Source organism: Glossina fuscipes, unplaced genomic scaffold (genome assembly GCF_014805625.2).
Source record: "Glossina fuscipes isolate IAEA_lab_2018 unplaced genomic scaffold, Yale_Gfus_2 2, whole genome shotgun sequence".
NCBI lineage: Eukaryota > Metazoa > Arthropoda > Insecta > Diptera > Glossinidae > Glossina > Glossina fuscipes.
Window position 1 is genome coordinate 30,518,050 of NW_023998416.1, and position 71,578 is coordinate 30,589,627.

General features: G+C 34.0%; 7 protein-coding genes across 11 annotated transcripts in view; 4 read left to right on the forward strand and 3 right to left on the reverse strand.

Moving 5' to 3' along the window:
- The window catches only part of LOC119633531 (early boundary activity protein 2), a 1,052-nt gene extending 442 nt beyond the window's left edge, over positions 1-610 (forward strand). Inside the window, exons 1-2 of the mRNA XM_038027132.1 lie at positions 1-329; positions 395-610. The exon at positions 1-329 is cut by the window's left edge and continues 442 nt beyond it. Coding sequence (XP_037883060.1) covers positions 1-329; positions 395-594 — 529 coding nt within the window. The 3' untranslated portion in view covers positions 595-610. The remainder of the gene's footprint in view (positions 330-394) is intronic.
- A 107-nt stretch (positions 611-717) lies between these two features.
- Positions 718-1,970, reverse strand: LOC119633532 (probable NADH dehydrogenase [ubiquinone] 1 alpha subcomplex subunit 12). The gene is made up of 5 exons (XM_038027133.1): positions 1,877-1,970; positions 1,703-1,802; positions 1,462-1,639; positions 1,313-1,397; positions 718-916 (listed from the first exon to the last, which is right to left on the reverse strand). The coding sequence occupies exons 2-5, from the start codon at positions 1,795-1,797 to the stop codon at positions 855-857; spliced, it is 420 nt and encodes a 139-aa protein (XP_037883061.1). The 5' UTR covers positions 1,798-1,802; positions 1,877-1,970; the 3' UTR covers positions 718-854.
- A 177-nt stretch (positions 1,971-2,147) lies between these two features.
- On the forward strand, positions 2,148-3,309 carry LOC119633688 (actin-related protein 2/3 complex subunit 5-C). The gene is made up of 2 exons (XM_038027369.1): positions 2,148-2,554; positions 2,613-3,309. Exons 1-2 carry the CDS (start codon positions 2,345-2,347, stop codon positions 2,853-2,855), a joined length of 453 nt encoding a protein of 150 aa, XP_037883297.1. The 5' UTR covers positions 2,148-2,344; the 3' UTR covers positions 2,856-3,309.
- Positions 3,310-3,373: 64 nt separating this feature from the next.
- LOC119633687 (dynamin-1-like protein) lies at positions 3,374-8,098 on the reverse strand. The gene is made up of 7 exons (XM_038027367.1): positions 7,546-8,098; positions 6,677-6,821; positions 5,490-6,606; positions 5,106-5,433; positions 4,818-5,043; positions 4,545-4,756; positions 3,374-4,489 (listed from the first exon to the last, which is right to left on the reverse strand). The coding sequence occupies exons 1-7, from the start codon at positions 7,645-7,647 to the stop codon at positions 4,433-4,435; spliced, it is 2,187 nt and encodes a 728-aa protein (XP_037883295.1). The 5' UTR covers positions 7,648-8,098; the 3' UTR covers positions 3,374-4,432.
- Positions 8,099-17,680: 9,582 nt separating this feature from the next.
- On the forward strand, positions 17,681-46,794 carry LOC119632787 (ATP-binding cassette sub-family G member 1). 4 transcript variants are annotated; one of them, XM_038025878.1, is made up of 13 exons: positions 17,681-17,897; positions 36,641-36,794; positions 39,154-39,343; positions 42,727-42,844; positions 43,681-43,864; positions 43,924-44,069; positions 44,151-44,389; positions 44,465-44,724; positions 44,795-44,963; positions 45,026-45,126; positions 45,202-45,357; positions 46,212-46,417; positions 46,498-46,794. In XM_038025878.1, the coding sequence occupies exons 3-13, from the start codon at positions 39,220-39,222 to the stop codon at positions 46,637-46,639; spliced, it is 1,845 nt and encodes a 614-aa protein (XP_037881806.1). In that variant the 5' UTR covers positions 17,681-17,897; positions 36,641-36,794; positions 39,154-39,219; the 3' UTR covers positions 46,640-46,794. The 4 variants fall into 4 exon arrangements, with proteins under 4 accessions (XP_037881806.1, XP_037881805.1, XP_037881807.1 ...); XM_038025877.1 differs by lacking the exon at positions 36,641-36,794; XM_038025879.1 differs by lacking the exons at positions 17,681-17,897; positions 36,641-36,794 and adding an exon at positions 23,445-23,747.
- A 2,327-nt stretch (positions 46,795-49,121) lies between these two features.
- LOC119633631 (60S acidic ribosomal protein P0-like) lies at positions 49,122-50,159 on the reverse strand. The gene has a single exon (XM_038027261.1). The coding sequence runs from the start codon at positions 50,128-50,130 to the stop codon at positions 49,186-49,188; it is 945 nt and encodes a 314-aa protein (XP_037883189.1). The 5' UTR covers positions 50,131-50,159; the 3' UTR covers positions 49,122-49,185.
- Positions 50,160-53,855: 3,696 nt separating this feature from the next.
- LOC119633966 (hepatocyte growth factor-regulated tyrosine kinase substrate) lies at positions 53,856-57,080 on the forward strand. 2 transcript variants are annotated; one of them, XM_038027822.1, is made up of 7 exons: positions 53,856-54,063; positions 54,234-54,318; positions 54,372-54,636; positions 54,926-55,162; positions 55,225-55,350; positions 55,420-55,530; positions 55,597-57,080. In XM_038027822.1, exons 1-7 carry the CDS (start codon positions 54,033-54,035, stop codon positions 57,022-57,024), a joined length of 2,283 nt encoding a protein of 760 aa, XP_037883750.1. In that variant the 5' UTR covers positions 53,856-54,032; the 3' UTR covers positions 57,025-57,080. The 2 variants fall into 2 exon arrangements, with proteins under 2 accessions (XP_037883750.1, XP_037883751.1); XM_038027823.1 differs by lacking the exons at positions 53,856-54,063; positions 54,234-54,318; positions 54,372-54,636 and adding an exon at positions 54,754-54,851.
- Positions 57,081-71,578: the final 14,498 nt, after the last annotated feature.

Below are 71,578 nucleotides of genomic sequence, written 5' to 3' on the forward strand. Positions count from 1 at the left end.
TTCTTCGGGTGTATCGTCGCTTGCCGTAACACCGCCTTTGGACACAATAAACGAATCTTCTGATAGAAGTGATGCAAATAACGTTTGTGCAAATCAGGATATGAATGCTATAAAGAATGACAGTGACAGTGAAAATAGCTGTAGTGATGAATATCCTATGCGAACGGTAGATGATGATGGCGTTGAAATGGTTATAATCGGCAATTATGATACGCGCATTCCGGCAAAACTTTTCGATACAATTCTATGGAGTTCAGCTGCTTCCGCTACTCGTCAATTGTTGGGATTCATCTTTTCCGACGATGAATTAGCTACGCACACCTTGACTGGTAATATCATTGAATTTCTTATCGATTTTAAAATGCTAACTTATTTATATATTTGAATATTTAAGGTAAACCTTCACCAGCATTTCATGGTCGCCAACGGCCACCTAAATCGCAGCTAGACCCCGATAAAGTGGCCGACGTTATTTCTATTGTACAAGCGAAATGCTCTTGTAATGAACGCGTGGTTCGGGCAGCTATTACTACTAAATGTTCAGATACAGCTAGGAAGTACAAGCGTCAGTCTAAAAAGAATCAAACGATTTAATGTCAAATTTCTATTTATTTTATATATGTTTGTAAACATTTTGTAGCTCAGCTAATAATTAATTTTTAACTTCTCAATATTGTCAGTTCTCGTCAAGTGCATGATCGTGTACGTAAAGCAGATTTTCCTTAAAGAAATTTATTCTTTTTTAATTTAAGATTTAAAACGTCGATCAAAATACATTGTTGTTACATTCCGTTCAATTAATTTTTTAACAACAATTTTAGTTTAATACAAAACGTATCATGCTATTCGCTATCTTATTTTTTTGGACTCCAAGCTTCTATTTTCGGCTTTGTCGTAGTGTAGGGCATATACTGTTCTGCAAATAAAAAAAAATAACAAATTCGATGTAATTAACAAACAAACAACAAAAGAAGGAGAAGCGAATAATATCATTTTAAAAAAATGAGGGGCACGATAGCAATTGTGTGCAAAATAAATTTAATAATAAACGAAAAGAAAATCGTATTAATGAATTTTGTAACGAGGGCGTAACTTCATTAGACTTTGAAAATTATTTCAAAAGGATTTGTAATTAACATCGAAAATCGCTAGAAAGGTTAAAATAGTATACTAAGTTAAAAACCGATAAAGTTCTATGGAATTTCGAGTCGTTCGAAACTTTTTTATCGACTTGTTTACGCGCCAATAGCTCCAATAAAAAGCAAAACGAAATAATTAAAAATAAAATATTAGTTAGTTTGGTGTTATTTACCTTTTGTTCCAGATAGATTTTCACTATGGTCAGCCATCCATTTATATTTGGGACGTTTGCCATCGCGGATTGGCGGTATGTCCGTCTATTGAAGGCAAGTATAATTCAGATTTAGCAAACATTTTTATAAAAATATATAATTTTCAAACCTTATAGTGCATCCATCCAAACCATTCAGCTGGTATTTGTGAGCCATCATAATCCATATGTACATGTTCGGAAAATTCTACCCAGCGATTTCGTCCATAAAAGTAATAAGGATTCTCATAATATTTATTGCCGTACTTATCAGTGCCTATTAAACAACCTAGTTTCAAGTCGTCGTTCCTTAAAAGATATACAAAATGCAATTAAAAACTTATATAATTTGCTAGAGCGATTGCGACTTACCGATACAATTTTAAGTAGGTTTTTTTTATCCCACCATTTTGACGTATAATGTCGTATAGTTTAACTAGGCGATTGAACCCAAAATATTTCGACATCTTCCCTAAAAGACCCATTGATTCAAAAATACATCTTTTAAAAAATTTGAAATTAAAAATAGTAAAAAAAGCACCAAACCTTAGCAGTTAAAGAAAATATTGTTAAATCAGAACAGCTGTTGTTGACAGTTGGTAATAAGGGAAACTATTTAAAAGGCAAAACAGAAACCACAAAAACTCGCCGAGTTGCCACAACTTTTCGACATTACATTTTATAAGAGATCCGGCAATGATTTTATAATTATACCATATTTTTTCACAAAGGGCTGTTAATATTAATAATGAGGACAATTAACAAAGTTTTAGAAGTAAATTTTACGTTACCTGGGACATTTGATAACACGCAAGCATGTATTAAGCCAATTTTATTAAAGTTCAAACCAAAAATTTCGTGCGTACAATGAACCGTTTTGAGTCGACTCAGTAAATCATCTGTTGGTGATTTTCTGATTCACCTTAGAAGAAGAAGAAACAAATGTTTACAGATTTTGTGAATTGCTATAGTGATTCATTTATATTAAAGAAATAAAAATATTTTATGTGAGAGATGGCAAAAAATACTTCTAGTTCGGCATTCCGGAAAATCGATGTTGATCAATACAATGAGGATAACTTTAAAGAAGACGAAGCAGACACCGCTGTTTCGGGTCCTGATGAAAATGAAATTACTGCTTTGCTGACTCAAGGCAAATCCGTAGAAGCTTTAATTACGGTTTTGCAAAATGCCCCATTGCGATGCAAGCAACAGCATGTTAAGGTTAGTTTTACAAGTAAATGGCGTGCAAGTTGTAATTAATGATAATGTATTTTTGCAGGACCACGCCCTCACTTTAACAATAAATGTACTGCTCTCTATAAAATCGTCGCAAATTGACCAAGCTGTTGAAGCTTTAGAACAAAACGATCTTTTAGATGTTTTAATGAAGTACATATATCGTGGATTTGAAATACCTTCGGAAGGTTCTAGCGGTCACTTGCTGCAATGGCATGAGAAAGTATTTGCCAAAGGGGGGGTAGGTTGTATTGTTCGTGTACTGTCCGATAGAAATCGTGCTTAGATATCCTCTTGAGTAATTATAAATTTACGTATTTATAAAGTTTCGATAGAAAGTTATTCTTTAAGAGTCTTGCAAATGTTATCTAAGCCAACAACCGGTTTGAAATCTTTAGAAAAATTACTTTATACATGTTTATATACAAAAATTAAAACAAACATCTTCCTCCTTCTAATAAAACATCCCGGAAATTATATTTGTTTTTACGCAAATGTTAGATACTATTGGATATTATTTTGCTGCATTGCGGCGTTGGAAACGCATTTTTGAATGAATTTTTAAATAACCTTAATATGTACATGCGTAATGTCTTAGAATGGTGCTTAGGGTACGTCGACGGAGGAACTTTTGATTTTATCTATATTGTGAATTGTGGAAATGTTAATTAATTAATTAGTTTTATTTGTGAATTTAAATTTCTGAAGCGTATTTAAAATATGTACGACGGATCAACTTAGAACGTTTGTACATGTAACACTCCTCTAGTCGAGAAGAACCAAATATCTGTCACAATTTTCGACCAAACTATTTGCGATTAAAGTATAGTAATTGTAATATCAATGGCATGAAAACTAATGTCTAACGGGTGATAAAAATGTCTTGTCCCATTGGAAGATAGTTTTTGTAATGAAATTTAGATGTTTTTTAAATATTTGATTGTGTCTTTATTTTTTCAATTATTCTAAACACTAGTTGGCATTTGTTTAGCATGACCTATGATCGTATAATTTTTCAATAAACAAAACCGTATGTGAGCGTGCTAAACAGTTAACAGTTAACTCTATGCAAGCATGAAAAAAACAGACGTGGTTTAAAAGGAACTTTAGGATAAATAAAAAAATCTGTTATGAAAAACGAAGTTAAATTTAATTATAATAAAATATGTTTTACATGTTTACGACTGTCAATGACTGCAACGCTGCGGTAATTAATTGGAATCAAACAGGAGGTTATTTAATGCTTCGAAAAACTCTTTCGGTAAAGATCTTTGGAGAAATAATGTTCGAAATTCTGATAATGGCAGAGATTTTTCAATATGATATCAAAGCCCTTCTTTCAAATTTTTTAAATCTAAGATGTTTTTTTCTTTTTAAATTCAAAACGTACTTTCTTAATCTGCATTTTGGAATTGGGAAAGTTTGAAAAGAAATTTTGTTAACATAAAATGACATTTCTAAGGATTATTTTTTTAAACGCCCAATAAACAGATTGATATATTTTTAAGAAATTAGCTTGGAAAAAATCTTTGATTTATGGAATTTAATTTATCCTCTCCAAGTGTTTCATGATCGGTAAAAGTGCAAAGAAAGTCCAAACGCGCCAGTTAATTGAAAATTCTGAACATTTTAAGATAATTGAACATGGCTCCGAACAGTAGCGAATGTAAAAAAAGATGTGACAAAAAATCAGTTGCTAGGAAAAATTTGTTTAGAAATGCATTTGTTTGCTATAACAGCACATATAGTTGTGAAAATTGAAGCGCCAGGGAGCTCTTAAGATAAATGTAGCACTATTTGAAATTCGTGACAGCAATAGAATGGAGTATAAACATTAAGTAAGAGCAGAGCTTTCTGCTAAGTTTACCACATATGAGTTTCACGGATTTCGCTGATGATATGATTAGAACGAGTTAAAGCCTAAAAAAATTCAAAAAAGTTATTATTGAAGCAACTGCACATTTCATTTAATTACCTTTAACATATCGGCCGCCTCCTTTCTGCGTATCGCAATATGATCTGACTCATTAAGAAGTGTTTCAACTTTTTCCGATTTATATAAATGAGTAACTAATTCACTTTGCAAATTATCTTTAACATAATTAACTAGAAAATGCATAATAGCCTTTGGTACTGAATCTTGTATAGATTTACGTACAATGTAGAAATACGATTTGATGAGACGCTCTAAAATAAAGAAAACTTTGTTTAAGAAGTTCATTTTTATGCAAATTAAAATAAAATTTACCAATTACATCACAATCTTTTTGCTCTTTATCAGTTAAGCGTCTGGAACTTTGAGTAGCCGGTACATCGGGTAAGAGATTCACTGGCTTTACCGGACTTGACGATGTATTGTGAATTGGAGTGTTTTGATTTGAACTCTCCATACTTTCCCTTGGGATATTTTGATGTGGTGGCAAAATATTCGATAACCAATTATTTGGATGTAAAGGTGTCTCATTGACATGGTTCTAAAAAAGGGAAAAAGTAATTACGAAACAGTTGCACATAATATCTGGCAAGTTTCCTGAACCTGCTCTATTGAATCATTTTGTTGCTCTTGCTGAAGTTGCTGTTGTTGCTTATGTATGTTTTGGGCTGAAAGTACTTGCGGTGATGAGTTGGTTCCCCTTGGTGTGTTAGTGCGTCTGGGATTTTGGGCTGTATATGTATCTACCATGTTATCAGCTTTTAGTAGACTAGGTACTAAGGCAGCATCTTTATGAAAATCGGGATGCTTAGTATTTATGTAAGCCAATTCAATGGCCACTAGATTTTCCACCATTACATTAGTGGCTGGCAAACGCCGTCTTAATAACTGTGTAACAACGTCAACAATTTTTTCATGTAATTTTGGAAATCTATGAAAAAAATTTATTTTGTTACGACGGCGTTAGATAAACTATAAAATACTAACCTTAACATTTCCTGTTGAACTTCATTGCCACAATGTTGAACAATTCGTTGCATTTCTTCATGAATTAATTCAACACAACGTAGCGAGGGTTCTTCTAATCTACGTATCTGCCGCTTAACTAACAATTCAAACGATACTTCGGGTACGAAAAGTGCTGGCCTCGGACCGGTTGCGTTACGTATTGCTGTTAGAATATCCATTTTAGTTAGTCCTGCTAAGGGATGTATAGAATCTAATGTGCGTCCAAAAGTTTCATGAAATATATAACAAATGCGCGCTCCACCGCATAGTTCAGTGGTTTCGATATTACGTGCCGTACCTTCTATGGTGGAGCAATAAGCACTGGCAAATTTAGTGATAATCTGTAATAAAGTTTGACTTTTGTCTATAACATCTTCACCGTACGAATTTAATAACGATTGAAACTGTGAAGACATCACATTAACGCGAGTCTTTAGATCAGGTAAGCAATCGCGTATATGGTGCATTAACAAACGATTTAAGGTTTTTGCTAAATACGGAGTGCCGTTGCGTGTGGCTAATGTGGGATATTTGCGTTGCAAGAATGCCTCTTCGTCTTTCAATTGTACTTCTATATTTTTGTTATCTTTAATATCTTGTTGAGACCGATTCATTACACCGATAATGCCCAACTTAACAGGGATAACTCGCCCACATAATATATCAATTGCATCTGTACCGGCATCCATTAAATCGAGTTTGGTTACCACAGCTAATGTTCGACGACCATCTGGATCAACATCTTTGGCTAATTTCAGAGCTTCGCTAGTAGCCATATCTGTATTGGCTGCCGTTACCGCTAAAATAATTGAATTTGGATTTTCAATGTATTTTAAAACTAATTCTTTTATTTGGGTTTCAATATCATCAGGTTGATCACCCACTGGCACTTTAGTTATACCCGGCAAGTCTACTAATGTCAGATTAACGACGCTTGTTGAAAATATTTTCAAATTGATTGCTTCGCTACAGATACCTTTGTTGTTGCCAGCCTTTCGTTCGGTTTCCTCTTCGATCTCCTGGCGGATGTCGTTGAAATCGGTGAAAATCTTTTTGGTATGCAAAAATCGACCCCATTCTTGGGCATTCATAGTTCCTAATGTTATTAATTAAATGAATTCACTATTTATTCTTCAATGGCTATTAAGTCAACTTTGTTCTCTCACCATTTTCAGCAGAACGATGCTCACGATCTTCCAACGGACAGTGAATTAATTGTAAGATTAAGGGACATCTAGTAACGATGCCGGTGCCGCGTGGTAAAAACGAACGTCCTACTAAACTTTCGAGAACTGAACTTTTGCCTGAACTCTGTTGAAAAAGATATAAAGAAAATGGAAACCTTTTTCGATAACAATTTTAACTAATAATGCATCTAATGAAAAATGAAATAAAAGTAAGCATAAATGTACCAAAGGAGCCTTGAAGATCAAGAAAGAAGTTAAGGCACTTAAAATTAATTTTTCATATCAAGACTCTTGGAGAAAGAAATGCTTTAAATAAAAAAAATATATATTCACTCGAATTAACCGCCAACATAACCGAATCGCGAATAATTAGGAACATCTGTAAAACATGATCTCAATAAGCGCAAAAAGTAGCCGGCTTGATGTATGCAAAAATTCCTACCAAATGTTTGTTGATTTTATTTGTTTCTCTTTTTGTTAAAAAGAAAAAAAGGGGTAAAGAACTGAACATATTCCTTTTTCTAGCACACGCAAGGCACATATATGTTCGTTGCACTGTTCATATATGTGCCCATTTATTGCTGCTTCGCATTTACAGCGCGTATACAATTGGGTTTGTCACAAAAATCGTTTTCTAGCTGTATAGGGAAATATTGATTTTTTTCTTTTATGTATTTTGTTTGCGCCAGCTCGGATAAAAATCAAAACAATTGAAAAGTTATTACATAAACCTGAAATCCCGTTATTAGTATATTTAGATTATTAGGGAGAAAAGTGCCTGTTGTTATATAAGAAATGCATTCTAATTCCTTCGGTAGCATTATATATTCCTTTGCTGTGACACTTACCTGACTACCCAAAACCACGATTTGTGGCAATTGTATAGAGTCCGAACCAACAGTATTAAAAACGTCTTGTAATTTATTAATCACCGGTATTAGAGCCTCCATTTTCTTTTAATTCTGACTAATATTTTCCTTTGAACACAATCAAACTTTCATTAATAATTTATGACAATAGACTGTATTTTCTTTTATTTATTCTTGTTTTCACGCCGTCTATATATATATTTTAGGCTGCAATTACTAAGATATCCTGTACACGATTAGTTAGCATTCAGCGTTATTTTAAAGGTGCTTTATTTAATTTCTTAAAATTCACTTTAATGTACATTTGTTTACGCTGTTTAACTAAACTGAGTATATTGTAAAGTCTGTAATTTGTATTATTATTCAATTTGCAGAAGACAGTCTTTTTCTTTTCAATTTTGCTAAAATTCTCGTATAAACGCGAATACTGTAATCTCTTTATAAAACAGTGTCGTCAATTTTTAAAAATTTTATTTATGTAAATGCTTCGGAAAGCGATTTAATTGTTCAAAGGGGAGAATTTTTCCTTAAAATTATTTTATATGAAATTTTACAAAGCTGCAAGAAAAAAGAAATTTAATATAGAAAAAAAAGTTCCAATAAATAAAAAAAAATTAATATTGTTATGGAGCTAAAGTGATTAAATCCTTAAAAAATGGAAAAAATAACAAAGAATAGGGTTATATCGAGATATTCCTTAATTATTAGCTTAGAAGGGAAGTATATTTAGTATAATATTTTAGATTGCTGCTTTTGTTTTATCTCTCTTCAATTATTTTTTAATAATAATAATTCCACAGAATAACAAGAAAATTACTAAAAAAAAACTGACTTGCGAAAAATGCTTCTTCTATTTGTACTGAAGTATTTGTCAATCATTGAAAAGTAATACTCAAGAATCAATTCTTCTCATTCCCCATTTAGCTGCCCATGAAAATTTTGTACCGGTCTTCCTCTTGCTGGTCATATATTTTACAGCTGGTCATATATTTTACATGTCATCATCTTTAGCTGATATACTAGCCTAAAATAAACAAATATTATAGCAAAGAAATGAAACCATTTTTCAATAAAATTTGATTTCAAAAAATTTATTTTCATTGCTAAAGTGAATAAATAATATTAACATATTGAATAAAGACGGCGTGATGCAAAAAGCGAAATTCCAAGAAGCAAATATATTTTTTTTTCGATAGTAAAACTTTTAATGATATTAAAAACAATAAACCTTTTATGTATATACAATTATATATAAATTATGATAAATAAAAGAAGTAGCAAAAGTAGCAACAATTCTTTGGAATGTAAACAAAAATTAGAATTTGAAATAACAACCACAAACGATGCCATATTTACAGCAACAAAATACATACATTCTAACTTTTTTTTTGTGGATAGGTGGGAATGGAATGGATAGGTTGGACAAGGTGTGGTCGGGATAAAATTAAGGATCACGTTGTTTGCGAATATTATTGCCTGTAACGTTCTATAAACTAAAAGTTTTCATGTAAGTGCCATATTATGAGTCCTTTTTCCATAATATTCAAACACATTCAATCCCACAAATCCATTATAGCTATAAAAGCTACGAACTCTCCATGGGCATATAGTGGCATAGTAACTCTTGTCGAAATTTCCCATGGTTTTGAAGAAAGGTTTATTAAAAGATAACTTACTATATTATTTGCTTTTAATTTACCGAATAGATACAATAACAATTTTATATAGAATTGAATTGGAATAAGTTGAAAGTGGAAGTAATGTCCACACTTATTTGTTTTCTATCCCTGTTATAATAATAAATACTAAAAATTTAATTTTTTAAGATTATAACATCTGGAGCAGGTTTTCTTCTTTTCAGACGAGTTCGCTGCAGATAATATCTATTATCTAAATAATACATTAATAATAATTAAAATCCTGAGTCTTAAAATTATTACACCATTGTTTAATTTAATATAGAGCCATAATAATATTTTGAAAATAGTACATATTATAATAAAAAAAGTGCATCAATAGTACATATATTATAATAAAAATAGTACATCAATATAATAACAATCATTACAATGTTCACATACAAAAATTAATGATAATAATAAAAAATATAAATATATATATGTATATGCTCATATAGTATATTACTATTGATGAATAATGTACTTATCAGGTTGTTCCTGTATATTAACATTGCTCAACAGCGCATGTATTACATAACCTAATATATTAATTCCTTGCTCCACACAGTATTCGCACGACCCTTTTTCGGTGAAGATGCGGCATCTGGACATAATTGTCGTTAGTGTCTCTTTTTCAATATCTTTTTCCGGCATACGGGTCTAGATACATGTGTAGAAAATTTAGTACGTTTCTCCGAAAGCGTTGCACACCGATTCTGTTGCGGAATCCGCGTTTAAGTGTTCGCTGGTAAGGGTTAAGAATTCATCCTTTTCCTTTACAGGGACTTTTCTTCCTGTCGTTTCACCAGCTCACGGATTCGCTTTATTTCACATCCCGTGAGCGGTCGCGGGTACCTTTTCTCTATTGATAGTCCACATTATTAAGGAGGAAGTAATCGTCATGTGTCTTTTATCCGCTTATCAACATTGAGACTTGCCACGACATCGTCTCTTCTACGTATTCTACGATCTCTACTGACAATTTGGTGTGACCGGTGCCGACGTTTTGGATTCGGAGGAAAAGCTTTTTCAGCTGCATTACAGAACATTGGCGAACTTCGTCAGTTGTTTGCAGAGGTCGCACATGCTTATTTCTCAGGAGAGTGCAGCGCTGTGCTGGAAGTGTTTTTTGAAAATTAAAGGAATCGCTACTCCAATACAACAAAAGTTTGAGGAAATGCATGAAAAGTAGAGTGAAATAATTCTACAATGCTTGTGCGAAGCTGATAAAAATTACCCTAATCCTATGACTGTTGTTAATAATCTTTCTCGTTTGCGCTCTTTTATAAGATTGTGGTATCAAGTGACAAGATTTTGTACCATCAACTGAAAGCACTGGTTCCATTTCATCTAATATCATCTGTTAAATTGTACATAAAAGGAGAAAGAAGGCATTTGAGATTCCTTTTAAAGATGAAAATTTTCTTTTAATTTTTGTTCGTTTCCTTCTCGAAATTTTACGCATTTTTTTTTTAAGTTTAAAAAGAGCTCACTTTCTCGGATCTCGGCAAGCACCAATCGGTCCTTCAACAAGAGACTTACTGGTATGTTCGATCACACGGGGGCATTAAATAATAATATAGGTGCTTGATAGTCCTCGCAAGGTCCTGCGGAAGGGTTTAGACCCTACAAGAACTTTCATTCTGATACACAGTGTTTGGAATAAACCACCTCTGCTGCACGATTATCCTGCCCAATTCCACTATATTGATTTCCAATGGTTCTAGGGAACTCGTCTTATTACGGCTCTACGCCAAGTGCAGACGTTTAATCTGATTGGGGAGCGGAACTATGAGATCCCTTGGGTGATCATAGACATACCGAAATCCTCACCTGTCCGTTTCTGTTCTTTGGTTCTCCTTGATGGACTCAACAAACTCACCCAAGTTTTGATGGTCAACGATATTTAAGAGGGCTGGGGCACAGTTAGGTGTGTGCTGTGTGATGCCAACTTGGAAGCATTATTTCGTCGAGTGAGTCTACAGAGTGTATAGTTTGCATGACAATGGAACAATAAGTAATGAAGTCAGTAGGTGTCCGTGGGAGTCAGATTGCTTAGAAGTAGAATTGCTCCTAATACGAAGATGCACTATCAGGCTTCTTACCCGACTGTAACTTACGAAGTTACGGAGAGCAATTGATACAAGAGAGAGGCTCTACGATTGTAATTCTCTCCTTAATAGCTCTTACCCATAATTAGTTTCATATTTGTCAGAGCTTATCGGTTATTTAGTTTAATTAATTTAATTCACTTATTAATTTGATTTATTACTTTGATTATAATAATAGATTACAGCATCAGATTATAATAATAGACAATAAAAAATTTGGTAACACACAACAAAACAGAATAAGTAAAGGGGAAAATACAATGCTTGTGCTATGCGTTTTTGTATAATGATAAATTGCCCTGTTTAACTCTTGTTAAACTGCATACTATTTGGCCCACAGGTTAGCGCCAAATTGGGCTCCATTTTTGGTTTAATGATATTGTTACCTAACCGTATGAACCGGCAAACGGCTATTAAATTGAATGAAGGGGACGGCATGCTATCTAAGGGAAAACCTATATTTTCGCCTACGTTCGTCAAAAACAGAGGTCATTTCACCTATAAAAGACTACAAGTGGGAATTGATACCCTTAACGAAGCTAAGAAGGGACGGACAAAACTTGTCTAACCAGTCGAGAGGGCGATATGTTATGCCTCGACCGCCTTCGTGGTCCGCTTAAATGTAGCCGAAAGTGAATCGTAGTAGGATGTGGTATAGACCGGCTCTGGGGAATAACATTTTAACTTCGTGGGTACACCATGCAAAACGTACAAAGCCAAATTAGTTGAATACATTGATTGCGTGCGTCGCTAAAGCAAAATCACATGGCTAGCGTTTTTTAAAATAACCCTTAATTAAGTGCAAAATTACTAAAGCGGAAAAATTCTTTGAAGGATGACTTTTTTGAAGCAAAATAATTTTACACTAAATAAATCGAAAAAATTGTATTTTTCTGTATAGAAATTGATAGGAGTAGCTTAGCTCTTTTAAGCTTTTTTTTTAATTTTCCCTAAAGTAGTATTGTGTTTCTGTATTGCACCCCACGATTTTATTTTGGTTTCATAAATACAACGCTGGTTTGACTGTCGAAAACAACGTACGCGGAAATTTTGAAAATATGTCAACAGTTTGTGTTCGGGCGCAACCTAACGCAAGCTGTATGCTCATCTGCATTTAAATACACACGCATGAAGCAGGCGTTGTGTATTTCGCTTTATGTGTTGCATATATTTTGCGTTTTCAATCTCACGTATTTATTACTACATAGTTGATTTAAACCAATCTAATCAACGTATAATGATGACATTATGAAATTGTTATTATGCTAAATATTACAAAATGTACAATGTTTTACTAATGGAACAATATATTTAATTATTAGAGGGTTAAATGTGAGCGATAATACTATAAACCTCTAGATTAGGGTTCCATTAAATGAGACAACGACACTAATTTTACAAAGTATTTGATTTAGTGTGAAGTAAAATAAATAACTTGAGTTGTTTCGTTCATGCATTGGTGAGAAAAGTTTTTTTTTGCTAACCTTTAGTAAACAGAGTTCGCGATATTATCTGGAAGAGATTTCCATTAGTTTACAGCGTTAGTAAGAAACTACAAAAATAGATTGAAATTGTTACTTATGGCTGTTATAGCTTTAGTTGTTGGCCGTTTTTTCAGGCGGATCGGTCGAACTTTTAACCTTTGGAGTTGAACTGAAACTAAACGAGATAATTGATTGAAGGCATGCATACTACAAATGAATGCACAAAATTGTTATGTCTTGCTACAATGCTGCTGCTCGTTCTTTTGATAATAATGTTTCTTTTATTACCTAAGGCATCCTTTAGACTTAGGTCTATAAATTTCAATAGATTGAACATCAATTTGATGACTAATTAACTAATTAATTTTATAGAAACGCTATCAGTGATTTGAAACGAAAATCTTACGGAACAGACATATAAACAGCAACAGGAAGTATTTTGACTCGATCGAAAAAAAATGAAAAGAAAAATGCAAACAAAATTGTATTTTATTCTTTCTTTACATCACTCATCTCATTTTTTCTTTCGAATGCGCGGCAATCACAAAGCAAAGGCGTTTTCATAGAAAAACTTAGGAAAAAGTGCGATTGCTTTTCAGTTTGAATTCAAAAACGTCCTGGCTTACGTACATCACCTCTACGCTTTGCATTTGTCTCACTGTATCTACGTTTACGTCTCGTTGTCGATCTCAGTTGCAGCAACAATGTTCTTATTCCCTATTATATATTATAAGGAAGGAAAACAATGCTTCATCGTTCATGCTTGAAAAATAATTCATCTTTTTTGACGAGCTTAGGAGTTATTTTTATTGCTTACCTTTAGTTCGAGAAAAAAGTTTCTTTCAAACTGCGATTCCTAGTAGTAGGCCTGACACTAAGACAGTGTTTACTTACTCTCAATAAGATCTAAATAAAAAATTGTAAAATGTTGTTTATGGACTAAAACATAAACTGATTTTTTCTGAGTGCACCCTACACTTCTTGTAGTGCAAGTGCATAATAAGTTATGCGAATGTATGCAACGGCCACAAGGAGATGGGATGGACCCGTTTTCACTACACCGATCAATTTAGAATAGCTTTTTGAATCGATTTATTCTGTCTGTCTGAGGAAATTCAAGAACAAATTTGTTTCTCTAAATAAGGTTTTGGAGTCCCGTAATCACGATTTCAACAGACGGGCGAAAAGCAGGTACGCGGAGAAGAATATTAAATGTTTTTGAATGTTATCGCAGATTGGTTCGTTTAGGAAGCCAGATAGATGGAGTGGCGGCTTAAAGCTGATTGAATGAATGATAGCGTTGTTCATGCCAAACAAAAAGAAAATGATAAACGTCGAGCTTCCTGCAAAATTAGTCAGGCATCTGGGAGAGAAATTAGACCAAAGCACCGTAAGAGGCTGAAGTCAAATTTTCTTTATTGTCATCACTTGAGGCGACAATATTTAATAATTTTGCCATAAATTATGAATAGCTTGGCAAAGGTTCCACTTAGAGTAACATTCGCTTTTATTGCAATTAATTTCGATCAAAATAGACAACATTATCATAATTTAATTTGCATTTCATTCATTTTAACATTAATTCGAAACAATTATTCTTGACACTGTGACAGCCAGGCTGTCAATCTATCATCGCGTGTGAGTAGAAAAGTCAGAAGCGACAATTTTAAACAATATTTTGCCTGCAATACTTCATGCAAATAGGTTTTCCAATGTGTGATCTTCGCGAAAATGCTAAATACTATATGCATAGTTAGACATTGTACAAGTTGTTTTAATACCCATCATGAAAGGATGAGGGGCATCACGCAAAGTATTTGTACAACTAATATGTTATAAGAGGAACAAAACCTTTCCTGAGAAATGGAGCTCTTTTCAGAAGCTTTTGCTCCACTTCTGGCACTGGTTGGCCCGGCACCAATATCTCGACTGCATCGGCTGGAACTTTTTAGCCTCTCCTCTATTTTATTGAGCAAGGGATCTTATAGTGGAAATTCTTTTTAATTTGGATAAATATTCAACCGGAAATGATTGATTTAGCACTAAGTTGGAGTGAACATGCACACAGCTATGCAACAGTTGGGAAACCGTTTGCGTAATTTCGTTTAAAAAAACGAGCTCGAAAGGTGACTTTGCTTCATGACAACGTCCGGTCGTCTGCAATACAGGTCATATAACTATCTTGCTTGTCTTTAATCATTGTTGATTTAATCGTTTCGATATATATATATAGAATAGTAATTAGTCTGTTCTACTTTCACAATCAAGGGAACGTGATTTGTTAACTAAGTTCTTATATCAACGAAGCGCAGAGTTCTGAGTTAATCCTTCCTATCTATGAAACCTTTAATGGATAAAATCGATACAATTTCTGATCAATTACAATTATTTTTAAGTAACATAGACTTATGTGTCTACTGAACGCTGTTACTTATTACGCAGGATAAAAGTCATAATAATTTTGTTTTATTCCGTTTATTATCTCATTCTAGAAGATTCTCGCTACAGATATTCAGGTTCGCGCGTTTAGTTTATTATCGTTAGCAATACAATGTTGTAAATGTTTGTAGAAGATACAATGTTGCGAGTAGTAATAGTAGATTTAATTATATTGATTTTAATTTAACCGAAAGTAATTGGTTAGTGACAAAGAGGTATTAGATCACGTTGACAGGAAACGAGTTTTAAATGCTTAACCAATTGAAATCAATCTTGAAGTTATCAGTTGAGCTCTAGCAGTCTGGCCTTGTAATATGCAATGCAGTGAAATATTTAATGAAGAGGTTTTATCAATTATAAGAATGCTTTTCAGTTCCTTGCCAATAAATATTTACATCTAACAAGTGAAAATAATGTAGCGGTACGAGGTCCATCATTCAATAAACGACATCATCTTGTTTAATACACATATTCATATAATGACCTTTCAAAATAAGTCTTTATTCATAAGGCTATTTTCATTAGTATTCGTCCTTGGGCCAAAGCCTGTCGACGTACAATGTTTGATTAAAATATTTCGAAGTTTTGCGATCTGTTAGTTGAACACAAGAACATAAAGTAAACAAACGGACAGGTGGACAGGCGGACACACAGTTCCGACAGTGAAGCCGGAAAAAGTCGTTTTCTGAATCGACCGGTATAACAAAACGTGGACTTCCCACATTTCCTTCTAGGTGTTGCGTACATCCACATATACACTTGTCCCACACAAACAGCTGGTGTCCGCTGTTACTAAAATACATATAGATTGAATGGAAGGTGTCCGTTTTTTCATCTCTTATTGTTTGAAATTACATAAGTTCTTCAACATGCCAGAGTGTTTATAAAATAGGAATAAACTGTGTGAAACAAAATGACCACAATTTGTGTTTCTGCGTCATTCGACCACAGTTGATCAGAAACACAGCATTTCGAAAACCAATTTCGGATCTGTGAGGAGATCCAAGTTCTGTCGGCAGTTCGTCGATTGTTCAACAAAGTGGCGTGTATGGGAAGAGCTTTCGCCCCTTGTGGTGTTGCATTTCAAACAGACGTCTTACTCATAGAGGGGTAGAGCTAGATAGATAACTTCTCCATATACGTATCTCCGTCTGGTGGTCGGGGACTTAATTTCGCTCGCGGTAACGTGTGTGCTGTTACCCGTGAACTATTAGCCACGACGCGCTGAGCTTACGTTTTCGAGGATTAAGGCCTCACTATAGTCTGTCCACGTTAAACACCAGAGACATTTGTTTAACTAGTTGTTCCAATTGGTGCCATTGTCTTTTAAAATCTATTGATTATCGTTAAACGTTCTTTCTTCTTTTTGTGCACATCATCAACTTAGACCCCCGCTATACATTTCAAAATTTTACGGTTTAATTCAGCCGTTTCTTTGGAAGGTCCTGAACAAAAACACATGTAAGGTGAACGTAGTTGTGCGAAAGAACTTATTGTTTAATTTGTTGCTTGTATATTATAAATAAAAAATTGTAAATTATATAGAAAATATAAAAAGTTAAACATTTGTATGTATGGAAATATGTGTATATAAAGGTATATACATATTTATATATATATGTATATGTAAATTTATATACATATGTATATAAATGTATATATATGTGTATATATATCACACATATATATATATGTATAAATGAATATCCGTTATAGGCAAAATAAATTATATTTTAATTTTAAAAGCTATATTTAAAGTTTTCACCATTAATTCATCACGTTATTGAATGATTGTAGAAGTTGCGGCAACAGTCATATTATCATTCTTTACAAAGCATTTCTATATATGTGCATATGTGTAACAATTCATAGTTCGCTCTCTTCGTGTAAACCGAAATGAGTGATTGACTGACATTAAGGAGCTATGGGAATATGACCGCTTAAACACAAGATGATATATATGATATTGCCTTCTCGTCATATGGTGTTCTACAAGAGGAGCTCAAGTCAACTTAATGCTAATGGTTAAGTGAACAAAAAAATCAACCTTTCAATCAACTTTACATGCCGCAAAAGGTCTTATGCGTTTACGACCCTCTCAAGAATCTGATATAACATATAATATAAAATGAATAGTTCTCTCCCGTTCGAATTGCAAAAGTGTGGAGAGAAAATTGTGCTTTGAAAGCAACATAAGTTAGAGCCGTTTAATGACTTTTGAAACAGTCTCCTGAAATATATCGACTCGAACAGTTCTGAAAATAATAAATAAATAAGAATAAAATAAATTTCAAAAAAAAAAAGAAGAAAAAATTAAACAAAAATTATAATAAAACAATTGTATACCATTTTTGCATGTGTTTTCAATTTGTAATAATAAAAAGGAGACAAATTATTAAGCAAAAAAAAAAGAAAAAAAAAGAAAAGAATAATCAACCAAACCTAAAGAATTAATTAATTAATTTTACACAATTTGTTACTATTGGTATTCTTTTAAACTAAACTCAGTGTGAAATTTTTTAGAAAAAAAAAAAAGAAAACAAAAATACAAAATTCTTTAAGTTATATCTACGATAGTGTGCACCTAAGCAAAAGCAGGCAAATAAATATCCATTAGTGTAAGTCTTGAGGCTTCTATTTGTGTGACTAAGAACTAGAGCAGAGTTCTTATCAGTAAATATTTAGTAAAATGTTTTTCTTACGCTTTCAATTGTCATAATGATATATGAATATATTGATCAATTTTCTTTTTTGAAAATATTAAGAATTTTATCAATTTGTTTGTGTTTGTATGTGCATCGCATATTTCATTAAATAATTTTTATAAATTTATTACTTGTCTTGGCGGAAATATATTTTACAATTTGTCTATGCAAATATGTTTACATTTTTCTTTCTATTTACTCTTACATACACTATTACGCGATAATTTTACATTAGAATCATATCAATAAGAAGAAGCCCAAGAAGCGAGCTTGCAAATGTATAAAGTTTTAGAAATAGTTTATAAATTTATTTCTTTGACTACGTAATTTCGTTTTTTTTTTTTTTAATGAAGAACATCACAGCAGGATATCAAAGAATACGTGACCTCTCCGATATTCTCTGATAAGGATCTTAGAAGTCTCTCTTGCGTCGTGTAACACGGAATAGTTTTTGTTTTTTTAATTGTGCTTTAATATGTCATTGATTTCTATTCAAAACTGAAAATACATAATAAACTTTCATAAACTTTGCTACCTTAAATAAATAATTCTACAAAGACTTTTTTACTTGTGAATGTTTCCGCTAACCTTTTCGTATTGGTCGCAGAATCACCCAAAATTCCAAACTGCATTTAAGTTTAAGACCAAAGCTTCGTCAAGGATAAAAAGCATTCCAATAACAATTAAAATAATTGGATTCGGCTGCAAGCAAGTCTTTTATACCCAGCACCGTTATCCTGTAAAAGATTGAAAAAAGGATATATATAAGTTTGCATGCTGTATAATAATTGGAGGGCGAGGTTCACTATTTATATTTTTGTAGAATAAATTTATGTCGTTCATCTGATGTTAATTATCGGCCACGACCGGGAGACACGGAAAGCAAAAGTATTCTCAGTTTTGGTTGTAAACATCTGTAGTAAGTGTAGGCGCCTTCTTTGATCTATTTGGACCATTTTCAAATTTCTTTGCAAGATTCTAAACGATGTGCCCTTCTTTGCGAATGGGAGAAAGTTTACGAAAGTTGGGTATATGCACCAATGGACGAAATAACAGACAGGCAGATGGATAGAGGAACAGAGGGACATGCGTAGGTGCATTCAAAATTTGAAACTGGCCACAAAGTTATATGCTCAATTGTGTTTTTGACGCTTGTTTGCGCGCGTTAAAGAGGCAATGAAAAAAAAATCCGGCTTTGATACTTTTTACATTAATTAATTAATATTAATTAATTAATTTCTTCCACTATTTTTTCAAGTACGACAGCATTGCCCCTAGAATATGTGCTCAAACTTTTGCATATTTATCTGCTGTAGTTTATGAGTAATGCGCAAAAAACCAACTTTTTATTGCTTTTGAAAAACAGAGGTGTTCTTAGTTTACGTGGTTCTGTGGGCGTCTTCGTCGATCGATTTGCCCCATTTTCAATACCAACCTGCGTGCAAGAACATCCAATATTTATGCGAAGTGCCAGTGGAGTCAGTGTATCAAATTTCATCAACATATGTCAAAAATTGCAATTCGCACGCTTGACCCAAACAGCAAAGAGACGAACAGCAAATGTCAAGACATACGTAAGTCGTTTTAAAAAATGATTCTGGACCGTGGGCTGCTATAAAAAGTGATACGCTCTTAAGTTCTTCAGCATGTTATAGGCATCCACACATACTTAATGTACCCTTAATACGGTGGGTTTACATGCAATCATTTTTCAAATAAGAAGAGTAACGAAAGCGTAGGAAGAAAAACAAACATTAAATATTGGTATATTCATATGCCTGGCCTGCTAACCACAAAACCACTAGTTGTGATCAAAAAAATAAGGTGAATTTATTTCGTGTCTACAAGCATCAATATGAAGCCTAGAAATTAGAATCAATTACACGAAAGTAAACAAACTATCATCGCTTCCAAAAAAAAAAAATATCATTTTACAACAAACATCAGAAATTGTCGTTTGTCTTGAGCTTTTTTTTTCATGAGGTTTTGACTTGCATTTGCAATAATTTTCCGTTATTATTACACATTGCAGGGTTCCCTCCCTCTCCCATTGACTTTTTTTTTGTAAACACAATAATTGCCATTGCACTGGCATTGCATTTGTGCGTTATTGATCGTTAATACTGATATGCATGCAAATGTGTACATATATATATCGTTATATATGATTTGTTTTATAAGAGTGCAAAGGTAAAGAAAAACGTATCGTGTGAATTTTTATTATTTTTTAATTATATGTAAAATAATTTAATAAAATCAATACTAGTTTATGTGAAGGACATACCTGATGCAATCTGTTGAGTGCCGGTTAACATGGCTGGTATGCCTTTCAGGCCGGAAAAATCTTTTGTATTGTTTTCAAAATTTTTCAGCAGAACACAAAACACGAATTAATCAATGAATTTTTTTTGCGCGGACAAGTTAAGACGATAAATACTTTTGAAGATTGCGACAATAAATTAGCATTCAATGTAGTAATTGAGCAGAGGGTCAATAAAATTAGTGTAGTAAGATAAGGTGAAGAAGCGAATTTAAAATATGAAATGTATAAAGAATTATATGAAATAAAAGCGTTACCCGTGAATGTATATTATTGTTTCATTTCAATTGTGTCAACTGAATATCATGTCACTATACCTAATTTCACGTGATTTTAATTTGTTATACCCTATACTAGTTGTGATGCAAGTTAGTCGGAATGTGTGTGACACACAGAAGGACTTCAGATACAGATGACTTCCTGAATTACAATCATTTTCTGAATCCGAAAGCTTATTTGTCCGTCTGGCTGTCTTGTTTTCTTTCGTTCAATCTACAGGCGTCAATTCTTGAGATATTTTGATCGACTTTGGCATATTGACGTGCTTTGGCCCAAAGGTGAACATTATTGAATATGATTCCAATCGGAGCACTTTTTCGACTCGTTCGCCTCATTTCTGTGGCGTCACATAAATAACTGCAGGGTGGTGTAGAGTATTTAACGATGAGCCGTGATCTGCTATAGTGGTTTTGCTTGTTTTTATTAGAATTTGAAGGATTTTTTTTTTTGTTGATAAAAAAAGTACGAAAAACTATTTTATTATTGTTGTTGGTATTAGGTATGTTCATTAATTTTGAGGAGTTTTTTTTATTACGTAAAAATGGGCTTTTGTTGCAAAAAATGTGCTATTAGATGGATATTGTCCATCAGTTTCACTGTCTTGCTGCCTTTCTGGTTAGAATTTCGCCGTGAAAGAATCGCCTCTCTCTTGGGATTATCTATCAATTGAATCATTTTATGGCAAGAAGGTCAATTCTGATCGGATACGTAGATCATTGATAGGACACCGATTAAAAGACCTGGTAATCAAAGGCAACAATGTCTACCCAATATAATAGGTGGAGTAACGTAATTCAGTTCAGCGTTGCTAAAGTTTACTTGGAAGGTTTGGAATAAAGGACTGCGTACTGTCGCGGTGAAATATCATCTCATCGGCTTATTGCAGTCGGGCTTTGCTTAAAAAAACGGCGCAATCGCGTGAACTGTTTTGCGAAGATTCTAAAACATATCAAATACTAATAATAAAATACTCTTCTCGTATCAAATACTGTAGAAGACTCTGGATCTATATATCATTGTTACGGAAATTCCAAATCCCGTTCATTCCAACTAATTGATTTTCCCAAATAATAAATTCCCCAGAGAGGAAAGAGCCAAGTGCACATTCGCGCGGGTTAAAAACAATATGAGGATGTCAAAGGGAAATTAGTTATTGAAAGATTGTTCGTAAAAGGGGGGTATAAGGAGAATGATTACGGAGGATAAAGTTGAGGTGAAACAAGGGAGCTGAGTCGTAATATCCGAACAGATGAGATCAGAAGAAGCATTGTAAATGTAAGTTCCTGTAAACAATTTCTCATTGAATTGTAAATAAACCGTGACCGGCTTAACCTAAAAGTGGCAATTTAGTTGTATGAACCTAACCTCAAAAGGAGTCGGATAAATGCGTAAATTCGCAAGAGGGCATTTCCACCTCACAGTATAGTTTAGTTTATTTAATAACTTCTGCGAATTCGGGAATTCTAATGAATGAAATGGGGGAAATAGCTAAGGGAAAAATAAACCCTAGCGAGTTCACTATGATCATAATTTATAACAATGTTTAATAACACTATGAACGTTCGGTGCTTGCATGTATTTTGATCATATTTTCACTTGAAAAAGGCATTTATTGAGAAAAATTGGTGTAATATGTATGGGTCAAAATGTTTTTCATCATTTTCTACTGAATGATACCGCGTTGGATGAATGATATTGGTTTGGCAGCGATCGACCTAATTTCGCACTTCTTTAACTTTGTGGAACTGCTTGCCAGCCAATCCACACTGCATCGATCTAAAAAACTAGTGATGGGAGGGCACTATTTCTGGGTGTGGCAGAACTTCCCATTCGAGCTGCAACACTGTATCGGCGACAACTCTTGCAACAAGTGGCCAAAAAATGGCATTTTCAGTCAACTCGTATCACCACTTTTAAAGCCAAACCCGACAATTGAGTATAATGAAGCGGCATTGCCATACGCTTTTGAACAGGTTTGGCGGCAGACTTCTTCTAATCAACAACAAAAGTAATAAAGGTTGAAAATGCATTATTGGGCGCTCCGTGCGATTAGCGCCAGCATACGCGGAATATCTCAATTGCACTAAAATTGAAAACGTTAAGTTTAGGTAGAGAAAGGTCAAGTTCATCGAATTTCTTTATAACTTTCGGCTGCAGAAGACGCCTATCAAAATTTTTGCAAGCACGTCGTATATTTAATGGTGGCAATAATAACTAATATGCAATTATATTAAACGATTTTTTATTAAAGGGTATAGAATCCGCCCAGCTCTTTTTAAATATGGATATAAAAAACGTAATTAAGATTTTGCTATAAGCTTGATTGTTTACGTTAATCAGAAGTGGATGTATTTAATATTAATTGTTTATGTATTTTTTTTTATTGGAAATATTCTCCCATAGCTAATAATGGCAACTCTGGATAATTATTGCATCTCGTATGGGCTGCATAAGCTGTGCAATGTTTTCTTTGCATTTTTCAAATTTTCAAGTGAACAGTTACTTTAGTACTCGCAGGTCTGCAACTGACAGCAATTTCTATTAAATTGAAAGAGTAACTGCGGAGCAAGTTAGTTTACGGTTTGACATAACTTACGGGAAAAATTTTCATCTCGATATCCGGTCTCTCAAACGATTGAAACGTCGCTCTTATAAAGACTTGAAGGCAATTTGATAATAATTAGTAATATTACAGTAATAACAGCAATCTCGGAAAATTGATTACGCTTTCAAAAAAAAAAAAAAAACACACCTTTTACAAACAACATCGTGAATATTCATATTTTTTGAGTTCATTTTAAATTTAAATGCTTTTATTGTATAAACAAAAATGTAATTTCAAACATGTTTCTCCTTTTTTTTTTTTTTTCCTTTTCTACAATATTTCGCAATTGTTTTGTTTTTGTTTACATGTGCATTTAATCATGCTTCTCTTCGCTTCTTAGTCATTTCATTATTTAGATTGCATATATTGCGCTTAAATAAGCAAAAAAAAATAAAATAAAAATAAATAAAATAAAAAACAAACATATACATGAACATGCGCTCTCTTTACCAGTTTTTCAGTTTTGGTGGTCAGCAGTTTGTTGGCTTTAGTGCTTTTTGTAGCCTTAGCGGCGCAACAAGTTCAAGGAAATTATTACAACGCGAGTTTACTAAAAAACGTACGTCTATTAGAAAAACGAAAAAAAAAGCACAAAAACAATACCAAAAAGACATACAAACATATCTGCACTATTATATAATGAATTGTACGTGAGTACGTAGAATAGTCATGCGATGGGTAGTGCGGGCTGTGTAACAAGTCAAGTTATTAAAAGGAATATAAAATTTTTTTATTATTATTTTTAGTTTTTTTCTTCTGTATTTCTTACTTGGCTAGTGCTAATAAATTCTGCGTGCCTTCACACATGTTATAAAATTAATAATAAAAAGAAACAAGTAGGAAAGTTATGTTCGACCGGGGGCGAATCTCGCTTGCCCACCAACCTTAAAATCTTTGGCACCCCACGCTTTTATTTATTTTCATAAAAAAGTGAAAAATTTATGTTAAGAAAAATTAATCTACCATGTCCTGACGTCCACCACAATTAGTTTAGAACTAACACACTTAGTTTGTCGCATTCTACTGTCCAAGCCCTTTTATTTGATCCACATATCGCTGGTATTATTAAGAAAACACCACACGCATAGACAGATGGACAGACATGAATAAATCAATTCACGCTCAGAATTTTGCGCTGATCGAGTATAATTACACTCTTTCCGAAGCTTCGATATTAAGAAAACACTACACGCATAGACAGATGGACAGACATGAATAAATCAATTCACGCTCAGAATTTTGCGCTGATCGAGTATAATTACACTCTTTCCGAAGCTTCGTTTTGGGTGTCACATGCATTATGGAAAAGAGCGAAAGGCAGAGAAAGGGGGGGGATATACTTATTTAAAAAAAAGTTTCCTTTATATTCTCTTAATTGCTTATCAAAAAAAAAATCATCATTCAAAGCGGATACGTTTATGCGTTTTAAGCCAATTTAAACATAATTCAATTGTGAGACCGATTAACAGCATTGTTGAGATATTCAAAAAGTTTCTTTGTTGTTGTTCAGCATATTTCTTTTCTTCTTTTTATTTTTATCGAAATATTTATATATTTTTTCTAAAAACTCAAATAACTACATAAGAAAACATTTTTGAGTAAACGTTGAATAAAGGAGAACGATAGATAATTAAGTTACTTTCTCAACTTGAAGTGTTAGTGTGGGTAATGACTCAAATGAGGATTGCAAACTTTACTATCTAAGATTTTTGTGAACAAACTTTATGATGGAGAAGGACACAAACTTTTCCGATTTAAATGCAGAACAATGCTTCAAACAGGTGCACAATAAAATGAATTACAATATATTAAAATACAATAAAGGAATAAAAGAAAATAAGATATAATAAAATAAAAGAAAACAATTAAAAATACTGTAGTTGGCCACGGCTAACGATGCGATGCCCTACGTGACATTGCGGTTGTTCATATTAAGCTTTATAGGGTAGGTGGTCGAAAAGGTGGTTAGACCCGAACTATTTTCGATAGAGTTCGAGCTTGGGTCAAAACCCGACATTGCATCAAATGTTATCAACATATCTCCTGTAGGTTGACCGCGAAAAAACAGGGCAAATCCGCGGACAGAGAGACAGACAAGCAAAAAAGAGATACAATAAAACGTGAATCTATCTCAAGCCATTCTGGGTGTTGCATACATCCGCACCAACTTAACTTATCATTGCACCTCGAGTGGTGTAGGGTATAAAAAGGAAAACGAAAAGTACTGGCTTTTTTGAAAGGTTTCCTGATCAAGCGCAATCGATTCAAGCATTGTACAAAAATATGTAATCAGACATTTTTCTTCAATTAAACAGTGCTTGCCTGTAGTATTAAGCCCAGACTAGACGTCAGTAGCTTTTGTCTTGTGCTAACGTTATTATTAAGTTAATCTTTTGCTCTTATTTGAAGTATTAATTGAAGTTTTATTTTCAATTACATACAAGTTTGATTAATGTGCCTTATCTTTGGAAAGTGGAACAGTTAAATATGGCGGAAATATTTTATACCATTCTTTCTTTCATAGTCTTTTCGTTTTTCTTTTTAATATGACCAATCACTCTAGGGATGTCCTCATGCATGTAGTATGGTGATGGTCAGGAAGAAGCGAGGGAGAGGAGGAAAGAGATAAGGAGAGGAGTTCAACTAAATCTCTTCATATTTACAAAACGTAACTGTTGAGCGTCTGTTTATATGCTTTCTTTGCAAAAACAATTTAAAAAAATAAAAACAACTTCCTGTTATATTCCGACTAACAGTATTGCATAGTGCTTCGCCTAACATCTATCTTTATATTATATATAAAATCACTTTTGTTGTCTTACTTATTTACTTTTACTTACTTTTCATGAGAACTTTTATGTGATGAATCAGCGTAAATAATAGACCTTGGTAGTCCAAAAATGTTCACCAAAAGTTACCGAAAATTAGAAATATAAACAGTGGAAAATTTTTTTCTTATCGAGCATCCGTGAGATAAAATGTCACAAGCGCTTACATAGGTATCGGCTAGATTGACATTTAGGTAGGTATCTATAGACAGAGCAATTTAAAGTGATGCACCACACACGGCTGGTAGGGTATAGTAAAAGCCTTAAAAAAATATTCCTATAGATGTACTATGCAGAGCAATGAAGTCAATGGTTGCGCTAAGCGCAAGAGTGATAATTGAAAATGATAATCGATTTGATGGTACAAGCATGTAGTAATTAAGAGTAAATGTATTTATCAAAATTCGTCTGAACTGATTTTGATTAATATTAATTTGCAAATTCATGATATAAATATTTATTTCTTACGTTCAAATATAGATGTAATAATAATGAGAGGGCAATTACTGTTCAACGTCAGATGCTTTATTCTCAAGGACAAAAACACGTATGATAACTATATAGGAATACGTTAATGCTAGAAAAATCCATTTGAAAGTAGTCGTAGTGGAAAAGACAATATAAACAAGTGAAACGTTATAGTCGCGCTAGGCCTGCCATTCAATACCCTTCGCTCAACACTCTTATATTCGTGATAAACACCAAACATTACAAATTATTTTCATATAAAGCATTTTTCACCTGTTCTTGTCATAAAAAAAACTACAAATTTTGCGCTTACCGCTTAGCAGCTTACCTTTTATGAGAAACGCCTCTACACGATGAGGTTTTAAAAAATAGATGTAAGTGACCCCACCCTTCGCACGAGTAAATTTTACTATGCTACTACGAATTAATTTTCGTTATAAAATATCAAAAGTTGGACTTTGTGACATATACAAGTCTATTTCTCATAAGAACCTTTTTTAATTGCCCGCGTTTATTTATTCCACTTATACAAGAAACTCAACTAAAACAAAATGGCAGTCGAGTTCAATTGACTCTTAAGTAAATCTTAAAATTAATTAATAATAAAACTTAGTATAAGTACAATAAAACAAATAAGGAGGAAAAAAAAAGCATGTACACAACTAGTATAGAGCCACACCCACAACCGATACAGGACCAAATTGCGAGTTAACCCCTAAGCCATCGCAAACATGCATAAGCTTGGCAACTGATAATTGTTAACAACAAATTAATTTTCGACTCATAATGACATATTTAAGGTTAAGTCAGTTTAAGTACGACATAGGTAAATCGCGCGTATTAAGCAATATTGCTTTAATTGACTTTAAAGAGTCCGTTAATGAGAATAAATGATAGACGTCATTTAGGAGGGTTAGATTCAAAAAATAGATCTATATAGTGTAACCCCGGTGAATTTACTTTCAGTGTCAAATTGTGGACCAATTTTGTCCATAAAACATTGCAAATTACGCTCTTTTTCTTTATGAAAACACAGCTTCCTTAGGAACGGTTATATGGAAGAAGATTCAAAAAGCCGCCCCATCCAATCCAATTTTTGAAAGTTCGAAACTGCATTTCTTTTTTATATGGGGGCTGGGTGAGAAAGTCATCCGATTCAATAGTCCTTGAGCCAAAAGACGTAAGTATATCAAAAATTGGGATTTGTAGATTGAAGACAACAAGCCATGGATAGATATAAGACGAACAAAAAATCAGACGGGCAGACAAGCTAGATCAGTATAATAAAACACGAGTGCATAAGCTTAATGTAATCTTTATGGAAGGAAAAAGCTGTTGCTGATACGAATGCAAGGACATTGAAGACATAAATCATATTGTAGCTGATGCGATTGCAGTCCCTTATCAATCTTTTGTGCCCTGTCAAGGCCACGAAAGATGAGACTTAAGGAAAGTGAACTATAGCTGAAAGAAATTGAGCGTATAAGGTGATCGTAATGTTTTCCCTTGCCTACTGAAGATACAATTTGAAACGTTAAAGTCGGACGATGACGCCCGTTAAGCATCATACATTGTTTCGCGTAATACAATTCTTCACCTATCCTCCATAAAAAATATTAACAATTGTCGTCATATAAATAGTTACGTCTTGTGAGAATTCTCATATGAAAATGATTCCGAATATTAGACCGTAAATTTATATGTCGCTATTCTGGACCCATTTTCATCATAGAATAGTAGAAATTACTGTCTTGTTGTCGTATAAAGTCTTTTTTAGTTCATATGAGCGGGGGTTTAAAAAATTATGTTATCTCATCCAAATTTTTCCTATTTATTTATGCCAAAGCGCATCGCTTTATTCTAGTATTTGATCGAGAAATATTAAGAATTGCACATTACTTGCATATAATGGCTTTTTCGTAATACCACACATGGGATGTAATCGTTAACATGGCTCGATCCAGTCCACTTTTAATAGCTTTCATCCGTGGGACAAAGGAACTTTGATCAGCACATCTGCAGTTTAATACAAAAATGCGTATATAGACATCAGGCGGAATAAGTATCAAAAATACTCAAAAACCGACTCAGTATTTATTCTCTGAATTGGTTTTCATTGCATGGGCAGATAGTCATTGCAGGCGTGTCCTTCGAAAAGTTTGAGTCGTCTTCAAATTCTTTCGCAAATTTGTAGGCGATATCTTCATGTTTGCGAACGGAAGAATGTTTACCACAAATACTATACAGTTGGGCAAACGGACATGTGCTTAAGTGCGTTCCGAATTTATCCAAAAATTTTATGAAGCTTTTAAAGCTTGCTTCTGCGCGCTATATCGCATTGTGAATATTTTCACTTCTGTACAAGTGCTGCTGCACCGCCCATAATACATACGTTGAATTTTTTTTAGATCCTTCTGCTATGGTTTATGAGTACTGAACAAAAAACCAATTTTCTCTTCCTTTTGAAAACCAGAGGCGTTCTCAGTTTATCTGGTACTGTGGCCCATTGCTAATGTCAATCTGCTAATGTGTCTGCCAAATTGACAGCGACAATTTTACGGCCAGGAGAATATTTACAACAGACATCACACAGACGGACGGACAGACATGCTTAAATTACCTTAGAATTTGATGCTGATCAAGAATATGGCCCCTCGGTCCTCTGAAGCTTTCTTGCAAATGTCCTTCGCGTATAAAAATGACAAATTGAATGCTGGTTACGGTGCATGTTCAATGGCAACAGAAATCCTACTATTCGCACTGCCTTGCGTAATTTTGTCATAGTGTAACTGATTAAAAGAATTGAAACTCAATGTCAAAAATAATAGCAAAAAATGCTATCTCGAAGAATGTCAATATTGATGTTTGAAAGCAGAAAGAAAAGACACACATTTGATTTCCAAAGCAGGTCAAGTTTAAATTTAATCAGAATTTAATTGAAACAAGTTGCTCTTAAATATTCATGAATTAAGTTCTTCTAGATATTTAAATACTTGGTGTGATTGTATAATTTTGACGATTCAGTTATCTTGAAATAATTTTGACCTAATTTAATTTCAAATCGCACGTATGTATTATTATTTAATCAGAATTCAGAATTCGTAAATATTTTTATAAAAAAAACATCTTTTAATCTGCAAAGAAGACTTTTCTGCATAACAAGACACTTGTTATTGAAATGATTAAGGCATCGTGTGTCATAGAGTAAAATATTAATCATTCCAATCGATATAAAATATACTTGTCGGAGAAACAATTCACATGAATCATTCGACTTGTAGGTATTGGTTATTATATGAATTAATTAGATTCGGTGTTGGAGCAAATTTCGATATAAAATAATATTTGTGCTTTTTTATAATGGTTAGATTCCTATTTGAATAAAAAAATGTTTATATTGTTCTAGTGGATTTTACATATTACTTCCAATTCAAATGTGTTAAGACAAGACTAAAGTCTGATTGTAGTGTAAAGAAAGTTTCGAGACTATGGCTAAAAAAGAAAAGAAGAACATGAGTAGTTATTTTTTTCTAGTGGTTAACGGATAACGATAAGAAGAGCTTGCAGACGAAATTTATTCTTCTAAAGAATGCTTTGAAAATATTTACTGATGCTTGTAGTGGGAGTGGTTAGCTGGTGGTCGTATATGTACAAGGCATAATTTCAACTTGAAGATACGCAAATACTGTTGCTTTTCTCTCGCTTTCTCTTTCTGTAATTCTTCCTGATTTGCACAATACCTGCATGTGTTTTTTTTTTAAATAATACCAGTTACTCACGGTATATACGCTTTACGGATAATGGGGTGATCAGAAAGAAATGAAGAACAAGAGCCTAGTGGCTGTGCACTCACTCGCCAGATGCTACGCCTTTGCCAACATTACTTGATAGTGGCTACGAGGCAACCTTGCGCTTGTAGTTGACATGCCTTGGATGATTGGTCAAAAAAGAGAAGAATCTATACCACTATATATGTCTTTCAGTAGGAATTATTTCTTCGCCTTTGAAACTTTTCTGTGCTATTTATTAAGTATATTAGAAAAATAAAATATTTGACTTATATATTTGTAAGATGCAGTACAAAAAAACTTGGGAAATATAACTTAGGACTATGGATAAATAATCTTACAATTTCATCCTCGGTTATCGATTATCAATGCCTAATACTAGTAAGAGAATAGAAACTTCCCCTCAGTGTGGAGAATAAAAATCTTTTTTAAAATTTATTGATTGTAGTAATTATTTATATTTTATTTATTTATTCTTTTTTAATGAGAAGGTTAGGGTGTCTTCTATACGTGTAAGCGTGTTAATGGTCAGAATATTGTATAAGTAGTATTATAGGTGCGGTTGATGGGGATAGGGAGTCGCTATATATGAACCTTAAAAGTACGAAATTATATGGAGTGTGGGCGGGATGACGAAGGGGGACAGGAAGGAAAGACTTCTTCTAAACGTAAATTGTTCCCAAGCGAGCAGTCGATTTAAAAGACTAATAGCCTGAATACTAAACTGCGTGGCGTAAGTAGACGAGCCACTGCAGAATATATAGTTGATGTGATGACGTAATAATATCTAAATCGCTTATTTTTTAAAACATCAATAAAAAGCTTAATTTAATTAGAAATTATTATCTAATTAAAAATATTATTGCTCAATGAGAAAAAATTGCTTTTTTGTCATCAAATAAATTCGTTTGGAAATAGTCAACGCGATTCATAATTCTTGTTACACGAATGTCGAGACTTACGTTGAGTGCACATGAAAAGCGGATCTGGACAAAGTGTACTCTGAAAGCTGATATTAATGCAAATCAATAAATACATATATATTACCGTGGCGTTAAAATATTGTGAATTTTTTATTTAAACTGTGTGTGGGTACTACGAAATCATAATGTCATTTCTTTTTTTTTTTTTTGGTTGCTAATCCTGTCTTTGACATTAGTGTAAAGTTCGATGCCAGCATATTCAATTGCAGTAGAGTCGCCTTTTTGGGGAACGTAGACACTATTTCTGGTCAATTTTCGGCTACTAGGACGAGTTATGAAACGTGTTTTTATAGAAAATGGTACCTGGACTCATTCGTAGGACCCGTAAACAACTGACCAATCGAGTGAATATCACGCAAAAGATGCTAACTCAAAGAAACTACACAAAGTCGCTCAGAAACCGTGGTCATGATCACAGTTTTTTTTCGATTATTGTGGTGCTGGGCATTATTTGAATTTCTTCCGCTAGTCCCATCTTTTTAAAATGAATATTATTTATGTGGTGATCATCGCTTCATCTATTTTAGTTGGACGAATAAATGGACACTTTTAATTTTATAAATAAATTGAACTTTCTTCTTCTTCTTTGCCAGCCACTATTGCTGTCACGCTTTTAAATTTCATTTAAATGAAGCATTGACTTTGAAAAAGATTCAATGAAATTTTTGCGACGTAGAGAAGTGCACTAACGTATGGCTAAGAGCGCAGCTAAGTTGAGGCGGACTCTTACATTGAATAAAAAGCTGAACGAAGTAAATGCATTTGCATCATACATTAAGCAAAATATTTCTTGCTTTTTTAGAATTTTTTTGCAATTTTTCTTCAACAATGCGATGCAAGATAGTTGTGCGAATACATATAAACGCATGCAATCAGATCATATTTTGACATTAAGGTACTAATGTACAATGTTCAGCGATTGAGAAAATATACGTCTTACAAAGTTTCTGACGACCATGTTGCTTGCTATTACGAAGCTAAATTATTTTTGCTCCTTGAGTTAACTCAATAAATTCCTTCAGTTTATATTGTAGCGTATGTGTGTTAATAGTTTCCATATATATTTATGACACTCATTACCGAGTCCATTTTGTCAAAATATTTCCAAGCTTCAGGTACCCCATAAAGTATAAGTGTCCTTAATTGGCATCAGATTCTGAATCGTTGGTGCGCCTGTGTAATGTGTAAACATTCTTCTGTTACTGCAAACATGATAATGTTGGCTTCCTTTCTGGCAATAGCATTCGAAAATGCTCCAAACCGGTCACAGGCCACATAAAAAGGCAACAAAAATTTAGAACGCTTTTACTTCTCGGGGTCTCAGATCACACAGGACACGCAGTATGTGTTTCCATTTTTATTCTAAAACAAGAAAAAAGATAGGCCACGCCCATCCAATGTTTAAGAGTATGAAAATTGATGTTTTCCCTTTTTTTTAGTCTGTTTTAGGACAACGATGAAGGGCTAGAATAGATTCAGTCGCAGCAGAATACAGAGTTTGTATATGTGGTTCGCTTCGCTAGTTACTATATATCTTGCCGTAACAGTTGCTTAGCTTCATCAAAGAGATTTTAAGTGCACATGTGCATTTACTTACCACATAGATGTTATAATGCATAAAATTATATACAAATTAACAGACTCTGTCTTTGCTTGTTGGATATAAAAGTTTCTGTTGTAGTCGGAAAATTTTGATTAATTAAAACCCTTAGTAATAATTAATTTTAGTGAAGCTTCGGAACGTTGTATTAAAGATAATTAAAGGTATTTATTAAATTCGACAAGACAACTGAATATAAGAGAAATATTATTCCTAATAACTTTAATTATTTTCGCTAATTTCTGCCTTCATACGTTTATTATTAAAGTATGCGCGCACGTTTCCGTGCTGTCATGCATTGACTGTTGTCTGATCTTAAAAGTGTCCGTAGTTTCAGAGACCTTTCAATTTCATTCATTCTTTACACATATACGTGAGAAAAAAAAAAAAATTATAGCAGCAATCGATTTAACTGACATATAAGTAACGTGTTTAGTATTCTTTGTGCATCGTCTTTCTGAAAGCGCCGTCATAGAAGCGTATTAATTTAATCATTTCGTTTATAACGTTAGATGTTTCATGATAATTAATTGATATTTTGTTTGTAACGTCTTTCTGCATATGACAGGGATGGACGATTGTGTCGGCCTATAACCTCAATTGTCTTTCATACTGAAAAGGTGATCGTAATAGCCTTGGATTATTTGTTAATCGCCGGATGGAATCCCTTCACCTATACTTAAAATTTAATTCCATCTTATGGTCATCAGATTAATTCCGTAAATTGGATATGTTGGCAAATGCATTGTGTGCACACTCACTCCGAGTTAGTACAAATCGGGTAAAACACGTAACTGCCGCACACTTTTGTTTGCTTAAGAATCTCTGCTTTAGGTTATCATGGGTTCTGTCTATTATTTTTAGTATTTTATGGTGATCGTATTATACTCGCTTCTGCGCAATTATTCTACACTAAGAATGTTACTTTCCGGATGTGTTATATAACATGGTTGTGATAGGGAATGTTTTTTGTAGTTCAACAATACTTTATAGTAATCTGTAGTGCAGTAATTGTAGAATAGTAAATTTAATCGTTCACGCAGAGTATAACAAAAAAGAAAAGCATGCACGGATTATCGAAAGAAACGATTATAGACGAATGATACTTTCCATTTTGGTTGCCGGTATAAATTTTAAAAGTTCTGAATGAATACTTAACACATCCAATTTCGATAATGTATAAAATTTGATGCAAGTTGCATACGAACTTTTCGTTTTGTACGATGAACTCACATATCACATATCACATATGGTTACAATACGTGGCTTTCACGACTACGTGTATTCAACCCGTTCTCTATTAGGGTCCCTTGGCGTAAACATTTATCACAGTCCAAGATATGATAGCAATTGAAATAGATCTTCCGCCCGTCTCCTTGGAGCATTCCTAGAGGGTACAATGAACGTTCTTTCAAACTGATGCAAATATGTGATGTAGGATATGTTACATATATATGACGGACGATAGCGAACGAGTTACAATGTCCAGCAACTTTGATATAATCCGAATGTTAGAGTTCTCTTGCTTAATCTTCAATTTAAAATTCCATTAAATCAATTAATTAACTAATTAATTTAAAAATCCATTAGATTAGCTACAAATTTAAGAATTTATTAAGAAACCGCATACAGAATTCGTTCGAAGCTTGCGCGCCCTTAATGAGCTCATATGATGTGGATAAGGAGAACGTTGACACGCAATGTTTATTCATGTGTTGTTCTTCATAAAGCGGACATGTAATCGGCTATATACAGCAGGCGTCCGAAATTCGCTTTATGGCAACGTAAATGTTCCTTATATGTTGTCTTTTTCATGGCTACCTAGCTGAGTTGAAGGTCATTTTGACCTTCATCATAAAATCGATGTATGTGCGTATCATTTTTAATCGTCAATTATCTGGTTTTGCCTGTTGACGGTCACTGTATTTTACGGTTTATTCCGGCCGAACTTTCAAGGGAATAACTTTATCTTCTCGAAATGCATGTAAACTTGTTGTTTCATACACATATATATAAAATTGTCTGATTTTTTTTTATTTGTCAGACGTTGCTGTTTATATATAACATTACGGGACTTTTCCAATAAAATAAATAGTGACGTTTACGGTAGTATTTATATACATGTACACATGTTTTTTTAATGGACATACGACATAATGAAAAATTTTGACAAAAACACACTCAAAACAAAAGACATTAGACAAAAAAATTAATAAAATGATAAACAACGACGAAAACTGTGGAATTTAGAAACCATAGAGCTTAACTCAGTGATCAGTGAGAACGAAATTGACGTCGACCACGATCTTAAGTCTTAAATCTTGGCGACATTTTCTTAGATGATCAAGTTAGGAAACATTTCTACGAAGCCTTTGTCCACAGTATGTCTTATGTGTAATAAGTTAAAATCATACATTATCTAGGAGAAGGGTTGCTTTTAATTACGTTATACACCGTTTATGACGCCGAGTACTTATATGCTGTTGTATACGGGAAGTCTGAGTGATTTTAGCCGGACCTATCGTTATAATACATATTCCAAGGGATTTAGAATAGTTTTAATCAATTTCAGACTATAACGCTTGTCTGTCCATCCGTCCGCTGCCTGCCTGCAATATTTAAGACTCTTTGGCAAGATTTCGGCTCAAAGGCGGAGTCTATTGAGAGTGAATGAAATTGGACCATTTTTCCAATCACTCCCTACGCGAAAAGGTTTACGATATAGAACCATCGGCCTTGGTCCAGTATAACGTTTCATATGTTTCTTGGAATTAATATCTACTGCAAATTGTAAGTTGCAGCTTTACGTTTATAGTGGGCGGGGTTGTGAAAGGGTCGTGTTAGTGGCCATTTACGAATATAGAGCATACTCAAATGGTTCCAGTTTCCTTTCGCAGTTTGTGCGAGTTTGTATGTTGTAACAGAGCATAGTAAACGAAAGGCGGACGTACAGACGGACAGATCTAACTTGGCTTAGAGTTACCGCTACTTAAGTAGCGGTTGTACAATTTAAGTGATCTCTTTAATGAAGGTCTTACCAAGGTGAAGACAAATGTTTTGTCTGGTGCTGGATTCGTATTTATTGCTCTACTCTTTAAAAAGAAAACATAAAAAAACCTTAGCTAACGGCGTATGTGCCAGTGCGGGATTATTTTTGTCAATGTACTTATTTCATTATGTATTATTTTGAACGTACCTTTCCTTTAAGTTTTCCTAAGCATTTCGATATGCAGAAAGAGAGAGAAAGAGAGCGAGAGAGAGAGAGCGAGAGAGAGAGACAGAGAGAGATGAACAAGTTTATCTATCAAAACAATCAACTGGAGTACATCTTATAGTTCTACTTGGATTCCTTTAAAAGTGGTTTATCTTCTTATTCTATTTTTGAATGAATGATCATAACTAACTGGTTTCTTTTTATAGAGTTTTTGAGATAAACATTAAAACTTAAACGTTGTCGCTTTGTTAGCAATGCTTGAAGAACGTGTTGGGCGTAGACAAGTTCAAGTCTTTTGTGTTTATTGCACTTCAAGCCGTCTTTGTTGCATCTTCTTTACTCGGGATAGCACCTTTTTTTATAAGATATAAAATTTTTGTAAATATTTATATTATGTTGAGTTAGGTTCAATTCATTGCTTTGCGCGCTGCTTCAATACCTTTGAACGCAACGATTACCGAGTAAAACGTGTTTCCAATTAATTTGTTTATTTACAATTATGTATAGTTGTATGTGAATAAATATATTTATATACACATTTACATCTGATTATTATACTATTATTTTCTAGCTAAGAGACTACTGCGGTGTATGCATCAACCGCTAGTCTCAGACTTTATTTGCATAAGTCTGTGATGTTGGCTTTTTACTACGTCAATATTCTTGATTTGTTTTCCTTTTTTTGCATTTTGTAACATTATGACATTGATTGACAGATTATAACCGTAAGTATGTAAATACATATGTGTATCATTTTAAAGGTAAGGATTTTCTTTAATTATGTGTCATACAAGTATTGCGTCTATTTCTAAATGCGTTGTGAAACTTCGATGTCATTGTTCTCTCATTCGCATATAGATTTGTGCACATTAGCTGCAGTTTGTGTCGCATAATGTGTGCGAAACTTAATTACGTTTTGCACATAAAAAGGATAAACGGCCAACTTTGTCGAAAACTTTGTCGGAATCATTTTCTTTCGACAAATTTGTAGACTCCATCTAAAGTTAGGAACATATATCTAAATAAATTTTATTTTCCATCGCTTAAGAGGACATAAATATTAATGAGATCACTACTTTTTACATCCACCATCGATTGTTGTTAACAACACCCACGAGAAGTCTTCAGGGAACATATAAGACTTGCAGCAAATCACTGAATATGTTCACACGATACACTGTATATGTCGCCGTTAGTGACGAATTCGTATGATTTTTGTATAGTCTAACGTTCGAACAAAATATCTCAAAATTTCATGACATCTTGGCCACTAGTTTAGAGGTTAGCGCTGTTTAAGGGACGCCACTTTTGGAATTCTTAAAAGGGCTTCCGACATCCGAATCTAATGTGTTAGTAAGACATTGTTTTTTAATCGAAAAAAAACATCGTTCAAGCAAAACAAAGGCTTGATTAGTGTTATATGGGCTTTGTTCCGCCGGGACTAGTGATAAAGAAATGATTTGCTCATGATGCGGAACGCTTTGGTTGGCCGAGTTTGCCAGTTGTTCCAGAAAACATTAAAAAGGTGTGCGGAAGCTTTTTGAAACTGAAAAGTGGAGGTGCATGAGATCGCTGGTCTCTTAAGATATTAAAAGGCAGTCTATTTACTATTTTGCATGAGCATTTGTCCATAAGGACGCTGAAGTGGGAGTGTGTGCCCCTTTTGCGCGCTGCTGTTTGGAGCTATTTAGACGAGGTAGAAAGGAGTCAGTTATGGCGTTTGGGACCCGAATGGTATATTATTCATCGACTATCTGGAGAAGGTACCAAGGATCAATTGTCAGTATTACGTAGCATTGTTAGCGCGATTGAATGATAAAATTTCAAAAAAAGCTCCTAACCCTACGAACTTATTGAAGTATTGATATTTTTCTCAGTATCAAATTCAGAATCAATTTAGGGACCTTAGGATATCGGCTATGAATGTTGCAAAGCATTGGAAGCTTTTGCACGCAGGCTGGTATTATAATAATAATGAATCAAATCAGTCTGAGGGTACGCCCACAGTAGAATGTAAACTGGAAATGACTCTGTTTCGAAAGCAAAAAAAGAAAAAATATAAGATTTTCATCATTACTTGAGAATTTTGTATACGCTTGAGTCGATCTTACAATAGCTACCCCTGACTGGGCCAATATTATAGAGTTACGAACTTTCGTTTTCTTTCATTTTTTTTTTGAATAGGGATAGTGGTTACAAGAAATTCGGCCATTGTCGAATATAAATTCTGCACTTGTTTTTTTTTTTATCTTAGTATTGGTTTTCGAATTAAAAAAAAAATATTCATTGAGTTGATTGACTGGCTTTTTGGTTATATACTTCCACATATTCGATGTGGAAGTAATAATGCAAACAGTTTCAGTTGATAATTCTTTCTAGTCTTTCTTGTGTAAAGTTTAATATTCGCATTAGGATAAATTATTAAGAAGAATATGACGACATTATTTTACATTCTAAAGATAAGAATGTAGGGGGTATCAAAATATAAATAATAAAAGAAATGCGAAAAATTCCTTTAACTTTAGATAAAGTTTATATGCGATACTTATCCTCCAATGCTTGGTATAATAAGTTAATTTTGTCATTTTGTTTGTAAAACTTACACTAGGTCAGAAACAGTTCTTAAATTCATTTACCTTGTCCGTCCGTATATAATTGTGAATTCGTTGTTATTTCTCCATCTGTTAGAGATCTAAGAAGTTCAACTTCTCATATATGTTTTTCATTCAATTTCAGTTCATTTCCGTATGGTTCTGATAATCAATGGTTTGCATCTTTCTATTTACTAACCATAGATAAAGCCGAGCATGCAAATAACGTTGCAAATTATTGTAAATCATGCGCATGATAGGAGAAACAAACATACGTTTATGTGAATGAATCCCCACTTTATTTACTTTTGCAATCAAACATTGCAAGAATATAAATAATTTGATCGCGCCACACATCATATGTGCTAGAAGATGAGAGATCAAGTTTGTGTGTTGTGTTCATTTTTATTTATTATAATTTATTTGGCATTTTTTTTTTTGCATTTTCATTTGTAAACTTTATATAAATTTCAATTTTTCTTTCTTTCAATAGGATTTTGATGAGAATTTTTAAATAAAGCCTACAAAACTCTAATCAATTTGAGAAAAGAAATTGAAGATGGCGGATAAAATGGGCTTGGAATTGCAGGAAAATAGTAAAATGCTTAAAAGCAATGTGGGACAAAACTTTGATATTGAATTTCAAGATCTTTTTTATCGAGTCAAAGTTCAGCGTCAAAAAGGTAAGACCACTTACACGTGCTGTTGTGGTTTTGACATATGATCAGGTTAAAATATTATAGTCGGGTAAGCACGATGTTTAAGAATCATACACCATTCATGTTTATAAAATACTGACAATTAGAGTATAATTCAAAGTTAGACGTGGTTTTCTGTAGAAGAAACTCTAAACAGTAATCTCAATCCATCCACCAAGCTTGCCTCATTCATTTCGTACACGGGCATGCGCGATGTTCCACTAACCTTTGTTGAGAAATATCAAAAATTGAAAGTTTTTTTCGTAGAAATCCTTTTCCGAAATAGGGTTTTACTAGGGAAATGTTCTTAATCAATTAATTTGAAATAAATTTCAAAACTGCAAGAGGAACGAAATAGTAACTAGAAAGATTTTCGACAGGCGGGCACACAAGACGGCGTACATCGACTTAAAAAATGCTTAAGAATCGCGCGCAAGTCATTTTGAATATTGCCTACAATACATAGAAATTTGATTTGTGTTATAGTACCACTGATGTAGATCATGATAATATCGTTGAAAGATTCACTAATTAATTATGAATTCAAATTAATTGAATAATAATTTCCCAGCTACATGTTATAGATATAGAATTCATTCTAAAGCTAGTTTGGTTTTCGTTCAGCTTCTTAAGTATATCTAGTTTAACGTCATTTTTTCATCTTATTTAACAACAGAATGTCTTTATAGAGAACTGGTTTCTATAAGACTCATTGTACAGTCATATAAAATCCCTCTCAGCGAAAGATAACATGATAATATGACAGAAGAAATCGAGTACGTTTGATGTATTGGAATTTCCTGAACTGTGTAGGCCTTTTCAATACGTCTGATTTTCTTACCGGTTCTTACAAGTATTCTATACAAAGTAATAAGAAGTTTAAAAATTGATAGTAATTGTTTTTAGATGAAAGGGTTAATAATTAAAATGAAATTTCGTAAGAAAATTATATTCGTCTGAAAGCCTTTCATAATCAACATCTCAAGCAAATATCAAAATCATCGACTGGTATTATTTTCATATAACTTTTTTAGGTAGTTCTAGGAAATAATTGTGCTGCCTTAATGTTCATAGGACATTTGACCCGAAAAGTTTGTAGCTTGAATGAATGTTGACGGATCCATATGATTTTTAGATAGGTCCGACTTTCAATCGGAATTTGTCAAAATTTTGTGACATTGGTTTAGTATTATTATAGTTATAGTTGTTACCTTCGGTGATATCTTAAATTTCAAAAGGTCGTTTAAAAAGTCTTTCGTGTCAAGTGTTCAGACCAATAGCTGCTGTTGAAGTGTTTCCAAAGGCAAGATATAAGTATCTGTCTGTAAGGGATGTACTCCATATTGCCCGAAGTTTTCATAATACAGCGCACGTCAAGAGGTACCATTCCTCTGAAAGTTCTGAACAGTAACATAATACGATATTGGTCGTCTATATCGAGACGAGATTTACTTACAATGTCCGCTCTTTTTTTAGATGATGCAAATAATTTGCATCGAAACTTTGCAGTCGGACACCTTTGAGTCATGCGAATTTGAATGCAGTCTTAGCCACTATCAAACTTTCCCCGACCCGTGATACCCGTGATGCCAAGAAAGGCTTGCTAAGATCTATGTCTTAGTTTAGCTAACACTCCTCCATCTCGCAGGTTTCTACTATTACTACTACTGTTAGTACTTGTAAATTCCCTCGGCTTGATAGATAGGCGAAGGAACGGGCAGACAGTCGAATAGGCAGGCATTATTCTGGCAAGACAAGACTCTAATATAGACTTAATATACAGTCCTTGATACGTTTGGTTTAAAACTTGGCCCCGGAAGAAAACAATGATTATATATTTACTCTCCTTCTTCCCTTTTTGTTGCATAAAGCAGTTAGTTAAGCTATCAGTTCATTTAGACGGATTGTTTTATCGAGGACGTAATTGAAATTAGATTAATTGTAATAATTAGCATTAGCATGTTATTGATAGATCAATTAATTTATTTTCAGACCAATTACTGCTTCAACTATATGATTTATTTCGATAAACTAGTTAAGATTTCTATTCAACATATCAATAAACTCACACTTTTGATTGTGCTTTTTTAGTGGACGTTAATAAGCTTCCTTGATATGTCTATCTAATAGATTGGATTTCTCAATTGAATACTAGGTATCGCAGCCAATGGTGGCGGATTGAGGCTAAAAGACGAATGCATTTAGTTATACTCGTCTGTTGGGCTTTTTGGTTTAAATTGCGTTTACTTTTCAAAAAATTTAATTAACACAACAAATAAATTACTACTGAATGATAAAAATTAATTTTACAATTACATGCGGCCATCTTCCTATTGTTTTCTTCATACACGCCTTTCGGTTACGTTTTGCTAGATAAGTTAAACGTGTCTGCATGCATTGTAGTATTGTTCTCTCTCTCCTCGTCGCTTACGAAAAGTGATGTATTCGAGTGTGCTCTTCACACTCAACTGTATAAGCAACTGTTATTTACCAGCCGCTTTGTAATCGAGGCCGGTTTGTTAAGGTACGTCGGAAGTATTCTGTTGCATGTACTTATTGTTTTATGGACAAGAATATTCATTGGATTCCTTGCACTTATGGGTCTGGCAGAACTTGACTTTGTGCGTATGAAGTTTCTCATAAGATATTTAAATAGTCGTCTCTCCAAACGAAGATGCGACATTCCCTGAGTCATGTTAAAAAAAACAAATGTTTTTCGTGAAAACTCATCTTGCAAGAATATACAATATTTTCTTCGAAATCTGAACCCGATATCTTAATTTTTGCGATCGGGAGGATGTTAAGCAAAAACATTATATAGGCGAACATGCACATGTACCAGGACTTTAGTTCATAAAATTGCTAAAAACGGTTCTGCAAAGAAAAGTTCAAATTTCTTTACGTCATTTGAAAATTATTTTGATATAGCCGCGCTAAAGTCACAAGTTTGACTACTTTCCTATAGTCGGTTTACGTTCACATACCAAGTTTGAAGAAATAATCAAAAATAGCTCTAGAAAGAAATGCTTAAATGTCTTTAACTCATTCGAAAAGTAATTTTACGTTTCTTAATTTGGACGTAGTAGGCTTCCAAATCCAACATTGAAGCTTCCTTTTGGATGTTGCAAATGTTTGCCAAAATATATTCCTATCCTTCGGTGGTAGGCGTAAAAAGTCAAGTTCTTTACACATTATCGAAATAAGTCATACGGGGTCATATAGAGCCTAAAAAAAAAACGCCTTCATATGAAGAAGCTTAGCATGCTCAGACACATGCACATAATTGTTGCTTTAATGAAATTATTTTATTATTATTTTGCAATAAAATAATAAATAAATTTAGTTAATGTTTTCGTTTTCTTTTATAGAGAAAAAGACTGTACTTCAAGGTATCTCTGGCACATTCAGAGCTGGTGAATTAACAGCTATTATGGGACCTTCCGGAGCGGGAAAATCAACGTTATTGAACATTTTAACCGGCTTCGGGTAAGTTAAATGGAAAAAACACATAGAAAAACTATATACGATTTTGATCGAATCTTTTACGCCCATCACCATATCCCAGAAGAGACTAAAAAAAAGAGATAGAACTAAATTTTGGTATTCTTATAAATGCCGAAATTTACATCGTGTATGTATCGCAATTTATGAGCAACAAGAAAAACACAGATTTCGTTGCATTGGCGCATGGGCGTTGGTGGCGTGTTCTTTGACCTGTTTGCCCGTTTTCAAATCCTTTCACAAATTTTTATGTGATATCTTCATTTTTGCGAACGGAAGATTGATTACCATAGATCCTACACAATTGGACAGATGCAGAGATGGACAGACAGACATGCTTAGGTGTATTACGATTTTGAAACTGGCCAAGAATTTATATGTTTCTGCAAAATTAAATTTTGATACACTGTGATAATGGTCAGGCGTGCTCAAATTTTCCCGTTTTTGTGCATGTGCTACATAGAGATCACTCATAGAGAATATGTTTAGATTTTTCTGCTGCAGATGATGAGTAATAAAAAAAAAACATTTTTTATTTCTTTGTAAATAAAGAAGCTTTCTCAGTTTATGTGATACTGTAGGCGTGTCCTTCAATATTTTTACCAAACTTGAAGTCGTTTTTGCGGCCAGGGGAATATTTATGGCAGACATTACGCAGACAGACGTACGAACAGGCTTAAATCGATCCAGAATTTGTTGCTGATCAAGAAGGTATTTGCGTTGCAAACGTTCTGACAAAGCCAGTATTCCTTCGGTGATGGGTATCAGAGAACTTTGAAAATGAATTCAAATATTTGAAATTCCTTTCAATAAAACTTTAGTGTCGAAGGTGTAGAAGGCTCTATAAAATTTGGTAGCAATAATAGTAAAATGCGTAAAAAAAGCTGTTATATAACACAAAGTGATCATTTTTACAATTTCTTTACCGTGGAAGAGTCGATGATGTTGGCCGCTAGTCTGAAAATATCGAGTAAATCGATGAACATAAGAGATAGGAAGTTGCTGGTAAATAAGAAATACTTTATACCGTCAAAGTTTTTAGATTTAATGTTTTTGCTCTTTAGATTGAGAGTATACTAGCATCCTTGAAACTGAGAACTGTGAAAAGTACCCGATGTGGCCGTTTGTCGGGTGGCCAAAAGAAACGCTTATCTATAGCTTTAGAATTGATTCATAATCCTGCCGTTTTATTCTTAGACGAGCCTACGACGTAAGTCTTTGAAGTAAAAATGCAATGAAATATGAAACTTTCACTTTATTTATTTAAATTTTTTTCTCTTTTTTCCTATAGAGGTTTAGATAGTTCAACTACCATGGACACTATGCAATTGCTGCAGAATTTGGCTAACGAGGGTCGCAGCATCATCTGTACAATACATCAACCTTCGACACATGTTTACGAAATGATCAATCAGGTGTATGTGTTAAGTCAAGGCTATTGCATCTATCAGGGTTCTCCACATAAAACTGTAAATTTTCTTGCAGCTGTGGGCTTACATTGCCCTCCCTATCATAATCCCGCGGACTTTTGTTAGTATTTTGTCAAATTTGTTAAAACTTTTAAAATCTTACTATATTTTATGTGTTGTTCTTTCTATATAAAAGTATTGGAATGTGTTAATGGTGATTATGGGGATTACAATGATATCCTAAGGGAAGAATCGACAAAACCGGAATGGCATTATAATAACAATAATAGTATTCGTCCTTTAGAGGCTAATAATGAGGTGCAAGTTATTAAAATGTCTGAAAATTCGGACGCCTCTCTAACGTTTACTGCTAGTAAACATATTTATCCCCCCCCAGAATGGATGCGCCTATGGATGCTTGTAGGTCGTTGTCACGTACAAATTCTAAGAGATTGGGTAAGCAATTCGATTAATATCCTTTATATCTAACATTAATAAAAAAACACTATTTGTCAATTTTATCAAGACTGTCACGCATTTGAAACTACTATTGCACATAGCATGCGCCCTCCTAGTTGGTAGTTCGTATGGAGATTCGGGTTCAAACGGTAGTAAACAACTGTCAAATTATAGCTTATTAATGGTAGTCTGCCTGTATGTATGGTTTACGACGGCCATGCCGGCTATTGTTCGAAGTAAGTTGTTTTTTAAAAGCAAGTTGTTGTTCATAATTTCACTTGAAAATATTTTTTATTAGTACCCGCTGAAATAATGATAGTGAAAAGGGAAACCTTTAATAATTGGTATAAGTTAAGAACATTTTATTTAGCCCACTTTATTACCTCAGCACCAGTGCATGTAAGTTTATCCGAAATCTTTTTAATATGTGTATGCGGTATTTGCTTTAACTGATCTCTTCCTGGACTATTTCAGATCATTTTTTCTGCAATTTACTCAATAATTATATATTTGCTAACCGATCAATATATGGAAATTGATCGTATAGTGAAATTTATTTTAACTACTATGGTTATAAGCTTATGCGCCGAAGGTATGGGAGTTTTGGTGGCCACGATTTTAAATCCGGTGGTAAGTTAATTTCAAATAATAATGCGTAAGAAAACTGTTTGCTTTACGGCGAATCGTTTGTACCCACCATCGAAGGTAAATACATTTTCGCGTCACGTTTCCACGGAGGTTCTTTATGTCAGCGAATCGCGGTTAAGATTATTTTAAAATTTCATAATGATTTTGTGCGCACTTGATCTTGAAAAGCTAAAGAATTTCGTTTGCGCAATGTCACCCTGTGCCATTAATTATTGTAAGTAAAAGGATGTTGTCAGTTGATGTCATTTGAGTTCCAATACGGTTACCAAAACCAACTATTTGTTGAAAGTCCCATTCTGTGCTGTATAACGGGTGGGAGAAAATTATTACCCAAGTACATAACTTGGCATTTTTACTAAACTAAGGGGTTGCGTATCTAAAAAGTGTTTAATGAAAGGCACAAAATGATAGTAACTATGATAACTAAACGTGGTTCAGTAGTGTAGAATAGAACGCACTTACGCGTCTTAATTTCTTAGAACAAGGAGCGAAAGCTACGGACACTTGTAGCTTTTAGGCTGAAAGGAAACGAAATCAAGTGCTGGATCGGCCAGCATTATGCCATTAGGCTGCGCATACCAGAAAGCAGAGAGCAGAAGTCAGCCCGGTAATGTCCACTTCTGCCCCACTACGAATTTACTAATCCCACCGGGATCGTAGAAATGTTTTTTATGGACTCTTGATGTCCGGTAAGCAAAATATTAACGTGGCATGAGATATAATATTAAACCTTTATTACCTAAGATGCCTACACAACATTCGTGTATTCTTTGATGGTGTGCATAAACATGATTGATTTTTGATACTTGTTAAATAAATTGCATTTGATCTTGCAGAACGGGGTTTTCTCAATGTCAATTATAACGTGTTTTGCGTTAATCTATTCGGGTTTCATAATATATTTTAACCATATGACTGCTCCAATGCGCATAATATCATACCTGTCACCGCTTCGTTATGGTATGGAAAATTTAACCTCCACCATATTTCATAATCGACCAGATGTGCAATGTCCCTCTAACGTCCTATATTGCCATTTCAAGTAAGTGAAGGAAATACAAATTTGATAGAGAAAAGTTTTACATAACATAAGCTAAAAATGAGATTTTCTCACTTTTACAGAAGCGCGAAAACATTAGTGAAGTTTGTTAACATGGAACGCGTTAATTATGGCTTAAATTTATTGATATTGTTATTGAATTTGGTCGTTTATAAGAGTATCGCTTACATAGCGCTGAAACGTAAAATTAATCAAGCGAATTAGTTAGGGCGTTATAAAGAAACCAAAAAAAAAAAAAAAAAAACAAACGCAATTTATTAGTATTAGCAAAATTTTGATTTATTGCATTCCATAATCTGTGTAAGAACGACGACACCTTTAATTTTCATTTTAATATGTCTTTTTTAATATTAATTAATGTAATGTACAAAAAAAAAAAAAAAAAAAAAAAACAAAAATTCTTTTTAAAAAATTGACAAACACTATTTTCACGCTACGGGTGGGAGTTACTAGTGTTATAAGAAAATCATTTCGAATGTGCTAGGCAGGGCCTCTAAATAAGTATAACTTAATAAGTAAAGCGATATCATTTAATTAATTAAAATTTTACACTTAAGTATTGTAAATAAAATAATGATGTGGGATGATATTTAAATTTTGCAAGAGAAAAAAGATTTTATCTGAGATAAAGTATGAAATAATAAATATCTTGAATCATTCAATCGCAGCTCCGAGTTATTATTGGGACTACAAAGTTTGGGTTCGGTACAGTTCGGTAAGAGAGATTGTAATTAGTGCAGGATGGTAAAACTGTGACTTCTTTATTGGCAAGTACTCCTAAGTTTCAAAGCGTACACAATATAGTTTCTTGGATAATGTTTTGTGCCAAAGAAACTAAAATTGCGGGAATCTTCACTTTTCCTACTTAATTCAAAGGATAACCAATCCTTACGAGTAATGAACAGGGGATGTGTTGTTATGTCCAAATACTTAATAACCACGATAGGGAGTTTGCGAGTCAATAACATCGACAACAAGTCTAAATGTTCTTGACGGCCCCCGTTGAAGAGGTCAGCTGGACCTGACCTATTAAAGTTCATTCCAAGCAAATGAGAATACTAAGCTCAATTATTGATACGATTGGGCTAAAAAATGACAGTAATAGTTCAAGAACTAGGATATCGTGAGCTTCATTCATGTAGCATAGCTCGTCCGGGAAATGCAAATTTGGTAAAGTCTCAAATGCAAACTGGATATTGGACCATCCGTTAATAACAACCGTCCATTTCTATGCGAAAAAAATTCTATCCTGCCCGTGTAACTAAAAAACTGCATACCTCTCTAATAAAACCAATATTTGGATATTCGCTGATGATTTGGATACCTAGGTACAAATGTCACCTCGGCTTTATTGAATCGGTGGAACGAAACTTTTTAGCTTTTTTCTCTCTACAAGGGTTAAAGTGAAAGTTTACCTTAGAGTTGCTGCTTTATAAAAATAGATTAGAACTTTTTCCCTTATTTGCATTAGAGAAAAGACGTAAGATATTCATATGTTACCGTTCATTGTAAAAGGAATAAAACGAACGATTGGTTCCCCACTCTTGTTTCAGGGAATCGAATCCTAGTTATTTTGGAGATTAGCAAGACGCGGTTTACTATAATGCCACACATACTGCTCCAGTTTTTTAATCTTTTCGGGCTACTTTGTTTCTTTGATAGTCATCCCAACTCGATGAACGTCGTTTGTTTGCTATTCTACGGGTTTGCCGCTAAGTATCTTCTATTTTAAGTTCAAAGTAATCAGAAACGATATCATTATGTTTTCTATACCATTGAATTCAGTGCTATTTCACGTTAGGACATTGCCTTGTTTTTATTACTACTCTCTCTTTAATTCTTTTCTTTCGATGCACTAGATTTTTATTTAACTGTTGTATACTTTTTCATGTTACACCTAAACCGGTTTTCTGTAAATGGAAAAGTTGAAGTAAATATGGAAATCAAACGTTTAAAAAAACTTGAGGTAAATTTTTCACTTGCATGTAAAAGGAATTGTGCTCAAGTACTTTGATCTCTCTCTACTCTCCTCATCATCGATTACTTTAAGTTAAATTTTTTTCTGTATATTTGGTTCAATGCAGCATATCGGGCCGTATGTCCGAAGTTATGCACCTCGTCAGTCGAACAACAAAACATGATACCCTTGTTAGCGTATTGAAAGGCCGAGCAAACGTTTTCCAAATCAATTCCGAATCAATTTCATGACAGATGTTATGGCAAAACATTCTCGCTGTAAAACTATGGAATAAGATTACTACGAAAGGGAAGGAAAGTGCAAACGTGTGCGCATACAATTAGTGTTGATTAATTGGTAGATTGAAGCTTGTTTTCACCCTTCTCGAATTGATCTATAAAATGTCCATAGCAAGTTTACTTTAACATCTTATTTAGGAGTTCAAGTTTCGTATCTGTTGTTTTGCCCCAAAAGAGTAAGTATTAGATAAGTAACATATTTGCTCCAAGTGTAATAATAATACCTTTTATGGATTGCGAGGATAAGGGTTTCTTTCTTTTTATAACCTTTTATAGCTTTCTTAAAAAGCAAATCTTTATTAAGACAAAAATTACGATTTTATTTTCTTCTTAAAACTAACAGCAGGATGAAAGTAACAACTTGCTATGGGTTATGTCACGAACCGCAGCAAATATTTGCTACTTTTCGTTAGATTTTACGTTTCGTTCAGGAAAACGGGAAAAAGAAGAAAGCAAGTCGTAATCTTCAAATGATAATAAGCATATTTGGTTTCTTAATCAGTGAATAATCCGAAACCCATGTCTTCATCCTCTTCTTCGGATTCTTCTTTCTCCTCTTTTTTCTCTTCAACGACAACGGGTGCGACGAGAGTCACAGGAGCAGACGATACAGCAAATTTGCTCGGGTCTTTTATGTATTCCTTAATGGTAGCAGCTTCCTTGAATTCGATCTCTGTAGTGGCCGAAATAGCTAGTAAGTTCTTGAAGCCGTTGGCAACGCTATGCGGAACTGAAGCTATGGTTGGATAGCCGACTTCCAAACATACAGCGGCCAAATTGGCTACACCAGCCTGAAACTTCGCACGCAAATCTTCGGGTTTAATATCCAAGATTTCCGGAGAAAATATCGAGCCAGAGTCGTAGACTTGATTAGTAACCAAACCATAAGAAAAGGGTGAAATGTTTAACATGTTAAGTAAAGTGGCTTCGGAAGCTCCCACTTTATCACCAGGCTTTAAAATAGGTACGTCATTGATAATTTCAATGGTACCTTTAGAAATTTTTGTGGGTATAGACAAGGCTTGGAAAAAAGATGTCTTCTCTGGGCCCAAACCGGTGTTTTGAGCTGGAATTACTACCGGTAAAGGAGCAATAGCACCAGCACGAGCTGGAGCACGCACTTTGGATTCCAGCAACTTGTCACGAACCTCAGCCAAATCACCCTTGGTAAACACGAAACCCACATTACCTTTAATATGAGGTAACAATTTTTCTAGCTGTGGATTACTTTCAAGATGACCACGAATAGCTTTGCGCATCATTGTATTTTTACCCATCAAAACTATGCCCATGCCACGAAGACTGATGCGGATGGTCTGCATTTGACGTGAACCGACATTGTCGGCGCCCACAATAAAGCATTTCGGATATTCATTGAAGAGTTCAACAACTTTAAGGAAATATTGCGCTTTCCAAGCAGCTTTGTTCTCCCTAACCATCTTGATACAAGGTTTTTGTAATTAGAACTGCACAAGATGACGTCTTTGACGAAAAAAAAAATGGGTTATGTGTATATTTTTTTCACCTTCTTATTGTTACACGAAATGAATAATGGGATTAAAAAATAGAAAGAACACTTGCAGGTAAGACATTCGATTTTTTTTTTTTTTTGGAAGGCAAACTAGATGAGAAGAATTTGACATTCATTCACAAAGTGTGTGCTTGATCGTAACATTGGGTGTACAATTTCATATTGGAGGAGTGAACGTCTTAAGAATCCATTGGTGTTTTGTAGTAGTATGACCAGAGCGAATTTTCGTAAATGTCTTAATTTTGATTTTCTTGATATTGATTGCATATGTAGTTGGAACGAGTTTGGCATACGGATGGTATGGATGGTAGCAATATCGATTTTTTTCATCAATTTTCTTTTTAATTTTTGAAGGACAATGCCTTCCAGCTGGATGATTAATATATTTACTAGATTTGCTTATATTCTTTTAAAAATTCATTTTAATGATACCTTTACTTTATTATTTAAACATTTTTATGCAGAACATATACTGTTTCCTATAAGCATGTTACATTTAGCTTAGTAAATACCAGAAGTGCAGCAGTCGCCTACACACACTCTTTGGCATTTTATAGCAGTTATAGTTATGGTGGTTTTCTAATTCATATTCATATCAATGCATATCTCCCTCCGACCATAAATATTCATAGATATATATAGAGTAACAAAATATATTTTTACGTACATATATATTTTCATTTAAACCTACTATTCAAATGTCCATTGCATAACATAGACGACTATATCCAGATCAATTGTATTATAGGTGCGTATATAATCGTATATTACTTGGTTTTCTCGTCCCAAGAACCCATTCGTGGAAGAATCTTTTGTGTGATTGTGTTTGCTTTGTACTTTCAGTTTTACAGATTGTACTCTCCTCACGCATTGCCTGCCCCTTGATAGGCGCGTGGTCAATTGTTTCGAATAGCTGGCTCCCCTCTATATAATTTAAGATAATAAGATAAATAAATATAAGCCCCGTTTATACATTACATACATACATAATACATAAACACATAAAAAATATGTATAAATACATAAGGATCGCTGCGGTGCCGGTGTGTTCGTATCAGTAAAGGTATATTAATGTAATTACTAAATTTTATATATAAAGATGACCATAAACTTATCATTGGACTATGGAAGTATCGCATTCCGCTGAAGCGATAATGCAAGCGTATGCCATTTTTTAATCTAAAATGAAATAAAAGCATATGAATAATTTATACGTAATAATAAGTAAGGATGAACACCAACTTACCTTTGGCGTACAGCGAATCTTCACGTATATGAGGCGGTGGGCGGCGGCGTTTCGTTCCTTTTTAGTCTAAACTCAAATATGAGAAACTTAATAAGCAATATACAAATATAAATATATAATAATATATTTAACTTCATTTTACTGCACTTTTTAATACACGGTTTCTCCTTCTTCGTACGGTGGACGGATCTTTACAACGCTATACTGAAAGATGCGTGGAATGTTACCTGTATCTACAAATACGCAGATGAATTGATCGCCTGCGTATACGCAACTTTGCAACAATAAAATCGTTTTCAATGCAAGTGTGCAAGTGCGTTGTTGCTTTCCTTTCTCGTCAAGTAATTCAAACTTCAAGCATGTGTAAAGAGGTGTCTTCTTCTTGTGTGTTAGTCTTTTTTTATACCCACCACTGTAATATGGGGGTGTACCCTTTTTTTTCCATAATGTATGTAACACCCAAAAGGAAGCTTCAGAGACCCTATAATATATAGAGACCCTATAATATATTACATCAGTGTGAAATTCTGAATTGATTTAGCCGTGTCTGTCCGTCGGTGTGTCTGCATGTTTGTGAGGTGTTTGTTGTTGGCGCTCTCCTGGTCGCAAAAGAGAAGATATCGATTTCAAATTTGGTAGAAACATTGAGAGCTTCTGCACGCATTGAAAATGACTCAAATTGGCCAGAGCGAGAGCGCGCAGTGAAGCGCAAACTGAACTCAAGTCCGTATATTTTAAAAACTTTTTAATTTTTTTTAAATTTTTTATGAAACACGATGATAATCTCAGATGTTGATTAAATTAATTGTAAAATAATATATGTAAAATAAAAAAAAATTAATTTTTTTTAAATTTAAAACTTTAATATAGTTCTCGAGAAAAAGCCCGAAATTTCATGAAAATATTACTGAAAATAATGAATATCTTTCTACATACTTCAGATCTATGAAGCGACTAAGAAAAATGTTTTGTCTGTAAAATTTACAGCGTTGTTATCCCTTAAGGTCGATCCACTTTTTAGTACACCGATGAATTTACTTTATTTCGTTCGTCCGAAGTCTGCCCGCAGGTTGTTGCTTTTAACCTACGGATTTGAGATATTTTAAGGGAATTTGATACATTGATGTGTTTTGGATCAATGACGAATATTTTTGATAATGGACCATTTTTACTGTTTGTCCGTCCCCTTCTCGTCTACCTTGGAGAAATCAAGGAGATTGCCTATTTGCAGATTTCTTTACTAAGTGTTCAGCTTTAAGATGTAACAAGCAGGTCTGCGAGCCATTGAGGTGCGTAATGTGAATTGGCTCTTGGTGTATACAGGGTTGATACCTGTTCCTTATACGTTAAAAATCTAAGATGATAGCAATAAATTGGAAAGTTAAACAATTGCATTAAGTTGTCCACCCACTCCAAAGCATACCTGCTTAGTCATAACTAAACAAAAATGGTATCGCTACGAGGTACTTTAACGCAAACGGCGTTTGCGAGTGTTGGGTGCGATTCTTTGAGTTGTACTTGAGGTGACTGTGGTTATCTCAAATTGCGGGAGTATTAAATAGTTAGAGTTGCATGATGGGGCTCACCTTGTCCAGAGGGCCCTTGCCTAGGTCACTTGCAAAATTATCTTGCAAGTTTTCAAGCTTCGACTGATTAAGTTACCAGGGTGCAGACGTTAAAACATAAAGCCTCTCTACTCCTCCTCTGATTTTGATGAAGTCCTTACTTTAAGAAAAATGTATTATATTCAAATTTCTCAATAAAATTGCTAAGTAATTGATTTTCGATAAATTAATTTGAACTAAAAATTTTAATCGCATGACCCATTTTTTTGGAATTCCTTCTCACAACAACTGTAAGCCTTTACATAACAACAATTTATATTATATTGTATTGTATGACTAATACAAGTGAGAATAATATCAGACGAAGCGGTGTAGGGTATTTAAAAATTTCGAAGAGGCTCGAGCAAAAAAATTTTCTAAAGTACTTGACCTTGGAATTTAGAAAACAAGTGTTTTATATTTTTTATTATTAATTTCCTATACTATAGTTTTGATATACCCATTATTGTGTTGTGCTTGCGCTTCATCTCATGAACGAACATCTCCATAGCCAGTATATAATTATTTTTGTCAACCAAACCTTGCTTTAAATTATTTCCAGGAGTGACAAATCAATAGTTCTAAGCGATATCTCTCTCCCACACTTGACACAAATCGTATATTTTCAGAATACATTTATTACCGCTTTGTAGGAATAGACGGTAATGAAACATTCTTTTCGTTTATTACGTTTTGGAATATTTGTTAATATCTCTTGTCGGGAAAGTGCCAAAAGTGACATTTCATTGCTGTTGATTTCTGAGAGTAAAAATTTATTTTCGAGAAAACAATTTGCTCTTTGCTGTATGTTTCTTTATGAAAGTATTTTCTTACACTAAAAAAATAATTGTTGCAGAAAATAAGGGCGGTGTTATACGGAAGAAGAAGTGTTTCTAAAAAATAGATTTAATAACGATAAAGCAAAAGTTTCAACATCAGAATAAAGAAATTTATATAAATATGTTTAAATCAACGTTCGACAAAAACTTGGGTAAGTTTCCTTTCCCGCAACGCACAAAACAAAGAAGGTGAATCATGCTATCAATTTAAGTGCAGAAAGATAAGTTATACATAATTAAAAATAATTGCTGGCTGTCATCGTACATATATATATATATATATGATAATCTGTTTTCTTTTATTATGCATTAATAAAAATAGACAACGCCACCAGTCATTTGCGCTTGGAGCCTGATTGGCCATCAATTATGATGATTTGTGATGAAATTAATCAGAAAGATGTCACGTAGGTTACTATGAAATGTGTGTAGATTTGGGAGTTTATTTAATATTTCGTAGGCCTAAAAACGCTTTCGCTGCCATTAAGAAGAAAATGATTTCACCCAATCCCCACTCGGCTTTTTATGCGTTATTAGTACTGGAAAGTGTGGTCAAAAACTGTGGTGTTCCTATGCACGATGAGGTTTTTACAAAGGACAACTGTAAAATGTTTAGCCAATTTTTGGAGCAAACGAATCATGAGAATGTTCGCTCTAAAATGTTAGAATTGATACAAACATGGGCATACGCGTTTCGTTTATCGGATAAATATCAAGCTATTAAGGTAAGAGGAAGAATTAAGCGTTTTCTTTTTATCGCTTATTTTATTTGTTTGACATATCTGTTAGGAAGAGTTTGACAATGCAGTAGCAGGTACACGCTAATTCAATTAGGCTAAAGTGATTTCATCAGTAGATAGTTCAGAAAAAAGTATATTCAATAGGGAAAATTCTATTAAATATGAGTACAGAGGAAGAATTTAGCGATGATGAGGAGAAGGTGCTAGGAGATCGATATATAACGTAGTTTGCATAGCGAGTAAATTTATTGCTTATATCTCTTTTTATCTTCAGGATACGCTGACCATTTTAAAGACGAATGGACATCCTTTTCCTGAACTAAAAGAGGCAGATGCTATGTTCACTACGAATAATGCTCCCAATTGGGCTGATGGCAAGGTTTGTCATCGCTGCCGTGTCGAATTTACTATAACTAACCGAAAGCATCATTGTCGTCATTGTGGGCAAGTGTTTTGTGGTCAATGCACGACGAAACAATGCCCTTTACCTAAATATGGCATAGAGAAAGAAGTAAAATTAAGCATTAAATTTTAAAAAGCAATATTTAATAAGGCGGATGTTCCTTATTGTAGGTGCGTGTCTGCGATGGCTGCTTTACTTTATTGCAACGTCCAAGTAGCGCCAAAACTGCCATTCATGCCGCAGACAGTGATTTACCAGCTGAGTATCTAAACAGTTCATTGGCTCAACAGGTCCAGGTAAATGCAGAATTGCGTAATAAAACTATTTATTCGTGTCTTTATGTTTAAGATTTTGTACATTCTTAGACCCCGCCGCGTAAAAGTGAGCAGGAATTAAAAGAAGAAGAAGAACTACAGTTGGCAATTGCTTTAAGCCAATCGGAAGCTGAAATAAAGAAGCAGCAAAAACAGCAGCAAGTGGGTTTTTTTATTTTTTTATTTTCATAACATTACATGCTAAGATAATTGTTTTTCTTTGACTAGTCTTTGGCAGCTTATCGTTTTCAACAACGTTCTCCGAGTCCTGAGGCTCCTTCAGCTCCTAAGGAAACAGCAGAAGAAAACAACCCAGATTTGGAAAAATATCTTAATCGTAGTTATTGGGAGCAGCGTAAAATCAGTGACTCACCCATGGCTAGCCCGTCAGCGCCTAGCCCGATGCCACCAACACCACAACCTCAACAGGGTGATCAATCCGAAGCAACTCCGGCAGTGAATGATTTTCGTTCGAAAGCAACGGACGAACAAAAAATCGACGAGTTCGCGAACAACATGCGAGCCAATGTGGAAATTTTTGTGAACCGCATGAAATCTAACTCTAGTCGTGGTCGCAGTATTGCCAACGATAGCGCAGTTCAGTCTTTGTTTATGAATTTAACTTCAATGCACTCTCAACAGCTGTCATACATTAAGGAATTGGATGATAAACGCATGTGGTATGAACAGCTGCAGGATAAAATAACTCAGATTAAAGATTCACGTGCTGCTTTGGATCTATTGCGTCAGGAACATACGGAGAAATTAAGACTGATGGCCGAGGAACAAGAACGCCAAAGACAAATTCAAATGGCTCAAAAGTTGGAAATCATGCGTAAAAAGAAGCAGGAGTACTTACAATATCAACGTCAAATGGCTTTGAAACGCATTCAAGAGCAAGAACGCGAAATGCAGCTACGTCAAGAGCAACAAATTGCTCAGTATCGCATCAGTCAGACAGCTTTTCCTTTTATGCCTGCTTTGGCTGCTGGAAGAATTGCGCAAAACTCGCCCCCGCATCAAATGACGGCTGGGGTTTATAATCCATATACGCCGGCGGCAACATCAGTCGGAGGTGCCGCCGCTATGCCTCCGTATAGTCCAGCAATGGCCACTGCTATGCCTGGGATGTACATTCACAGCCCAAGTTTGCAGCCACCTCCACCACAAACAGCTAATGTCATGCCTCAACAGCCACACCAAATTCAAGGACCCCTTGCTAACATGATTCCTACGCAACCGCTAGGGAATGAACCACAACAGCAATTAAGTCAATTGCCGCAGCAACAGGTTGTTCCGCCACAACGACAACAGCATCAAGTTGTTAACGAACTTCAAACAACGCAATCGCATGAACAACAGCAACAGCAATTAGGTCATATTATGTTGCAACAACAGGTTATGCACAGTCAGGCGCCCATCCCGAATGCTCCTAACGCTCCATCGCATATTGTAATGGCTCAGCCGCCGTCCTCGACACCACCTCAGCAGCAACAACAAGCGCAGCAATCGCAAGGGCCGTCGGTTTCATCTCAGGCGGATAATCAGATCCAAGCAATTAATTCGGCCCCAGCTCCGCCACAGCATGAACCGGAACCCGCAATGGTACCAGCTTCGAAGGAGCCTGCGACAGCTGAGCTTATTAGTTTTGATTAAAAAGAATGATACAAACGATTACTCACTACTTTAATAAACAAATTTCGATTTTAAAACCTGCTTTTATTCTTATTGTAAGCTCTACGTGCATTCCTGTGTTGGTATTATGGAATAAAAACAATACACATTTAATTTGAAATATAAGTACTCTCTCCTAAAATTAACATAATTATCTCTTAAATACAGTAAATATTATAAATTAATAAAATGCATCCTTATTCATTTGATAATTCAGAGGAAACGATCTCAACCTATATTATGTACAAAAGTCTGACGGAACGTTAAGACGAAGGCGAGAAAGCTTGTAAAATGTTGGCTCTTCTATCTCCTTGACTTGACCCTTAATTGCTAGGAAAAGGGAGAGGAAGGAATTTTCAGAAAGACGATATAAAAAGTAATTGCGTTGAGATGAGGCGATGTAGGCGTTGTATCTTACCTGATAACGTATAGTTGTATTTTCTTTCGAAACTAAAATTAATAGTAAGCAGTAACTGTGGCCGAAAATATTGCAAGTCTTTGTTAAAGAGTGCTTGCCCTCGACGAGAATTATTGGGCATACCAGAAAAGACCCGCTTCGAAATATTAACTCGACCGAAGCAAGATTGGTAACGCTTGTTAGTTAAAGTCCTATTGTTAATAAATTTTTGTCTCTGGCTACGGCCATTCGGAAAGATTGAAACTTAATCTTAAATTAGTCATGACTATCATTATCACTAAGAAGTGTAAGTGTTGGTGAAGGGATTGAAAATACATAATAAGCGTGCAATACAAGGCTTCAAATATTCATATCTATGTATGTAAGAATGTACTGAACCGAGGGAAAATTGTAAATGAAATTAGATGTTCATAATAATTAACGAAAAATAAATTATTTCTGCCTCGTTTTTCCATAAAAATTATGAAAATGTTTCCTAATTCACTAAATAGATTAACTCTTGTTTGTTGCTCAAGCAGAGCCACGTTAAGAGATTAATATTCAAATAATTCCGTTTGCAACACGCAATTAAATATCCGTTGAAGATTTTATAGATAATACGGAGGGAATGAGACAGTTTAAGACGCAGTATAAAATTATGTCAAAAAAATATCTTTTGTTCGTTTGTTCATTGTTGACCTCCATCAAGTTGTCAAACATATTAATAGACATTATATATATATCAAAATAGTCAAAAATTGAAACAATGACATATGAGCAATAATCGAAAATTATATTAATATGATAATTAATATCAATTTCGAGTCCTTAAGCGAGGCTAACGTCACACATGGTTCGAATATTAAGAGGAATTTTTGTTGATAACACACATTGTTCGTATGGTAAAGAATTGCTTTGAGGGTTTTGGTAATTAAAATTCTTTAACAATTATGTTAACACATTACATCTTTTCTATAAGCTATTTTGGATATAAATACATTTTAATACGATTTGACTTTAGATGGGACTCAAACAAAAGAAAAGAGTAACTTTTCATTCATCATGTTTTTACACATGTACATGGGTATATATAGGTATGCTGGTGTGCAAACGGAAACAATTGTTTGGCAAAAGTGTATTGTTATTCTTTTTAAAACATTAGCAACAACACCTCCATATATATATATATATATATAATATGTTAACCCAACTGGAACATATGATCTCGTTTTTATATTTCCTTAAAACAAATCTAACATCACAACAATAACAAAAGCAACAACAATGATAAACAAACCTAAAAACACATCACTGTAGGGACACATAACAAGTTAATGTAGACTGAATATATACATGTACATATATATCTATATGTATATATATATATTCATTCATGACATCATGGGTATATGTACATATGTACACACACACATATATATATATATATATATATACATGTTTTTATGAGTTGTGTGTACAGAACCATGTAAGCTGATCTCAGCTAGATATGCATTTACAAGCATATTTTTTAGCTTTGTTCTCATTTTCAAATGGAAATATTCCCAAATGTTTGGCAAAAATATTGGATAAGTTTTTTTCGGTACATAACGATTATTTTGAATGCTAATGTTATGCAAATTGAAAGGAAATATTTATCGTTCGTATCGTTTTTTATAGCCTACACCACTTGCGATAAAAGGAGATATTAAGTTTTTGCGGATTTATGCAATCACCAGAAGGATTTGCAATAGACTCACGATTCGATTCAGAATCGCTTTCTGCACTCATGTAACCCTGTCTATCCTTCCGTTTGTCTCTCTTGTTTTTTTTGGTTCAATCCACAGGTCGCGAATTTTTGAAATATTTTCGTGAAATATTGTCGCCCAAGCAGGAATCGCATTGAAAATTGTTCGGATCGAACTACTTTTTTGACCACTTCCCACACAACACCTTATTTTAAATGGTCGTTACTTGAATAACTGTATTAAGCAAAATGGTATAGGATATTTAACGGTGACGCATGTCCACTATAATGGTTTACGTGTTTTCATATTACAGTTGACCTCTCTCGTTAATGTTTTGTGATATCTTATATTCTGGCAAAAAAAAATGTTGAAGCTTTAAAACTTTTGGGAGATCATATATACGAAACAAAGACGCATTCCATTCATTCAATTCACATTCCATTTATTTTGGTAGGCTCAATATTATTTAGGTTAAAAAAAAAAGATAGTATCATTTTTCTATATAAGCAGTAAACTGATTAAGTGCAAGTCCTGAATTATACACAAGGTTTTATTTTGAAACTATTTACAAACGAAGCGGAGACTTAGCTACGCTCTCATATCATTCGCTTTTCTTTTCGTTTAAACCGCATTATTATACCGCTGTAGGTCACAATTTTGCAGTTATGATAAGAAGACCAATAACTTTTACGACTTGTATCTTATATAATACGTATGTATATAAATATGACTTAATATCCCATGAGCGAAAATATTTTGTTCTTGTTGCAAAGAAATATTTAATTTATCGAAAAAATTGATCGAAGCCCGCTTCCAAAGCAATCGGATGAAAATTTTAATGTGAAAGTGTTAGAGTAATGCATAAATTGATTTATGATTATCGCTACTATTCCAATGGAAATTGAATTGTACTGAGCAGTGGTGATCGTTTATGGGTCTCGATATCATGTGAACTCGGTAGCTGTCGATTATTGACTCACTCCAGCGAATAAAGAGCTTACAGCTGTCGATAAAGCATGCATTTCGCTACTCTACACCACTTGTGATACGAGGAAATATTTGTGTTGGTGTATGTAACACTCAGAAGGATGTGAGATAGACCCACTTTTTGTTATACCGATCGACTGAGGATCACTTTCTCAATCGCCTTAGGCTTGAAGGAATTGGGAACACTGACGTGTTTTGTCTCAAGGACGAAAGCGATTTTTTCGAGCACTCACCACGTAAAGCTTTATTTGGAAAACCTGTTATAGGAATAAGTTTAGGATAATGAAGGGTATTTAAGGGTGGGCTCTAGCTCACCATTCAAAGTACGATCGAGTTTGCTCGGTATACAGCATCTTCTGCTAATTTTTAACTACTTACTACATGAAGTTTTTCGGATTTTATATAATTTCTGCAATGAGTTGTATTTAGGAAAAGATCATTGGACATTTTTTATACGCAAGGAATGCGGAAGAGAAAGCATAATTCATTTTTGTTTCTACGCTTCTAAGCACTTCAACTTCAAGTGCGAAGATGTGAAAGTGAGTAAAGCTTATTCGAGTCGAAAAGGGACAAATTTTCTTTGTATCTTTTGTCTCTGGAGATTTCTTATTTGATTTCAAAATATGCAGACTATAGAATGAGAACTTTGTTCGAATCTTTCAGACGGTAGTGCAGTCTCTTGATAATTTTCTTTTTCTCTTGGACACTGGCGCGCGATATATAATAACATGCTATGTAACTTTGTTAAAGCATTTGAATCCGATTTTTTTGACATATATAGCAATAGAACGATGTCGTAAGAGTCGGTTTATTGGTAAGAATTGTATTCGTTTGTTGGAATGTCTTAAATTGTTTAGCTTTTTTGTTCAACTTTAATCGGTGAGCATGTGTTTGTAACAAATTATATTAACACGTGTTTCTCTGTCACTTATGAGAATCATGGGAATATTTAAAATGTTTTGGTCTTTTTGTTTAGTCTTAATTCATTTAGATATTCAAACAATATATATTATACACAGGCTACATATCCTTTGTAAATGAACTATGAAATAATCAAAAAATTGCTGAAAAAAGACCCAACGTGCATGGATTAGGATTGATTGCTCGAAGGTCAAATGCATAAAGCTATGAGCAGTGGGCTCCACGTCACTTTTGCCTATTAGCGAAAACATGGAGCTGACGTTTGTTTTTTTTTTTTTTTGCCGAACATGATTTGGCGATAAAAATTGTGATTGTCAGAAGAAGAATTTTGAAAATAGTTTATCATATTTAGCAATGGTTGTAGAGGTTCCACTAATGTCGTTTGACAATCGATAATATAATATATAAAAATAAGAACAAGAAAAAAAAACAAGTAAGTAAGTTATATTCGGCGGGGGCCGAATCTCGCCAAACCACCACTATGTTCTTCGCATTCTATTCCGTGCCTATATCGCTGGTATTATTAATCACTTGCAATTTTATGTGGGCATGGCGAATGTTTTCCTTTTTTACCTCCAAATTTCAGCCTCCTAACCTTTTCAATTTCCGAGTAACGAGCAAAAATCTCAAAAGTTTTTCTTAAAAAAAAACAGAGTTGGGTTCAATTTACGCTCCATTGCGCGCTTACGCTCTGATCGATTTGGGCCATTTTCAATACCAGTTTTCAACCAGTGTGCAGAAACTCGCAACGTTTCTACTAAATTTGAAGTCGACTAGAAGAGTGCCAACAACGTGCGTTGTACAGGCGCAGAGACGGACAAGCATGGATTAATCAATTCAGAATTTCACGCTGATCAAGAATATATATATATTTTATCGGATCTCCAAAGCTTCCTCTTGCGTTTTACATACATTATGAAAAGGAACAAAATGAGTATACTACCACCATCTTGGAGTGGTGGGTATAATAAAATAAACAAAAACAAAATCGAAAAAATATGGCGTCAAAAACTTAAACAGCAAGCGATACATATTGGAGTCTGCAGAAAGTGCTTATAGGATTTGGAATGGTTTCGTTTACTTATCATATGGCGTTGGGAGCGCGGTGGTGGCGCAAGATCCACTTCCTTGAATGCAAATCACTTTTCCGACTTCTTTCGGCATCTCATAAATGAAACAAAAACTTTTTTATATAATCCCAAGTAAGAGACAAAAGAAAAACAAAATAAAATCGAGATCACCAGGAACTTTTTCAGACAAAAGAAAATTTATTCCTTTAGTGTCAAAATGTGTTTGTGTTCGAGCTTGGGCTTGTATTTATGTGCATATATATGCAGGTACATGAATGTGTACATGATGTGCATAACTCTGTGGGTCTGTATGTTAATGGATGCAAACTCAATTGCAACAGTTGTGGCAAATTAAAAAGGCAACGGAGCAAGTGACTGAAATGCCGTTCTACGGCCTCAGTGCGTCTACATATGTGTATACATATGTACGGTGAAGTGTGCTCATACCTATGTGTGAGTACAATTTTTCTGTGTGCGTATGTGTTTGCGAATTCCTGTGAGAAAATACACACCAGTAAGAAATTGTGTTACAGTGAATTGATTTACATGTGATTTCAAGTGAAAGACAAGACAAAAAAAATAAAAAAGGAAGAAAATTGAAACAGGAACGGAAGGAATAAGAAAACGAAATGAAGAAAGTAAAAAAGAACAAACAAAAAAAGAAAGAAAAGAAGAACAAAAATTTGCCGACAACAGAGAATTGTCTGAATAGCTACTGTTGGCTTACTTAAGAGAATGGCGATGATGATGATGATGATGATGATGATGATGATGTTATACTTGCACAGATAGCTTGGATGTATGCGTCTGTCTGCAGGTATGCGTTATTAAAGAAAATGGGAAAAAGAAAAAAAAAAAAACAACCAAGAACACTTACAATATATCTATGCATACACGTTTGCCTATGAGCTTACGGTAAAATGAAATTTTACATTCCTTATGTGTACGTGTGTTTGCACACATTACCATACAGTTACAATTGCAGCTCGAGTGGAACATGAGTTGGACAACAACATATGTTTCATTGTATATGAGCACTAACACATTAGCATGTAACATATAAATGCAAAATGCAGTTGGCACACTATGCAGACCCCGAACGGGCCACGACAACATAGATATGCAATATTTTTACTATAAAAGTATTTAAGCAACAAAAATTCTGAACTTTCTCTTTAGCTATGCGGTTGCAATTTTATTCTTCACCTTTTATGTAAACATATTTACACGCATACACATATGTAAAATTTTTGGCATATGGTCGACCTAGACGGAGTCTCCCGAAGGTATTAAAGAACGTAATCGAAAATATCGTAGAATGGGGCGTGGTGAACAGCTCCCAAGGGTCTAAGGCGGCTAGAGTGACAGCAGGTGGAGGGAAGAGCCCTGGGGAATCAATAACATAATCCGCTGAGATCCCATCAGGCGTATAGAACTAATGGCAACCAACCCGTTCGATGTAATAGCAACGGTGGTTTCGTAGAGGAGAGCGCCCGACGAAGCGTGCATGGGTGGCGCTGGGAATACTTTTAGCACGTCGGCTTCACGGATGGCGCGTCGTATATACCGCCGGTACGGTGCGAATAGCATCTAGGGAGAATTGCACTTTCCGTACGCGTAGCAACCAATACATTCACACACATATACATATATATATATATATATATATATATATTTACATATATATATATTTACATATATATATATATTTTTATTTATTTATTTACATAAGACAACGAAGCATATGACACATGAAAGTTGACAAAAAAAAGGAAGGCAAAAAGATGACAACAATCTTAGGAAGAAAGAAAGCACACAAAATGTGTGGGTATATGCGAAGGCATTGCTCATTGCAGGTTCCCGCCTGCCTAACTTGGCAATAATACTGATTACAACAGCATAACAGCATAAGAATGCCATACGTTTAGATTGGAGATGTATAGCGGAGCACTTTATTTATGTGTGCATATGTACGTACACATTATAAAGTTGTTGCATTTCAGCTAATATGGCATCTGCAACCTTGTGTAAACATTTGCCTGAGCGTTTGTAGAAATCTACATATATTCATGTTTGCAGTTGCGTAATCTAATAGAGCATTAGAGTGGCTCAAATTCAACGTTCGTAAGCAAAATAACTTTTTATTTGCTTTTCCTTTTTAAATATTGTCACTAAAATAAAATTGTGAATAAAAAAATTTTATATAAACAGAAATCATTTTAATTCAAATCTTTTAATTTTGTTTTACCTTCAAACTTACACATACACACATACACATATATATATATATATATATATATATATATATACACACACACACACACACACATAAATTGCTTGAGTTGAAAAAAAATGCTTAAACAATTCGTAAAATTTTTTGACAATCAAAACTTCTTACTTACTTAAGCAGAGACGCGAAGTTCAAGTTGTATTTGTGAAGCCCAAAGTACATTTCTTCATTGAATATTTGCTTTCGTTTCCCATTCTTTACCGTCATTTTTTAAATTATAATGATGACTGCATTTCATTGGTGTCACATTGTTTGGCAGATGAAATATGACAGAATATTGGCAATTCGCGCAATTTCCCTAAAATGTTTCGCTTTTTAACCGTAGCACATGAATGTTCGTACATATGTTTTTGGGTAAGCTTTTGCGTGTGAATGCATACTTTACTCATAAACAATTTGAACAGAGTTTATGTGTGTGCGTGTGAGTGTGTGTGTGTGTGTGTGTGTGTGTGTGTGTGTTTGTGTATATATACAAGAAAACATACTTGCTACGCATTTGTGTAGAAATATTTATGCAGCACGCATTGTTGCATCGTTGATTACTGTTATTGTTGGCAAACATTAAAGAACATTGGGTGTAAATATGCATTAGAAAAAAACTTTTCGAACAAACATTTGCTAACATTTGCATTTAATGTTCAATTCTTTTTTGCTGTATCCAACATAAAAGATAGGTTACGTTTGCGAACTGTTCGTAGCACGCATGCAAATAAGAATTCGAGAGCTTTTAAGCGAGAAACCAAAATCACTTTAAACAGGGTTCGATTTATGGTTCTCGATATCGAGTGAACGTCATCGTAATTTGCATATGCAATTTTACAGTTCAATGATTTTTCATTCGATAGTAAGAAAAATGCGCACGTTATCGATAGTGGTGAACTCTCTACATCTACGAATCCATCCCGAATCGACAGCTATCGCGTTTACTCGCAACATCGAGAACCCTAAACTTTCCCCAAAGTCTGTTTTTATTTCATTCAGGCAACTTTTTGCGTATTTGTGGCATATTAAGTCTTAGTTTAAATTTTTTATACAAACCGAATACGAACGAATTGCTTCAGAGTCCGCACACAATTACCAAGAACTTGAGAATATTCAGTGTTAGTAAGCATGTATTTAGTTCGTACGGATGAATACGACAACTAAAAAGATCTCACACACTTATTCCAGATGATTTAGAATCATTTTCCGGACTGATATCTATCAAAGGACTTTTGTGGTCAGCACCTGCACATCGCAATATTTAATGCACTTTGTTGAGCATGTACGAGGTGCGAGAAACATTTTCACCACCTTCCCCGCATAACGTCCTAGTTTATGAAATGTATTAATCATTTTTCTATCTCGGTAATAAATTGCTAAACTAATCTGAAAACTTTACATCGATTAGGACCATCCGCTCGACTCCGTTTAGCGCAAAAGTTTTTACAAAAACTTAGCGTTTACATGGCAACAAGATCTAATTTTTAGTATTTTATGACCAAAAATTAGGTAAGACTACCATTTGCATAAAGGATTTTATCCGAAAGCCATACTTTTGTTTTTGTAAAACACTGGAAAAATCCGCATTTCGTGTGTAGCGTTATACTAAAACAACTGTAATTTGCAAGCCGACGACTGGAATGTCATGAAATTTTTTACACATTTTCTTTGAGGTTTCGTACTAACCAAAAATGATATGGATTCGACAACAGTCATCAGACATCTGCATGTCATATCCGGATGACATGTTAAACATGTTACTTGTGATATGATAGATAGATAGGAGGATCAAGACCTTATATATGGCAAAAAAGGCTAATATGATGATATTTTCTGCCGGAAACAAACGAAGAATGCTAGGTGCTTCGCAAAAGTCAAGTACACTATATAAACAGAATTATTTTCTTTGGATTATTGTTAGAAACTTTTTTTTATTTTACAAAATTTGTACTTTTCATCAAATTTTCAACCCTAACATCGGTAGCTTTCTGCCTCTGAGATAGACTTTCTCTGAGTAACTGATTACGCAGAAAATAAAAAAGATGAACTTGTAATATATGTGTTCTGTAGAGAAGAGAATTCAAAACATTTTCTCAGCCCATTCACACTTTCCACATACGTTTAGCACGCGAAAATAACACTTTTTATCGACCTTTTTCGGAAAATAGTAAAAATGAAAAATTTCGTTTCGATAATTAAGGCTTAAGGCTTAAGGCATATACACGTTTGGGAAGATAATTTATTTCAATGGAAAGTATATATAGACAGTATCCGATCTAGTAAACGCATAAAAAATGATTGGAATTATGGTAAATTAATGCAAAAAAATATTGTATTTGGCATTTTTGAAAAAGCCAATGATATCCAGACTTCCCCAGGCAAGTTTGATCACCAGTTTCAAAGATTTTCCCTTACATCAACATTCTCGGGATAAGACAGCATTTACGATACCTGGTCGCCGACGACGAACCATTTTCCCCAACCAGCTTTCCTCAAAAGCTGTGGCCTGCAGGTTGTAGAACATAGGAACATAAGAAGAACACGCGGACAGACAAGACTAAATTGATTCAAAAACCGATTCTAAATCGATCGGCATAATGAGAGATGAGAGGTGAGTGTTTCAAGTCCTTCTGCGTGTTGCATATACAACATTAATATACCCTTGTACCACAAGTGGTGCACGACGTAAAAAAAAAATTGAACCAAAACCGGTCTCTAACTGCGTTAACGTTCAAACAAGGATCCTCGTTTTCGTCCTAAACGTTTTCCATTGTTTCATTGATTCGCTTGCTTTGCTTTGTTTACACGAATATTTATGAGATTTCGGATACGTTTTTCTAATCTGTTGTTAATTGTCGGTTAGTTGTGATAAAGTGATGCGACCTTCGTTTGAACGATGCGAATTTATTGCGGGACCGCGCTATTAAACTGCGAAAATTTTATCGTATGTCGTATATTTAATAAACTTAAATACAAATGCAAGAAATTTATTTAAAATTGCAAACGATTAACTGTAATTAAGAAGTGTTTAAACCGTTAAATGCATTTCAAAGTAGTTTCGCGCACACATAGCGCAGTAATCAAGTATGCTTTTATCGTTCTACAATTGTACTGGACTTTGTTGTTTTTTTGTTAAGCAAGAAAACTGTAAAAAACACTTAATTTTTCAAATAATGGAAAAGAGAAAAGTAGAAAAAAAAAAAAAAAAAAAAAAAAAAAAATATGAAAAACTTATTTAGTTTATCACTTTTTTTATTTTTTTTTTATTTTTCATTTGCAGAAAACATTGCAGTGCGTCTCTATGGACAAGTGTTGCACCATCGCTGCTATATAGTGTTTCGTCGAGTTGGGGTTTTAGCTTTAGTTGTTGTCCAACTTAAATGGATTTATTTCATTCACAAAACTTCAGTCGAAGGGATGAACATAACAACAATAACAATAACGACAAAAACAATAATGCAACTTACAAATTGCTTTGCCTTGAATATAATTTTAAATAAACAAAATTATTTTTAAAGAACTCGAAGAAAAAAGAAAAAGCTGAGAAGAAAAAATGAAAAGAAAAACCAAAACAATACAACGCAAACGCTAAAGGGGAGAAACGACGAAGAAAACTTTTCCCTTATGCGGAGTAGTATTCAATACGAAATGGAATGAGATTGTTTTGTATTTTTGCCTACGATGGACGCCGCTTGGTTCGCCGGCTCGATAAACTTTCAACTCGTCTTTCTTTATTTTCATACGCTCTAAAGAGATTTATGTATACAAAATGCCTTCAAGTGGTCGCACATAACTTTGACAGCGCTTTAACTGAATCGCACTAAAGAGCCATCTTAGCGTGTTGTTCTGCTGTTGACAAGGCATTAAGTGTTTGTACTCGGCCTCTTTGCATAATAATAATAATAATAATAATAATAATAATAATAATAATAATATAACAACGACAACATCAATAACGCTACCGTGCAATCTTCTTCTGCTTCGTCTGTCTATAAAATTTTGCTTTATGTTATATCAACAACAACTGCAGACAACAACGGCGATAACATCAACTATTGCGATGAAGAAGAAAGCGGCTGCTGATGCGCTATTACTGTTTGCCTGCCATAAATATGTGAATACGAAATACGTACAGACATAGCATAAAATGTGTTGATACCGTATCGCAGTCATGGACAGTTATTTTGTAGAGTTGTTTTCTCTTGATTAATTACTCATCGGATGAATATGCAGGCAACGAAGCAAACAACCAAAGTATCAAACAATCAGGTTTCGGGCTTGCAGGCGAACAACAAGGAAGCAAGCAAAAGCAGCGAACAGGCAGGCGAACGGGCAGATGGAAAATGAGATAACTGAAGAGGCATAACAAGTGCATTCAAATGCATTTTAATTGCCTCTAAAAATAATAAATAAATAAATACTTGCCACTCTTAATCCAGCAACAGACACAGACAGATCCTCAATGCATAAGCCTTACTTTGTTTGTGTGTATATGTTTGTGAATGTGTATGTATGGCGGTGAAAAGTACTTCAACACGTTCCCGTTGTAAAGGCAGATAGATTTTCATTCAATTTGAAAGTTTTACGCTAGGGCTATATATATATATATATATATATATATATACATATTTAATAAAAATAAAACTTTGTTAAACTAATATCATAAAGTTGTTAAAGTGAAATTCTCAAAATAACATAATAATGAAAGGAACATCATATTAGTTAGTTTAAGTTTCTTATATGCAAGCATTCAATCATTCTCTAAATAGTTTTTGCATTCTTATCACTTTCAATTTTAATTAATTTATGCATATATAGTGAATCTTTCTTTTTTATGCCAACTTAAATGCTTTCACCGTAAAATTGTTTAAAATAAATAAACAAAAGTTGGACGCATAGCACTACGAAAAGTGCATAATTGACAGATAATGCAATGATTTGAAAAAAATTTATAATTTTTTTTCGCACAACAGTGTAGAATTCAACCTTTTATGCTTCGGATTGTCAAAACAAAGAAAAAAAACTTTAAAATGGGGAAAAACAAGTAAGAAAATAAAGTTTGTTTTGATACGAATTTTTGACACCCAGCGCTTCCTCGCCGAATAAATTACAAATTTCAGCCCTTTATGAAAGTGCCAGTTAGTTGATGCGTTGCTCTTTCTGATCCTTCCGCGAATTCGTTCTAATAATTTATATATAATTAAGAACTCTTAGAATACATCACTCAATAAGTGGGTAGGATTTTTGTTTTGTTTCTCCTTTTGTACTTTTGTCATTCAAACACTCTAATAATCCTACGTAGTATTCAACAAATTAGTCTTCGGCTCTTTTCAAGATAGTCTATCTATTATGCGCATCACACAATATAGCCGCTGTGTAGCCCCGGCGACTGTTGCGTTTTTGCTCGATTACCCATTCGCCTGACTGCCGATTTGACTCGCGATAAGTACGTGCTCTGTGGTATTCACCAGTCTTTTAATTATTAACTTGACTACCGATACTTCGTAGGATGACTATTGACAAATTTATACGATTTTTAGATAGTTTCAACTGTCAAACAAATTGTGTCAAAAAGTTCGGAATATTTCGACCGTTACTTGATAATTTACAGTTGAGTGATGTGTTAAATTCTTAGGACTCTTTCCTGAATTTGCGTGAGACGTGTATATATAATCTACAATGCTTGTAGATTTTAAACTAAAGCTATTTGTTTATTACGTGCTTCGTTTCCTCCCGAAATGGCTAACAATTAACATTAATTCACTAAAACTATCAATGCGACTTTGCGTTTTCAGCATGCGTAGCTTGTTCTTTTTCGATCTCGGTTCAAGTTTTGCACAATATTTTCTCGATTAGTCGGTTATTTTCAATTCATATTCGTAGACGCAAGTCTACACCTGATAGTCAGTCAGAAGTCATTATTGCAAAGATATAGCAAAAATCGAAAAACTCACACTACGTGCTTACAAGAATAAATGTAACTCTGTTGCAATTAAATGCATTGACATGAAACTCCACATAGATGTTAAAGACAATAGTGCCTAAAAAGATAAGAATTTAATGATTTCGTAGGACCATCAAAGTTTAAATGAAAAATCCAAGTTTCTTTTTGTTCGCAGTGCTTTATCAAATTTAACTTGTCTTTCGCAAAATGTATATCCACGAGTGCTTCTGTCTGCACGATAGCAGAGTAAAGGAATGATCATTGTTAAGCAAGTTTGGAATTTTACATAAATCAAAAATATGTAAATGCTTTCCCGAGGCTTATAAATGTGAGCAATAAATATCTTAAATCTACAATCTAAAGATTGTAGATCTTTGTTATGTGGCAAAGAAGTGCTTAAGGGCAACTTATTCCATTTTAATAATGAAAAGCTTAAGACAATCTCAAAGTCATAAATTGAGAGCTTTATACTAAATGCTGTAAAGCATTAAACAGAATCGCTTTTCAGGGGTTTTCTCTATTCATCTAACTGTTTGATGCTCAACTTGCGGCTCAACATTTTCGAAATATTTGTCTCAAATTTGGTACGCTGACAGGTTTCGATTCGAGGGAGAATTCTATTGAAATTGGATTGAATAGATACAACATTGCGACCATTGCCCATATAAAAACATATATAAGAAAATTATATTCGGTCATGACCGAATCTTTTGCACCCATCACCGTGATCCAACAAAAAGAAACGAACTAAATTTCATACTCTTTTCGTATTTACGTACTCCTTTGCACATACTTACTTGTATTTTATGAGTAACAAGGAAATAAAGACGGAAAACAAAGGTCTTCACAGTTTTTGCTACATGGACGTGTAGACTTTATAGACGTGCTCTTTGAAAAGTTTGGGTAATTTTCAAATTCTTGTACAAGTTTTTAAGCGATGTTTTTATTTCTACGAGTGGGAGAATATTTACCACAGATACTACACAGTTGCGCAGACGGATATATGGCCAAATGATTGGACGGACCTGCTGAAGCGTATGACGAAATTTAAATTTTCATTAGGGTGTTTTTGAACTTTGCTTCTGTGCGTCACAAAGGTTTTAACAGAAAAACCAAATTAAAAATTTATATTCGGTTGAGACCGAAACTCGCATTAACATAAAAAAGTGAATAAAATAAAATTTAAATTTCACCTTTTAC

Coding starts and splice junctions, on each gene's coding strand:
- LOC119633532 (XM_038027133.1), bottom strand. CDS start 1,797: ATGTCGAAATATTTTGGGTTCAATCGCCTAGTTAAACTATACGACATT. Junction 1,398..1,461: donor TTGGATGGATGCACTATAAG/GTTTGAAAATTA, acceptor TGCCTTCAATAG/ACGGACATACCGCCAATCCG. Junction 917..1,312: donor AAATCTATCTGGAACAAAAG/GTAAATAACACC, acceptor TTTTATTTGCAG/AACAGTATATGCCCTACACT.
- LOC119633688 (XM_038027369.1), top strand. CDS start 2,345: ATGGCAAAAAATACTTCTAGTTCGGCATTCCGGAAAATCGATGTTGAT. Junction 2,555..2,612: donor GCAAGCAACAGCATGTTAAG/GTTAGTTTTACA, acceptor GTATTTTTGCAG/GACCACGCCCTCACTTTAAC.
- LOC119633687 (XM_038027367.1), bottom strand. CDS start 7,647: ATGGAGGCTCTAATACCGGTGATTAATAAATTACAAGACGTTTTTAAT. Junction 5,434..5,489: donor GTTCAACAGGAAATGTTAAG/GTTAGTATTTTA, acceptor TTTTTTTCATAG/ATTTCCAAAATTACATGAAA. Junction 4,757..4,817: donor AAAAGATTGTGATGTAATTG/GTAAATTTTATT, acceptor TCTTTATTTTAG/AGCGTCTCATCAAATCGTAT.
- LOC119632787 (XM_038025878.1), top strand. CDS start 39,220: ATGGCGGATAAAATGGGCTTGGAATTGCAGGAAAATAGTAAAATGCTT. Junction 42,845..43,680: donor AACATTTTAACCGGCTTCGG/GTAAGTTAAATG, acceptor ATAAAACTTTAG/TGTCGAAGGTGTAGAAGGCT. Junction 45,358..46,211: donor CCACGATTTTAAATCCGGTG/GTAAGTTAATTT, acceptor TTGATCTTGCAG/AACGGGGTTTTCTCAATGTC.
- LOC119633631 (XM_038027261.1), bottom strand. CDS start 50,130: ATGGTTAGGGAGAACAAAGCTGCTTGGAAAGCGCAATATTTCCTTAAA.
- LOC119633966 (XM_038027822.1), top strand. CDS start 54,033: ATGTTTAAATCAACGTTCGACAAAAACTTGG. Junction 54,319..54,371: donor ATTAATCAGAAAGATGTCAC/GTAGGTTACTAT, acceptor AATATTTCGTAG/GCCTAAAAACGCTTTCGCTG. Junction 55,531..55,596: donor AGCAGCAAAAACAGCAGCAA/GTGGGTTTTTTT, acceptor TTCTTTGACTAG/TCTTTGGCAGCTTATCGTTT.